We start from the raw sequence: 67,690 nt of genomic DNA, 5'->3' as shown, positions 1-67,690 counted from the left end.
TGTTTAGATCAAAGAATTTTTTGGGGTACCAGTGTTTCCAAGAATATTCCAGATTTTTTATTCTTTGGTCACAAGGATGTATAAGATTTTTTGAAGTTTCATCTGAAACTTTTTTTTTTTTTTTTCTATTACCCCTTCTTTTTTAAAATTTTGGGATCTCACTTTCACTTGGGGGCCTTAGGCAATGGCCTAATTGGCCTAGTAGAAGGGTCAGCCCTGGCTGGAAGTGATATTGGATAACAATGACCGGTGACAACCAATGGCAGTTAATAGCTTTGTCAAGCAATGGTTGGAATATGAAATAAATTGTGTAATCTATATATTTTTTTAGCGAGTTTTAACTTTTAAGCTACGTACAAATGACTCTATATTTATACACAACTAGTCGTTAACCCATGTGATGCACGAGAAAGTTATCGAATATGAAATTTTAAAAACTTTTCAAAGATATAAATTTACCAGAACACAAACTTTTAGTATGAAAACATAGATAACAATATTTAATGGATTGGGTAATAGCACGGGCCATCAGAAGAAAACAATATGATTTAAAAAGTTGGAAATTTTAGTACAGGCAAGAGCAAGTACAATTGTTTAGGAAGAATTAAAGGTCCTATAAGAAACATTTTTTCCAATATTTGGGCTCAATGGTAGAGTACAAAGATGGCGACTTGTTACACAAAATTCTTCTCATTATAATCAACATCCTAAAGTGAATATTCAATCCAAAAATGTGTAACCAATGTTTTATATTGAATTGTTGTACGGGGCAAAGATTAGAAACAAATATATTCTTATAACCACGCCCATATAGCTTCTAAGTTCTAACTATTATGCTAAGGAACCAAACAATATTAGTAACTGAAAATGTATCATAATCTAGCATACTGATTTAAACGTTACAATTTCAAACACAACCTTACTAAGAAAATTCCATCGGCATTCAAATATCACTTAGTTTAAGTAAAACTATAAAAGTAATAAAACTAACATTTGGAATAGAGGGCTAAAGCGTATCTTTTGAATCTAAAACATTTCTTCCTTTAAAATATGCCTGAATTGTGAATGGTTTTTCTACAAATTATTCACACTTTAAAATAATAATATCAAAATTTAGTATGAACAGTCAAGTATGAACAGCCAAACAATTAAGCAAATTTCAAAACCAAATATAAATATATTAACATATAATACGGAACACTATTGTAGGTACCCAATTTGTTACGATCCCAAGACAGTGTTGGGCTCGTACGAAAAGAGGCCCTCACAATATCATTTGTAGAGAGTGGGCTTCAAAGGTATGACCTTGGGCATAAATGAGCTGTTTAGTAGTAGTTCCTACGGGAAATACTGCGTGGGCGGGCTTGGTTTCCCTAGCTAAACCCCTTTTTCTTTTTTTCTTCGGAGTTCTCCCCCCCCAGAGCTTTATTCTCTTCTCCTTTTATACTGGTGTTCCATCCCCTTTTTTTGCGTCCACGTGTTGATTTTACTTTTGGGGTGCAGGCCTGTCCAGTCGACCCATACCTAGAGTGGTTGGGAGTTGCTGAAAAGCGCATGGGCATGGGCATGGGCATGGGCTTGTCAGACGTCGAATTCCGTATTACAGTGTTGGCTGCTTTTTTCTTGGCCCTGCCCCTACACTCAGTTTGCTCCTTTCTTGGGGCTTTTAGTGAAGTGCCGAGCAGGAGGTCGTCCTCGGCAATGGCTCTCCTCGGCTTGGGCCGCGGACCTTAAGATAAACTGGGCCTGGGCCGGGGCTACACTTTCTTTGGCCCCACAATAGCCCCTCAAAAGCCTGCTGCCCGACTTTTTAGTTGGGGAGGAGGGTTTTGATAATGTTGGGCCTACATCATAGCCTGCTCTGATTCTACACTCCATTAATATTTGCATTTTTCTACTTACACGGGGGACGTGTCAAATTAAGAGGCATTCCTTCACCCACTCACGCGGGGTCCTTTGACACCCCTACGCTCGAGGTGCTCCTTCACGAGGATCTTCAGATCCTACGGTCACGAATGACGTTGGAACTTGAGCCCACTATTCCTTGTCTGTAGCATTCTTTGGAACTCTGCGTAAATTAAATATCTCCTCCTTTCCCTTTAAATAAGTAGGACAGGAGTTTATTCCTCTTACATTCAAACCCTTCAATTTTCTTTTCAACCGCATCCCTTCAACCATAATCACAGTCTCCATATTTAGTGCTCTCCATCCTTAGTGTAATATGCCTAAGGCACGTATAAGGGTGAAGGAACTGCACCCGCCACAGAGGCACCAGGTCTCTCCGAGGCTCAAGGTGGTGTGGTCTGGACAAGGTGGACACAGACTCAAGATGATATTCCATCTTGGTAAGGCGAGGATGGTTTTTCTACCTCTTTTAGCCAAAATCCGAAGCAGGTACTGGTCGCGTCAGACTCTTGACACATCAGAAGTAAGGTTTTCCGCCATCAGCGCCGTCTGTTTTATCGCAGACGTGGTTATACGGAGGCCCCTCCACCTCCGGCTCTCTGCACCGTTTCTTTAAACGGTGTTAGCCTGAGGTCAGGTTCCCTGCACCTTTTCTTCAACGGTGCAGGCCCCAAGTTGGGCTCTTTGGTTGCCTGAGTTATGGGCATGTGAAAGTGTCGAGGAATAGTTTCCTTAGACAACATCTTGGAACAGCAGCCAACCCCTCCTCTGCGCTTCTTCCTCGGCTTTCTCTTTATTCTCTTGTATCTTTTCTTTTCACTTACATAGTTAGCTTTAGTATAAGCTTATTCCAGCTTTTCATTGTACATTGTACAGTTCCTTTGTCTTAATAAAAGATGAGTTTATTTCTTTCTAAATACTTTTCCTTTCGGCAGCAATTACTTTGTGAACAAGTACGCTTATGTATGTATTTTCCTTTAGTGATGTTTAAAGCAGGAAATTTTGAAACAGAACCTTACCAATCTGAACTTATCGACATTATTAAGTATTATCAAATATAATAACGATAACTCCCAGAAAGTAAAACTCAGAAAACTAACCAAGAGAGCGGCTTAATACCCCGTAACACAGGCACGGCGATCGTCCGAGAACGATAAATACAAAATATACCCTCCGAGGGGCTGCCGAGCAGCGAGGGGCTTTGACCATGTTTTAATAACACCTGGCCCCATAACAGTTGCACCAATTCCTCTGATATCGAGGATCCGAGGGTAGGCTGTGGATTTCGGTCGGCCCAGGAATTAACCCATCTATCAATGGATAGCTTTCATCTGGGGTAGACTCTTAGGGCCATATAACGTCCAGGCTGTGTCTACTCCCTGCAATTTTCCTCTTAAGTAGTTGGTTTCCCCAGAGGCTTGGGTCCGAGAACCATGCAAGACCTTGGTTCTGTCCAAAACTTATACGTTTGCTTGTAAGTAGTTGGTTTCCCCAGAGGCTTGGGTCCGAGGACCATGCAAGGCCTTGGTTCTGTCCAAAACTTGTACTTTTACTTCTAAGTAGTTGGTTTCCCCAGAGGCTTGGGTCCGAGGACCATGCAAGGCCTTGGTTCTGTCCAAAACTTGTACTTTTGCTTCTACGCAGTTAGTTTCCACAGAGGCTTGGGTCCGAGAACCATGCAAGGCCTTGGTTCTGTCCAACACTTGTACTTTTGCTTCTAAGTAGTTGGTTTCCACAGAGGCTTGGGTCCGAGAACTATGCAAGACCTTGGTTCTGTCCAAAACTTATACGTTTGCTTGTAAGTAGTTGGTTTCCCCAGAGGCTTGAGTCCGACGACCATACAAGGCTTTGGTTCTGTCCAAAACTTGTACTTTTGCTTCTAAGTAGTTGGTTTCCCCAGAGGCTTGGGTCCGAGAACCATGCAAGGCCTTGGTTCTATCCAAAACTTATACGTTTGCTTGTAAGTAGTTGGTTTCCCCAGAGGCTTGGGTCCGAGGACCATGCAAGGCCTTGGTTCTGTCCAAAACTTGTACTTTTGCTTCTAAGTAGTTGGTTTCCCTAGAGGCTTGGGTCCGAGGACCATGCAAGGCCTTGGTTCTGTCCAAAACTTGTACTTTTGCTTCTAAGTAGTTGGTTTCCCCAGAGGCTTGGGTCCGAGAACCATGCAAGGCCTTAGTTCTGTCCAAAACTTATACGTTTGCTTGTAAGTAGTTGGTTTCCCCAGAGGCTTGGGTCCGAGAACCATGCAAGGCCTTGGTTCTATCCAAAATTTATACGTTTGCTTGTAAGTAGTTGGTTTCCCCAGAGGCTTGGGTCCGAGGACCATGCAAGGCCTTGGTTCTGTCCAAAACTTGTACTTTTGCTTCTAAGTAGTTGGTTTCCCCAGAGGCTTGGGTCCGAGGACCATGCAAGGCCTTGGTTCTGTCCAAAACTTGTACTTTTGCTTCTAAGTAGTTGGTTTCCCCAGAGGCTTGGGTCCGAGAACCATGCAAGGCCTTGGTTCTATCCAAAACTTATACGTTTGCTTGTAAGTAGTTGGTTTCCCCAGAGGCTTGAGTCCGAGGACCATACAAGGCCTTGGTTCTGTCCAAAACTTGTACTTTTGCTTCTAAGTAGTTGGTTTCCCCAGAGGCTTGGGTCCGAGGACCATGCAAGGCCTTGGTTCTGTCCAAAACTTATACGTTTGCTTGCAAGTAGTTGGTTTCCCCAGAGGCTTGAGTCCGAGGACCATACAAGGCCTTCGTTCTGTCCAAAACTTATACTTTTGCTTCTAAGTACTTCGTTTCCCCAGAGGCTTGGGTTCGAGGACCATGCAAGGCCTTGGTTCTGTCCAAAACTTATACGTTTGCTTGTAAGTAGTTGGTTTCCCCAGAAGCTTGAATCCGAGGACCATACAAGGCCTTGGTTCTGTCCAAAACTTGTACTTTTGCTTCTAAGTAGTTGGTTTCCCCAGAGGCTTGGGTCCGAGGACCATGCAAGGCCTTGGTTCTGTCCAAAACTTATACGTTTGCTTGTAAGTAGTTGGTTTCCCCAGAGGCTTGAGTCCGAGGACCATACAAGGCCTTGGTTCTGTCCAAAACTTGTACTTTTGCTTCTAAGTAGTTGGTTTCCACAGAGGCCTGGGTCCGAGGACAATGCAAGACCTTGGTTCTGTCCAAAACTTATACGTTTGCTTGTAAGTAGTTGGTTTCCCCAGAGGCTTGAGTCCGAGGACCACACAAGGCCTTGGTTCTGTCCAAAACTTGTACTTTTGCTTCTAAGTAGTTGGTTTCCCCAGAGGGTTGGGTCCGAGAACCATGCAAGGCCTTGGTTCTGTATGCAAGGCCTTGGTGTCTTGTCCAAAACTTATACGTTTGCTTGTAAGTAGTTGGTTTCCCCAGAGGCTTGAGTCTGAGGACCATACGAGCCTTGGTTCTGTCCAAAACTTGTACTTTTGCTTCTAAGTAGTTGGTTTCCCCAGAGGCTTGGGTCCGAGGACCATGCAAGGCCTTGGTTCTGTCCAAAACTTGTACTTTTGCTTCTAAGTAGTTGGTTTCCCCAGAGGCTTGGGTCCGAGGACCATGCAAGGCCTTAGTTCTGTCCAAAACTTATACGTTTGCTTGTAAGTAGTTGGTTTCCCCAGAGGCTTGAGTCCGAGGACCATACAAGGCCTTGGTTCTGTCTAAAACTTGTACTTTTACTTCTAAGTAGCTGGTTTCCCCAGAGGCTTGGGTCCGAGGACCATGCAAGGCCTTGGTTCTGTCCAAAACCTATACGTTTGCTTGTAAGTAGTTGGTTTCCCCAGAGGCTTGAGTCCGAGGACCATACAAGGCCTTGGTTCTGTCCAAAACTTGTATTTTTGCTTCTAAGTAGTTGGTTTCCCCAGAGGCTTGGGTCCGAGGACAATGCAAGGCCTTGGTTCTTTCCAAAACTTATACGTTTGCTTGTAAGTAGTTGGTTTCCCCAGAGGCTTGAGTCCGAGGACCATACAAGGCCTTGGTTCTGTCCAAAACTTGTACTTTTGCTTCTAAGTAGTTGGTTTCCCCAGAGGCTTGGGTCCGAGAACCATGCAAGGCCTTGGTTCTGTCCAAAACTTATACGTTTGCTTGTAAGTAGTTGGTTTCCCCAGAGGCTTGAGTCTGAGGACCATACAAGGCCTTGGTTCTGTCCAAAACTTGTACGTTTGCTTCTAAGTAGTTGGTTTCCCCAGAGGCTTGGGTCCGAGAACCATGCAAGGCCTTGGTTCTGTCCAAAACTTATACGTTTGCTTGTAAGTAGTTGGTTTCCCCAGAGGCTTGAGTCCGAGGACCATACCAGGCCTTGGTTCTGTCCAAAACTTGTACTTTTGCTTCTAAGTAGTTGGTTTCCCCAGAGGCTTGGGTCCGAGGACCATGCAAGGCCTTGGTTCTGTCCAAAACTTATACGTTTGCTTGTAAGTAGTTGGTTTCCCCAGAGGCTTGAGTCCGAGGACCATACAAGGCCTTGGTTCTGTCCAAAACTTGTACTTTTACTTCTAAGTAGTTGGTTTCCCCAGAGGCTTGGGTCCGAGGACCATGCAAGGCCTTGGTTCTGTCCAAAACTTATACGTTTGCTTGTAAGTAGTTGGTTTCCCCAGTGGCTTGAGTCTGAGGATCATACAAGGCCTTGGTTCTGTCCAAAACTTGTACTTTTGCTTCTAAGTAGTTGGTTTCCCTAGAGGCTTGGGTCCGAGGACCATGCAAGGCCTTGGTTTTGTTCAAAACTTATACGTTTGCTTGTAAGTAGTTGGTTTCCCCAGAGGCTTGAGTCCGAGGACCATACAAGGCCTTGGTTCTGTCCAAAACTTGTACTTTTGCTTCTAAGTAGTTGGTTTCCCCAGAGGCTTGGGTCCGAGGACCATGCAAGGCCTTGGTTCTGTCCAAAACTTATACGTTTGCTTGTAAGTAGTTGGTTTCCCCAGAGGCTTGAGTCCGAGGACCATACAAGGCCTTGGTTCTGTCCAAAACTTGTACTTTTGCTTCTAAGTAGTTGGTTTCCCCAGAGGCTTGGGTCCGAGGACCATGCAAGGCCTTGGTTCTGTCCAAAACTTATACGTTTGCTTGTAAGTAGTTGGTTTCCCCAGTCGCTTGAGTCTGAGGACCATACAAGGTCTTGGCTCTGTCCAAAACTTGTACTTTTGCTTCTAAGTAGTTGGTTTCCCCAGAGGCTTGGGTCCGAGAACCATGCAAGGCCTTGGTTCTGTCCAAAACTTATACGTTTGCTTGTAAGTAGTTGGTTTCCCCAGAGGCTTGAGTCCGAGGACCATACAAGGCCTTGGTTCTGTCCAAAACTTGTACTTTTGCTTCTAAGTAGTTGGTTTCCCCAGAGGCTTGGGTCCGAGGACCATGCAAGGCCTTGGTTCTGTCCAAAACTTGTACTTTTGCTTGTAAGTAGTTGGTTTCCCCAGAGGCTTGGGTCCGAGGACAATGCAAGGCCTTAATTCTGTCCAAAACTTATACTTTTGCTTCTAAGTAGTTGGTTTCCCCAGAGGCTTGGGTCCGAGGACCATGCAAGGCCTTAGTTCTGTCCAAAACTTGTACTTTTTGCTTCTCATCTATGGGGCCTTGGCTTTAAGGGAATGAAATCCTCGGCCGAGCCCCTTGAACCATCTGCGTGGCTGACGCTATAAGTGTAGCCCCTAGTCAAGAATCATAGCCCCTATCGAAGTTTTACGCTAGAGCACTGTAAGTGGCTGGTAGAAACGACACGGGTACTGTTTCAAACCATCATCTATGCCAAGACACAAACCCTCCCCACAAACGGCGCCAATTATAGGTACCCAATTTGTTACGATCCCAAGACAGTGTTGGGCTCGTACGAAAAGAGACCCTCACAATATCATTTGTAGAGAGTGGGCTTCAAAGGTATGACCTTGGGCATAGATGAGCTGTTTAGTAGTAGTTCCTACGAGAAATACTGCGTGGGCGGGCTTGGTTTCCCTAGCTAAACCCCTTTTTCTTTTTTTCTTCGGAGTTCTCCGCCCCAGAGCTTTATTCTCTTCTCCTTTTATACTGGTGTTCCATCTCCCTTTTTTGCGTCCACGTGTTGATTTTACTTTTGGGGTGCAGGCCTGTCCAGTCGACCCATACCTATAGTGGTTGGGAGTTGCTGAAAAGCGCATGGGCATGGGCATGGGCTTGTCAGACGCCGAATTCCGTATTACTGTGTTGGCTGCTTTTTTCCTGGCCCTGCCCCTACACTCAGTTTGCTCCTTTCTTGGGGCGTTTAGTGAAGTGTCGAGCAGGAGGTCGTCCTCAGCAATGGCTCTCCTCGGCTTGGGCCGCGGACCTTAAGATAAACTGGGCCTGGGCCAGGGCTACACTTTCTTTGGCCCCACAACTATTATAGGTTTTATATTATATAATATTTACTTTTTTTGATAATCTTATATAATATTTACTTTGCACGACACATAGATGATTGATTCACCCATTACTCAACAACACAACACTACACGTAAAGAAATTACAACCACAAGAATTACTTTTTCTTTTATTGAAAATCGGCCGACCCACAAATAAAACTCAACTTTGTTTAAATTACTAAAGTATAGCAAACCAGCAATACAATTGTACAACACGCAATTTAACAAAAGCAGTAAACAAAGTTCATAGTTTAGTATTAGTATAACTCTTAAGTGTTCACAGGTTAAACCGACAGACACACACACACATAAAGAGAGAGAGAGAGAGAGAGAGAGAGAGAGAGAGAGAGAGACTGCTGGTACTGCGATGAAGCCTAGAGTCGATGGACAACCACAAATTTGCGGCAAGGCAACTGGTGGCATGATGGCTTAAGTATTGAGATGGGAGATAGGACTACATGAAGAAGAAGAAGAAAAAGGAGAAAGTGCGTTTGTGAGTTTGATTGGGAGCGTTATGATGGTATAACAATACTTACTTTTGGGTAGCGAATGTCTCGGGCACTCTGCACATATTATTGGGTGTGCAAATTGTAATGGTGTCTAAAGCCTGTGGTGGTCAATTCTTGAAGAAGAGGTTTAGGGTTTTATCGGGAGGCTAGAGAGAAGAAGGCTTTCACTAATATATGCAGGGCGGAAAATAAGAAATATATACTGCCACACGCTTAATCAGACGTAACCATCAATTTCTCCATTTGAGTTTGATTGGAAGTGTGTATATAAATATATATATATATATATATATATATATATATATTCTCTTTAGATAAGAAAGAAGCATTTGTTTTATATTTGGTAACTACTCTCCCAAAAGTCAGAACCGTGTGTCTCTAAATTAAAGAGAATTTTAAAAAAAAAATGACATGGAAAATTGTAAAACTAGCAGAGGTTTCGGTTATATATATATATTTATATAAATGATAGTTGATCTAGGAAGCTTTGATTATGCTTGAATCAAGGTTAATTTGATATTCCCTAATTCAGGCAATAATAGGAGTTGTATGGAATCTACAGATACATTTGACATGCGTTTAAGATACAAATAAGGAAATAATAATAATAATGAAGTACAGGTACAAAAATAAAGGCTATATGTTGACATAAGTTAGGTATGATTCACAATGCGGCCGCTATGACAGAGAAGATTAAGAAACCGCCATCAGTGGAAGTGTTGGAGCTGCTGGCAGCTAGACGTGAATAAAAATCCTACACCCCACTCTTATCTCAAATTTTTTTTTTCCTATTTTATACATTGATTACTTTATAGGGAAATAAAAAGAGATGTCGTTGGCTACTATTGGCGGAGTATAAAACAAGAGTGTACAACATGTATAAGATGCTATCATAAAACTACAAACAACAGTTGTGATCCAAAGATACATTGTACTCAGTTATAGTACACACCTCTAATTAATTTTCGAATCCAGCACAAAAAAACATTGCAATACTGTTCATATATTTCTGTGGTACCGATGATGTCTAACCTATTCAATGGTACTATAAAATAATGAGTGGAATCATCTACGGAAGATGGCGCAAGAGAAATGCTCACTAAGAATACACCACTTGTACAACAAGACTTAATGGATGGATACAAAAGGTCAAAGGAGATGTCATGTCTTCTGGAAGGTACCTTTAAAAATCTATTTTCCCCTAGGAACCAAGAAATATCCCGACTGATATTCATGTATTTTCAGAATGTAGAGAGTATAATCTCATACCAGAGAGGCACTATCTATCATCAACATCAGGAGGCAAGGTTGGACTTCTGGAGCACATACCAATCTTGTGAAGCTCCTTCAGCCTCTTAGTTGGATTGCATAAACCTGAATATTTTCAATAGTTTTCATATATTAGATTATGCTATAGAAAAAATATCTTATGATTTCAGTGCTAGGTTCATTAAATTGAAAACAATCAAGAGGAAAATCATCAAGACATGGGGAGGGAAGAAAAAAATGAAAGTATCTATGCAGAACTGTAAAAAAACCACAAAAGTTAAAGCATTGCATTTCACAAGCTACCAATGTGCAAAAGTGAATGTCTGAGGTTTGAACCCTACATGGTTAGATGTAATAAGTTGATCTCATGTTATAAGGCATATGGTTAAATCAAAACTAGTTAAACTTAAATAATTGCATCAGCCTCACTTCTCTTAAGACAAACCTTCACTTTCATGCATCAACATTTAAGCAGCACATATCAATCAGCAAGCTGTAGACTAGGAAAATGAAATTAGGCATCCGCTATTGGTGTAGTACACTATTTATTAGAAACGAACCAAAAGGATAAGTTTGAAAAATGATGTACCTGAACATTTTGGGATGTCCCATACTGCAATAGATGTAGGTGTGCATCGAGGGTCACATATTGCCCGGTTATCTTCATGATGGACATTCATAGAAAGCATCCATGACCCAATTGTGACATCCTCATTGCTAAACATCCTCAAACTGAAGACTAGAAATTGCATCTAGTAAGCAGAATGATAACCATAGGAAGTCGAAATAATTTAAATATATCTCTATAGATGACATCACTCTAGCACAAGTTACACAAATAAAGAAATATTGCTTACAGACAGGAGAAAAAAAAATGGACATAGTAATGTTTGATTCCACAGTATGGATGAATACCATTAAGATTCATAGGAATTTATGCTCTTGTTCGATATGGATGCTACTGATTTTATAGTTCAAATTGTTTTTTAATAAGTAATTAACTAAATATGGAAAGAATGCAAAAGAAACAAGTTCCTAATGGAGATAGTAAGCAATATTACTTGCAATACCAAAAAATCTACAAAATTAAGAAAAGAAGCAAAGAAGGGAAAAAGGTACTCATAAGAGAGGGATAACGCTAATGAGAAAGGATGGCGTAAAGAGATGCATAGGATGCTTGTTTAAGGTGACAGAATGAGTTAGTATAATAACAATAAAGTTGAATAATATTGTCCTGACATATCACCCTCACTTTTTAATTTAGATGTCACAACATAAATGTTAGTACTCCTGTAAATCACAACAAATTGTAAATCTAGGAGATCTAGAGCATCGGAAATCACAGGAGTTCAAGCAGTGTTCAACTTCACACATTCTAAAAAATCTTGCTAGTACTATTCTTGCTGTCAGTTTTATAAAGGAACTTTGTGGGATTTGGTAAAACCAGATTGTAACATTAAACAGTAAGCATCAAATCAAGATTTATTAACTTGGCTTGTCTTGATGACCCCCTTAACCAAAACATAGATATGTTACATGCATATCTGCACTGGCGGAGGGAGGGACCAACACCCTGACAACCCCCTTCTGCGGGGTGGCTTTTATAAATTTCCCTCCTCCCTCTTATAATATATATATATATATATATATATAACCATATATCCCAAATCATTTATAACAGTTAACCCACACCTAGGGCATGCATACTTTTATTAAATATCGTATCTTGACCATGAAATTACAGGAATAATATTTCCATACAGATAAATGTATAGACTTAGGAAAATATTTTGGCTTTCAAAGCTGTACCCTAGTTCAAATTGGAAATTTTGAATTGTGGATATGATCATCAATGAACTATCTTTTACTCCTCTAATTGTTTGAATCAAGCAAACAATCAATTTTGATGGACCAACACATTATAGAACGGATGCATGATAAACAAGGCCAGTAATTACCAGATACAATGGGACCTACAAGTAATTAAAAAATCTATCCAGCAGAGAAAAGCGGTTTACTTGATTTTTAAAAATTATGCCCAACTCCATATGTAAAGAACAAATCTATTTATCAAATATAACACATATACACAGACATGTGTATATGTAGATTATAAAGGATAACTTTTATCTGATGGATGAAGACATCCTCTGGGAAGATAATGCAAAACAGCAATCACTGGCAAAAAGAAAATAACAAGTAACGTAAAGAAATTAATAGAGGCAAAGTTCACAGACCTGTTATTTCTAGCAGCTGCCAGTGAAGCTACCACCTCTGCAGAAAGAACATACATAGGACCATAAGCATGCAAAAAGTATTCATTTCCAATCAGATGTCCTGATTTCTCATACCTGAAATTTGTGTGATTATAAACCCACTGATAAATTGTAAGCATACAGATACATATTTCAGAAAAGTAAATAAGCAATCACAAAAAAATAAATTGTCAACTAATAATTTGGAAAACCACATACCATTTCATTTTAGGGTCAGTGATCACTGGTCCTTTCTTCATGCATCCGATGTAAGTCAGTGGATGTGTTCGCTCCTTAGCTAGAAGAATTGCTAGCCGATCTGACATATTATGGGAACAGCATTACATTGCATTCTATAAGAATGTTTGTATAGCATCAACAGCATTACATTGCAATTAGACCATTATTAAAGGATCTATACGCATTTTAATGTACCTGGACGTAAATAAATGACATCATCAACTTTGACATAATAATCAGCTTCAAAAAGCTCAAAGGCTGCTTTGAAGAATGCCAGGCTACAAGGCAGGGGAAAAGGAAATATTACATAAGCTTCCAGGAATATCCACTTATCAACATGACAATTAGTACATATACACAATCCTTACGATTTGTAGGGAAGGTTTAAATTGTTTTCCTCAACATCAATAACCATGAAATCTTTGTACTTCTCCATCTCTTTATGAAGCTCTGCCATCTTTTTTGCATTTTTTGATCTTCCAATTACAAACCTAAAAGCTATTCCAGTAGCTTGTTCCAACCTATAAAAAATGAAAATGAAGTGACTATGCAATTGCAGAAATTATTAAAGTTGTGATAAGTTAAACAAGAAAAAAGAATGGAAGAGGGGTTTATAGTGAGTTAAAATAGAAAAGAAAAGCATCACATGTTTTACAACAGTAATGAAGCATTTCCATTGACAACTTCAACAGCATATATCTTGGACAGGAAAACTAGTTCTGGCAAACATGGAGAAAGTTTAACCTAACACAAATGTGTTCTTTTAGAAAGGCACAATGGAGCATCATATTTAAACACCAACTCCACACTGACAAGAAAGAAGGATTAAGAACATAAAACAATAAGGCTACTTGAGTGACTTTACACATTTCCAGGATTTCTTTGGGAACTCTTGTTGTGGAAAATGAATGAAGAAAAGTGTAAGTGTGGTATGTTTATAAAAAATGTGCCTACCAGTACCAATGATGCTACCAACCCAACAACTAGAGAAGGTTCATGCAATGTCTGTAAAAATACTCTAGCTTTCATGAAAATAACACCAGGTTCATATAGAAGGAGAGAGGGAGAGAGAGAGATTCCGTGTGCATTTGAACAAAGTGTAAGTGATACGCATAAGGAAGAAAAGCATTAGCCATGAATTTCAACTAAAATCCACAAAATCCTCGTCCAGACCATACACAAACAAATAAATAAGCACATATAGAGTATTTTTCATAATGATCAAGCGAAAAATAAGTAATGCTCTCAGTCTGGTAGCAGGAATTCAGCAGATAAAACCCTTAAGTTGTTTAATCTTAACTCGTTTTCTTCTTTGTAGGAGTTACAAGAAACCAATAACATCCACTCCACTAAACCAAGTACATTTATTTAATCGTAACTGAAGACAAAGAAACTAACAATTTTTAAGCTAGTAATTGCTTCTCAATATTTCATGTTAGTAACATTCCACTTTCTTCTTGAGTAAGAATACAAAACTTTTCTTGGTCCTTTTCATAACAGTTGATGTGGCAAGTTTTGTTAAGGTTTTATTTCTTGGATCAAACAGTACACTGTACACAAAGTGCCAAATTTTAAATGACGACATTGAATACAGCTTTAGATATGTACATACTTAATACACCTTTAAATTTGTAATATTTATTTTTGAACCATGAAATCATTGAGATGGATCCATTTTAAACGGAGAGAATCCTTTTACTACTTTTACTAACACCAATCAAACCATGCCACCTTAACTTTTGTAAAATCTTCTCTCTCCAAACTTATTTGAGTGACACTGAACAATCCCATTACGATTTTAACTTACTTACTTGAAAAGCAGTTCAATTAAATTCAGATCAAGAAAGAACAAACAATCACATGCAAGCAAAACCCACCATTGATTTCCATTTGCAATGCCAACGCACAATCTGATCACAACCCATTTTCCAAAAAACAACAATTTAGCTGAACAAAAAGCTGAGATACCTCAAAAGCCCATCTGCGTCAGAAGGAAACCAAGTCTCCCTCAAAGCCAAGCGACGATCGGAGGATGCAAACCCGGTGTGAATACCAACGAACCCAAGTTGCTTAGGCCGCTCCACCAAGCCCCCACCATTGTCACCTTTCGAGTAGAAAGCCCGGAAAGTGTCTTCGGATCTGCCACATCGGAAAACGGGCACGGGTCTGGGTCGCCGGAGAGCAGAAACGGCAAGGATAGTGCCGACGAGGCCAAAGATAAAGCAGAGAAGTGAAAAGACGAGAATGGGGAAGGGGAGGTTGGTGGGGACAAGGGTAGAATTGGGTTTTTGAGGTTTGAGAGGTTTGGAGGTGTATGAGGTTGGGAGAGAAGGAGAAGAGGAACGGTGAGTGTGAGTGTTGGAGAAGAGTGGCATTTTCGTGAATTTTGGTTTGTTGGGATTCAGAGAGTTTCAGAGAGACAGAAAGACAAACTCACAATCACAAACCACAATTCCTTTTGAGTTTTGAGAGATATTGATGAGTGTTTAGAGTTTAAAACAGTTTCTTGTTCTGGAAGTGAGTACTAAACTAAGTTAAAGAAGGGGTTGTTGCTTCAGTTTTAGTGTCTTTTTCAGTTGATTTGGATTTTTTTCCTTGAAACTATTTTTAGACTCTTGTCTTTTCTTTTTTTGGGTTTTAAGTATTAAATTGGTAGATCACATGTCTATCTCACAATTATGTTGCATTTGGATCTAGAGTTTAAAGTCAATTTATTTTACTATTTAGTTTATTTTAATTACTATCTACAAATCTCACTATATTTTTTTATATTATTCATATTCATAAATTTCACCATACCATTTTAACTAAATTTTACCTCGATTTACTGTATTTTCCATAAAAAAATTATCAATTTCAGCCCATTAAACCGTGCCTAAACCAACCCTTAGTGCGTGGGAAGGGGCGAAGGGCTTGTTATTGTACAATTAAAGTTTATTATGATTGGTACATATGAAATGTTGTGTCAACCATACTTTACCATCTCGAATCTCAGAATGAGAAAGAAGATTTACATTCATCAATCAATGGGTAGCAAAAGTTATTATGTCCTCTCAAAAAAAAAAAACAAAGTTATTGTGTCCACTACTTATCAATCAACTTTACGTTAAAATTGTTGTCATGAATAATAGCTTCTTTTAGTAGGGCTAAATTTTAATATCAAATCAAGAACAAAATTTATGATGAATCAAATCAAACTTCAAATCGCTTACAATTTTCACATCAATGATATCAAATTAGAATTTATTAACGGTGTTTTTGTCTTTAGACATATATTAGCAATCTATTTTAGAAAATTTTTTATAGAAAAACAAAAAAATAACTCTTTGTTTTTGTATTTTTTTCAATTTTCCATAAAAACTTTTTTAAAATTAATGATTAATGTGTGCTGTAAGGGCATACATTAACTAGACCATATCAAATTAAACTCAAATTTCATGTTTTAAAAAGGAAATTAATAATAAATATTAATAATAAAACAAAAGTTAATGTTTTGTTCACATACCAACTTAAATCACCAAATTGACCATAATTTAACCAAACAAATTAAAACAAACATAATGGATTATAATAGGGCCAAAGTTTTAGTTGAGGTGAAAGATGGGTGATTCATACCAATACTTTGGTAAGGGAGAGGAGGGACATGCCAGAATTTGTGAAATTTTGGATTCAACCTAACGGCATACTATACTTTATGTCCTTAAGGTATGTTTGATTTGAGGTTGAATAAGTATGAAAATTTTTTGTTGAAACCCATATATTTTCTTTCCAGACTTACCAAAAACTCATCTTTCTGAATTACAGAGAAAATAGGCATGAAAACGCCTATCCAGCACAATGACAAAATTGCCCACAAATTTTTTGATGCTTCTCACCTACCTCCAGTCATTTCACCGCACGTCTAATGCCTCTCCTTGCTTTGTTTGTATCTTCTCTACAGTAATGTCTCTGATCCCTATCTCTTTTTCTTTTTTCTTTTTTCTTTTTTTTTCCCCATTATTGTCATCACTCTCTTTCTACAGCACAAATGAGGTTTTTTGTTGTCCAGTATTTTCGTTGTAGCTTTCATAAGATCTCTATCTTATGTCTTCTTAATCTAAAAGAGATCTCTACGTTTTTTGTTGCCTAGCTTTTTTTATTTTTAGCTTCCACCCAGCCATATGGTGTGTGTATATATATATTATAGATTATATTATCTATAATAATAATAATTATAAATTATATAAATTTACATGTATGGTGTGTTAATTTTTATATTATTTAATTAGTATAAATAAATTATTTCTTATATATTATGTAATAAGAGTTTAAGAGTAAATTTATACAACTACATTTTTTATCCTCCTATTTTTCTTCTCAACCAAACAAAAGGATTTTTCATCCTTCACTTTTCTACACCTCTATCCAAATACATACAAAAAAAAACTAAATTTTTTTCTATCATTTTACATTTTCATTCTCTCACCAATTTTCTATCCACTCACTTTTTCACTTCTCCAATCAAACAAATCTAAGACTCTTGATTTACATGATGCTCAAATATATTTTATGTCCTTGAAAGACACTTTTGATTTACATTATGCTCCATTGTAGGGTGCTAGTTTCTTTAATGCAATACCGTATAATCCAAAGATAAAAGAAATCATTTTTTATTTAAGTTGTAACATCCCAGATAGATCATATATTAGATTAGATTGAATGACTTTCAGAGTCTCACATCCAATATATATTAAGTTGATCAAGGTTATATAAACAATTACAGATAACCTGAATGTAATTTGATTTGACATTCCAGAATACATCACAGATTTGGTAATCCTTTTCTCGAATCCTATTACTACAAGCTTTAGGAAAAACCCACACAGACCAAGACCATTCAAGATGGCATAAGTCTTTTTTTTTGGTTGGAAACGAGCTTCATTAAAAACTAAACAAAACCATCAGTTACAGAGCATGCTCTGTTTACATATAACCCAGCAGAGTCCTCATCTACAATGTTTCTAATGTCCACATGCCAATCAAAGGAAATAAAATCATGCTTCTGGTCAGTGCTCATTCTTGCTAGCATATCCGCACACCGGTTGGCTTGGCGATAGCAATGCCTAACTTGAATTTTGACGAAATCGACGCATCAGCTATATGCAGTCATCCAAAATGGGTGAGATAACATTATTGTGATAGTTTGGGTTGAGAGAGCAATCCACAACAGCTTTAGCATCAAGTTCCACTACAAGAAAATGAGCATTTAAGTCACTGCATAAAATAAGCCCCTCCCTAAGCCCCCATAATTCAGCTACAAAACTGGTGGATATTCCTATCCGCTTTGAAAATCCAGCAAGCCATTTGCCATTTTCATCCCTTACCACTCCACCACAACCCACCAGACCTGGATTTCCCTTTGCAGCCCCATTCGTGTTGAGTTTAACCCATCCTTCCGGCGGTCTCTCCCATCTAACCCTCTTTATGATAGTGCGTGTCAGGCCTCTAGGGGATGAAGCGCAGAACACAAACTCCACCGCTTGATTCACTATCTCCATGGCCAGCTTCGGGTTTGGATTCTTCCTATCAAAGACACAACCATTCCTTCCCTTCCATATGTTCCAAACAGCAAAGGAGAAAATCGTTTTCCATGGAATGTGTACACCAGCATGATTGTCCCTTGACTTCGCATTATTGTTCAACCACTCCTGCAAATTTGGCAACCAAAAATCATGGTTTGAAAACTGCACTCCCAGCTGCCTCCATACATTCTTAGCCCAAGCATAATCCCTTAAAGCATGTAAAATTGTTTCAGCTTCTTGATGACAAATGGGGCAACAACCATCATTAATAACTCCCCTTCGCATAAGGCAAGTCTTCACCCCGATGCTCTCATGAGCACACTGCCATAAGAAGGTTTTGATTCGTGGCAATGTCATCAACTTCCAAATCCAGCTAGCATCGAACCCCACATTCATATCAACCCCCATGGCAAGTTTATACGCACTCTTTAAGTCAAAGTCCCCTCTAGGATTGTGCATCCATGCTATCTTATCACTACCCCTTCCTATTAATGGAATCGGGGTTGCTTGGAGCATTAATTTAATTTCCGGTGGAAAAACAAATGGCATATGGCTCCAATCCCACCCTGTGTCAATAATTACATCCTTCACTTCCCAACTAGGAGCTTCTCTAGGAAGGGGGCCTTGAATGAGTTGCCGGAGCGGACCCAACTTTGTCCAATTACCATACCAAAAATTCAGTTTACTATCCCTTCCCACCATCCACATACTTCCTTTGCTGAAGACCTCCCTACCTTTTTTAATGGCTGCCCAAACACGAGAGCAAGAAAGCCTATCAACATTAGGAGCATTTACCCTTCTGCTATTGCCATACTTGGCTCTTAAAACTTTAGCCCAAGGGGCTTCTTTTTCAGTGTTTAATCGCCAATTCAGTTTTGCAAGAAGAGCAATATTCCTTTCCTTTGCCGTTTGAAGCCCAAGACCACCTTCATCCTTAGTTCTCGTCACCTTTTGCCATCCAATCCAATGGATCTTATTGACTGTCTCCGAGGAACCCCAAAGGAAATTCCGATTAACCCAATATAAACCATCAAGAATTTTCCCCAGTAAATGAGCACATTGCATCACATAGGATGGAATAGTTGCTAAGGAAGCTTGAATGAGCACAGCTCGGCCAGCCAAAGACAAGCTTTCCAACCCGCAAGCTTTTGCTTAACCCTTTCCAAAATGAAATTATAGTCTTGGGAGGAAGTGCCTAAGTGTTTAATAGGGATCCCTAGATATTTACCAAGATTCGGAGTGGATGCAAATCCAAGGATGTCACATAGCGATTCTCTAGTATCCCTATCAACATTTGGTGAGAAGTAGACCCTTGATTTCGCTTCACTGACTGTTTGGCCCGATAAGCAGCAAAACTCATCAAGCGCATCCCTAATGGCTAAACAGTTGGTATAATCCGCTTTGGCAAAGAGAACAAGGTCATCTACAAAGAATAGATGGGAGAATGCTGGTCCACTTTGAGAGGCCCTAACTGGTTGCCAAACCTTCCTCATACATTTCTCCTCAATGAGCTGCCCAAGGTAGTCCATACACATAATAAACAAGTATGAAGATAGCATCTCCTTGCCTTATTCCCCTTGAGGGGTATATCGGCTCTAAGGAATCTCCGTTAACCATAATAGACGTTGAGACCGTCGAAACACAACTCATTATAATTTCAATAAGATCCCCTAGGAGATTATTTCTAATAAGCATGTCCTTGATAAAACTCCATTCAAGCTTGTTGTAAGCTTTCTCCAAATCAATCTTCAAAGCCATATACCCCACTCTTCCTTTTTTCTTGCTAATGGAGTGAATGACTTCTTGGGCTATAATTACATTGTCCATCCCCTTCCTCCCTGGAACAAAGGCTGCCCGGTGTGGAGATATGAGCTTATCCAAATACGGTCTCAATCTATTACCTATGATCTTTGTGATAATCTTATAGACTGTGCTCATACAAAATGCTGAATATAACCATGTGCAACCGGAAAATGAGTTGGAATAATTTAGCACTCAAAATAACCATTAAAGTTAAAAACAATATTTATCACGTGGGGGGAATATATTGGTCAGCAATACAGAACGGAGAAAAGAGTATTCTTTTTTTTCTTTTCTTTTTTTAATCAAAAGCTATGAATACAAACCTTTTTTCTTCCTACCCTCTCCTTGCTAAGAGAAACCAAAAAGAAAGAATTTTGATGCATTGCCACAATTACACACAAAAAGCGAGAAATCTAAACAAATATATTAATAATCAGGCCCAAATTGCTAATGAAGACATCAATCCAGCCCCAAGGAAGAGTGTAAAATAAGATACTAGTTGCAGTCTAAAGTTGCAGCTCATCCTCTTACTCAAGAAATCAGCAGCAATTAAGTCCACCAAAGCCATGTAAACCAAAATGCCAGCTGACATTGAATCCAAGATGCCTTCAGTAACCAGAGCGCCAACACTGTACGGATTGTAGAATGAAGCAATGCCAATCCCAACAGCAATCCCTGCTGGGGTTGTCAAGGCAAAAAAGCATGCCATCACTGTTGCTGATAGATTTTTAAACTGGGCTTGGGAGATGCAACCTCCAAGTGCAAATCCTTCAAAGAATTGATGGAAGGATAATGCTGCAATTAAGGGTCTTATAGTACATGGACTTTGTGAAACCCCTAGTGATAGTCCAATGATAACTGAATGTGATACAATCCCAAGTTCCAAAACCTGCATAGGATAGGTTTGGAAATATTATATACACAATTTAATTGGTCAAGTAATTAGTAGCTACTAGAAACTCAATCTGCACAATGATTGTTAAAAGTTCTCAGAGCCATCTTATATACAGAATGTAAGACTAATCCTTCCAATGAAAAAGCATATGCAGATTACAATTTACAACACATGGTACATTGAGAGGCATTGGCAAAGTTCTCCTTTGAAACTAACAAAGCCTGAAAGCTAAACCAACAACTACAGTGCAGGTGTGGGCAGTAATTAAATTACTTACGACCGTGTAAAAGTACTATACGCTATTGCTGAATTGGCTTATAATATGAAGGGTCGAGAAAGGAGGAAAAGTTTGTTGACATTCATTTGTTTTGGTCCAATTAGAAGCATTTCAAACTTACACGTCAAATTTGTTTGATCACCAACCTGACCAAATCGGACAATGAAATGAACTGACAAACTACATTCCAAAACAAAGTTATCAAAAAAAAAAAGACAACAATGATGTTTTAGCAAAGAGAAAAAGAAAGAATGAGCTATACACAATGTCAACAAGAGGATAGGAATTGAATTCATCAAGCTCACTTAACTTTATTATGACTTGGCAAAATAATGAGACCCTAATCACCCTACACAACCAATAGGATTAGGACCATAACACCACCACCATTCTCCAAATTCACTCTCTCAAAATAAGGTACTTATTGAAAGCATAAGTCAAATAATAGCAAAAAAAAATTAAAAAATATATACAATAAACATATTATATTTATTATGTGAAAGTGATATTACAATATTCGTGTAACCTTAAAAAAATATCATGAAAGTTTATCATAACATGTTATGCAATATGAAAAGTTTCATGAAAGTTTGTGTGTTTATTATCAAAAGTGAACCAAATGTTTTTTGCTGAAAAAAAAGTGAACCAAATGTTTGTGGACCTGTGGTCCTACCAATAACGTGGAAAAACTAGGTCCAACATTTACTTTTGAAAGTGGTAGGGTACTATTTATAGGCCCACCTCAACCAGCCACACTTTTACTAGCACTTTTAACCCACCCTCAACAATCAAAGCACTAATTAAAATCACTAATGAACATCCAAACAAAAACACAGAGTAAAACAAAAAACCAAACCCAAATATACCTGTGAAACGACGACGTGTCTAACACCCCCATCCTCCTCATCATCATCAATCCCATGAGAATGCCCATGCCCATTCCCATGTCCATGTCCATGTCCATGATCACTCACGTATCCATCACATGCATCCTGTCCATGTGGATGAGAATGTCTATGGTGCGCCGCATGTGCATGCATCCCCACAATATGGATTCCACCACCTTCTTCTTCTCCAAACACTTTCCCACCATTCCCATCCAAAGCCGTCACAATCCCACTCTCCAAACCCGGGTCCTCCGACCCGACCCTGATCTTTTCCTCAATTACTCTCTGTTTCCTTTCATAATACTGGGTCCCAACAAAGTCAACGAATAGGGTCACCAGCGAAGCCACCATGGCAAAAAACCCAGAAAATGGAAACTTGGACCACGGGTACTCGGGCAAACACGGGTCGGATAGCGCCTCCGACCCGCCCGACAACATGTGGACAAACCCGGTTGCGAGAATTACACCGGCAGCGAAAGCTTTCGCCGCAACAAACACATTTCCGTCGGTACGAAGGAATCGGCGGTTCCTTCCCACGAGTGGAATCGCGATTCCAACCACTCCAGCAATCAAAATCGAAGCTATGGCCACGAGTTTGAGAATCAAAGCCGTTGACTCGTCTCGGCAATTCTCTAACTCGCCATCTTTACAGCTCGCGCTCGACATAGATTCCGAAACTGTGCTAAAGATCGAGTCTTTATTGGTGTTCGATGCCAAAAAAAGCAAAAAAAACAAGAATGCCCAGATGTTAGAAACAGAGTTAAAGAATCAAATATGGGTTAAAAATTGAGTTTTTGAATTGGGTTTTTTGTATGATCGAATACCCAATAGCCAAAAGGGAAAGAATTTCGTGAAATTGAGTTCAATTTGGTGATGGGAATTGAATTTACCTGGCAAAGTCTGGAGTTTTGTTCTGAACCATTCGAGACAGAGCAGAGACCAGAGATCCTGGATAGAACAAAAACAAAAACGTCATCATTAATAATAAATAAAAAGAAACAAAATTGACTAAGAGAGAGACAGAGAGATAGAGTCTCGAAGAATGAACCTCAATGAATGACATGGGAAGAGAGATGACTAGAATCTCGGATTTATGCTTTTTTTTCAAAAAGAGACTTTGGAGTGATCGGTGGGGATCGAAAACTAGTAGTGTGTTTATTTATTCTAATGCCTTTGTGGCGTATGGAGTGCGCTTGGTTCCAATTTGATTCTGCGTACAGTTTCGTGTCGAAATTCGATGAGCTAATGTGGGAGAGAGAGAGACAGAGAGTGTCGACATATTTTGAGGTTTTTGACGAGAGGTTAGGGGCAACGGAGGAAGAAGAAGCCTTTTGTTGGGACTTTTTGCATGAGAATGAGCGCGATAGTGTCGACATTTGTGTGTGCCTAACACTCTCTCTCTCCTAATAAGTTCTCAACAATCTTCTTGCTTGATTTGTTTACTTTTATATATTAGCTTCTTCTTTTTATTTTCATCTTGAAAATTACTTATTATTTCTAGTAATTTTTCTTAATATAGGACCAAAAAATTTAAAAATAAATTTATTTTAAAATACTGAAAGTTAAATTATTTGAAATAAAATTACAATAAAAAAAATTATGTGAAATTCACAAATAATACTAAAATAAGAAATACCCTGTGTAGCAATATCATCTTAATTGATCAATATAAGACCCATCCTCGGAATTAACCGAGGAAGTATTTTCTTGGAATCCCTGGTTCATTTCCTTCTACTTCTCACTTAAGCTATATTAGCTTTAGACTTGGAACAATTTCAATGTTGCACTTGGTTTAGAATCCCGCTCTATTAAAAATTCATTGTTTGGGTTTGGTCTTGAAGATCCAAACAACACTATTCTAAGTGGGTTTGGGCCTTTACATTTCTAGCTCTTACAATAATAATAATATTAATATAGTTATATAGTTACGGAAACTTGTAAATTTTTAGGTAAAAGGCAATACACTGAATGATTATTTTTTTTCTTTAGAGGTTAACAAAGTGAGTATTTGATTTCAATATAAGTGTCTTTTGTAGAGCAGTGTATAAGTAAACCCAAAAAAAAAATGTGTGTGCAAGCCTACAAGGATGTCCTCATTCCTTCTCTAAAATAAATAAATAAACAAATAAAAATATCCTACTTTCATAACTTTTTTTTAAACGACTTTTATGAGACTGTAATTCAAATATCATCATTTATTTTCTCATTATCTACCTGTAAGGACTAAAAAATCTGGTGGCCCAGGCCCACTTAGAACAATGGGTTTATACAGTTCAACTATGGCCTAAATCAATAGATTTGTAAGAGAGGGAATCAAACAACAAGAGAGAGCCTAGCCCAATGATGGAAATAAGGAAAAAAGGTGTTGTATTATAGAATATGTGAGCAAATGTCTAGGTACAAGACTACCCAAGGAAGCCAATGATACACAGAAATATACACTACTCACTCTCTTCTCTCAGTGTTCTTCTTGTTACTCTTTCTTTTGATATTTGTGTCTGATCACTACAACAAAATGTATTTTTAGTGACGAAAATTAGTGAGGAAATATTTTTCGTCACTAAAAATATAGCTTTAGTGACGAAATATGAATTTCGTCACTAATAATGAAAAATATTATAACATTTAGTGATGAAAAATAAATTTCGTCACTATTGTGATCTGAAAAATGGGCGCCAATAGAGGGAAATTTTGGCGCGAATTTAATTAATCTATAGTGACGAAATATTTCGTCACTAAAAGTTGAAATTTTTAGTGACGAAATATTTCGTCACTGTAGGTATTACTATGGATAGTATTAGTGATGAAAATCCTTTCGTCACTATAAGGAAGAATTAGTGACGAAAAATATTCGTCACTAAAAATAATAATAGTTGTGCACTTATATGTTTTTAGTGGCGAAATCATAATTCGTCACAAAAAGTATAATTTAGTGACGAAATATGAATTTCGTCTCTAAAAATCTTAACAAAGCCCAGTCTTTAGTGACGAAACTAGAATTCGTCACTAAAGACTTCAAAGCCCAATTTCAATACCCAGCACATGCACCAAAAGTTTTTAGAGTTTTTTTTTTTTTTCAACAGAGCCACAAACTCTCTTCAAAGCATATTTCGGTAAGAAAAAAACTCTAAAGTTTTTAGAGTTTAAACAAATAAAATAACTAAATCACACAGCATTACTTAAAAAAAAAAAAAAAAAAAAAAAAAAAAAAAAAATCTCTTATAAAGTTCACAGCATTGTGACACTTTTTAGTGCTACAAACTAAAAACCATAAGAACACACCTGCCATATTTTGGTCAAAAAAAAAAAAAAAAAAACAAAGAGCCAAACACCGACGCGATTAAGACCCACCGTCGCGATTAAGCTTAGCCGTCGCCAATGAAGCTTAGCCGTCGCCGATGAAGCTCCGTTAAGAGCCAACCGTCGCCGATTAAGCTCAACGGCGACCCTTCGCATTCCTTCGAACCGGCGACAATTCGACTTCCCGACGACGCTTCGCATTCCTTTGAACCGGCGACCCTTCGCCTTCCTTCGAATCGGCGACCATTCGACTTCCCGGCGACGCTTCGCATTCCTTTGAACCGGTGACCCTTCGCCTTCCTTCGAATCGGCGACCATTCGACTTCCCGGCGACGCTTCGCATTCCTTCGAATCGGCGACCATTCGACTTACCGGCGACGCTTCGCATTCCTTTGAATCGGCGACCGTTCGCCGTCCCGGCGACCCTTCGCATTCCTTTGAACCGGCGACCCTTCGCCTTCCTTCGAATCGGAGACCGTTCGCCTTCCCGGAGACCGTTCGCCTTCACAGCACTCTCTCCTTTCCCGACGATTCGAATGTAAGTTTCATTTTCCATTTTCGTTTCCGATTTCATTTTCCATATTTCAGTCATTTTCAATCCAAACTCAGACTCATCCATTTCTGTCCCTCTGTGTTTTCTTTTTTTTTTTTAATCGAACCAAATAACACTACGATTTTTCACATTCAATCTTTCTTTTTAATGCATAAAGTTCGTTTTTTTTTTTTTTTTTTGAAGTTGTTCAATGGGCACTAGTTTAATATCATTTTTGAACATTTTACCTCCCAAAGAAACAATTTTGAACATTTTAATTCAAATAGGGTAGTTCTGTAGAGGTTTTTTACTTCTGAAATTCCTGAACTTTTCTGGGTTTTGAAATCTGTTGGGTTTTCTTAGAACTTGGTCTTGTTTGGTACTGAGGTAATTACAGTTATACTTCTTGATAGCTTTGGTATTTTCTTTAGTTTTTTTATTTGATGGGTTTTTGAAATTGGAATTGAGTTTTGTTTCAGTAGCAAAGTTTGAATTTTAGGATAAAAAGATATTCATAAAATTTGGTTTTTGACTTTAGGAGTAAGTTTGATTGTCTTTGTTTTGATTAAATATGGCAAGCTTCTGGGGATTTCTTTGTGAAATTTCGGTGTTGGAAGGGTTTTCTATTCAGCTGCCAAATGGTCCACTTTTGAAGTTTCTGTATTTGAATTATAGGGTTTCAGTGGCATTTTCTTAGATATTAGCATTTTGGGGTGTGAGTTGTTTTATTAGATCTGAGGGATGGAGGCAATGAAAGATTAGGAAAGTTACATTGGGAATTGGGTTTTGCTTCAAGTCACAAGACCAAAGTTTTATCACATATAATTCAACTCTTATGGTGAACTTTGTGCTTCTTTTCATTCATTAGTCTTAGTGTTCTTTGTGTTTGGAGAGTTTCAATTTTAGCTTAGAAGTCCAGAGGAGTGTTCAAATTATAGTAGGAGAGGGAAAAAATTTGCAATTTTGGCTATGTTTCAAGATGTGGCATTCGGCAGCAATATGGGATTATAGGGCAGCAACTGAAATCACAAAGGACTGGAATGAGATTAATCAGTTCTTGCTTCGGAACCCACAAGGCGCTTCAGCACGGGTGAGAACTCTCCGTTCATCCTCGTGTTGGTTCAATTGAAGCAAAAAATTCAATGTACTCTTAATAAACCAATACTTAATAGGAAAATGCATGCTGTGTAGCATATATAGTTTCTGTTTGATTGTGGGTAATTAATGGCTTAGAGATTTGATGATTTCTCTTTTGGTGATATAGGTTAGCTTACATGGAGGACAGGTAACTTTTTGGAGGAATGAGCATGGAGAAGAACTCCTATTCACTAGTAGTAAGGTGTGGATGTCTAATTCAATCGTTTTATGGTTTTCCTATGTTAATTTTTTGCTCTGTCTTGTCTGACCCTTGGATCTAAAAAGGAAGTCATGTTAGGCATTAGTCAAAGTAGTCTGGCGAAGAGAAGATTAGAAGAGGATTCCTAGAATCCTAGCCTTTCAATTGAATTGATAGTTCCACCACCCTTCGTCCCTTCCATTTAAAATTGTATAATGTGCTAATTTGGTACTGAGTTGTAACATTTTTGAGTTGTTGAAGATTACTTTGATTGCACACAATAAATGAGGCTACTTATTTGGGTAATTTATGCAACCAATTGAGCAGTATGTAGACGAGGAAGTTTCATGCATCATAGCCTTTATTTGATGGAACTTCTAGTTGAAAAAGATGTTTCTCATAGAAAGGGGATCGATCCCCTTTCTATGAGAAACATCTTTTTCTTATATACTCCCTCCACTTTACTTCCTAACCCCTCATTTTTACCTAACAAATTTCTCCTAGCGACACTTGTCCCTTTAAACATCTGAGAAAGGTGGTAGAAGGAGTTGCTTAGCTGTGAATTACACTATTCAGACCACTTTCTCATCAATGCAGCTGATAAAACCGCTGCCCACCATTTAATGCAGAGGCAACAGGCTACTTCTTGCTAGAAACTTCCCCTACTCCTCATAATTCTCTTTCTTCAGCCAATCCTTCCCACCTGAAGCTCCTAGGAACCTTTTGCCTCTTCTCCTGTTATCCTTGGGTAGCCTCCCTCTTCGAACATGTAATGCACCAATATCCACTCTACATTTCTACAACCTTTTCCTCGGTCTTCAGGCCCTCATAATAGCCCCTTAAAACTTTGCCATTAATTCTGAGATAAAAGCAAGGTTTTAGTTACAAGACTTGATCTCACACGTACCACATGCATTCCCACGTGGTAACATCCTTTCACCTGTCTCCAACACACTCCTAGCGCTTCGGAATCCACGATCTCGTATTTATGGTGTTAGGCGGTTGCTTGTCCCTCCACGTTCTACGATGCGATGAGGATCCTACGGTCCTTGTTTCTCCTCACTTATGAGCAGGAAAATTATCGCTTATTTTTCACCCCTATATAAGGAGGACTTAAGGCTGGCTTTACCTCATTTATGCAAATTGGCGATTTGTGTTGAAGCAGCTTCCCGAGGAGAAATCTTTTCATTGCTCATAGGTGTGTTCATATTCCCATTTTTCTTTTGCACGGATTTACATTTATCTTACCATAAAACTCCATGGGTAGATTTGCTAAGCTAGTAGATACTCTCGAAAGCATGGCCACATTTAGGGTGCAGTATAGGATCCCTAACAATGTTGAACTCCAACACTGTGAAACAGGTGAATGGCTGGTCATGAACAGGCCTACTGGCTCCGTAGTCATTTCAATAATCGCCTTCATAGAAGATGAGATGGAAATTCCCATAGGAAGGGTCACTCGAGACTACCTAATGAACTACAGGCTCACCCCCACCCAATGCTCCCCAAATGTCTTTAGGGTCCTCGGATGTATAGACATGCTAAACAGAAAAATGGGGACCAACCTAACATGGTATGACGTAAACTGGGTACACAACTGTCAAAAGGGAGAAAAACTAAATACTACATTAAATGTAGAGTTCCTTTTGTTAGGTTAATCTCCTACCTACCTGACTCAAGCAAAGGTATGGACAAGGACTTCCTTATTGTCTCGGGAGACTGGCATGACGGATTGCACTGTCCTACTCGGGAAAGGGAACCAAGTAGGGTTCCCAAGGACCATAGACACATATAGGATCTTGCCTAACTCTTACAAGTTTTATTTTATTTTATTTTATTTTTTTTATAATTCCTATTGTTTTCATTGGCAGATGAATACCAAACTACCCCGTCCAAGCATCTGGTGAACTTTGCAGACCTAAACCGGATCCTCAAGTCAAAGATTGTTCTGCACAAAGGATGGTCAACTCTAAACTGTTCACGTCGTTCTCGGATACAAGCCTCTCACCAAATGCTTTCAAAGCCCAAAGAACGTCATTAGAGGCAGAGACCCTTGGCTGGCTTTAATAGACGTAGCTGTCCCAAGCTTCCTACTAGTTGAACATCTTTGGGATTCCGAGGAGGGTGTAAGCCGTTAACAACCCTAATCTGATCGGGGTTGACCTCAATCCCTCGGTGCATTATCATGTAGCCTAGAAACTCTCCCGAACTAACCCCAAAAGAACAGTTGGATGCATTCAAGCGTAGCTTATGTTCTCTCAACACTGAGAATACTTCTCCCAAACCCGCCAAATGTTCTACTACCTACCTTCTCTTTATCACCATGTTATCAATGTAGGCCTCCATATTCCTCCCAATTTGTGACACAAATATCCGCATCACCATTCTTTGATACGCGGATCCTATATTCTTAAGGCCAAATGACATCACTCGATAGTGGTAGTTCCCATTAGGAGCACAAAAAGCTGTCTTCTCCTTATCAAACAGTGATAAAGGTATTTGATGGTACCCTTGGAAGGCAACCAAAAAAATCATCCGAGGATGCCCCACTGTTGCATCCACCAACTGATCAATCCTAGGGAGGGGAAAAGGGTCCTTCGAGCAAACCTTATTCAGATTAGTGAAGTCCACACACATACGCCACTTGAAAATATCGCCCCTCATCCTGCCTTATTACCACCTTCTTCAGCTCCTCGGATGACTCTCCACATGCCTTGGACTACTGCCCCTTACAGAGCCCTTTAGTTACTATGGAACTTGATCCTTTGCTGCCATAACAGGATCTGTAGGATGCTTTGTAATTACGGACACCAAACATTGTTTAGCCATTGCCTAGCTACCAACCAGCTCCCCCACTCTCCCTCGAGTGGGATACTTGACTTTCAGAGGCAAGGTTGAAGACATTGCACCCATAGCATGAAGTTAGGGTCTAACTAAGATAGTTGTGTAAGGGGAGTAGGCTTCAACCACAAAAAAGTTCACATGCACCTCCTCGACCCCAGCTTGCACGGGTAACCTTATTATTCCACGGGGGATTACCATCCTCCCGTTAAAACCCATCAAGGGTGAATCATACATTTCCAGGTCTTCGAGTTTCAAAATTTAACCCCTTATACAAGTCATGGTACATGACTTCTACTCTGCTTCCCTGTTTAACTAGTACCCTCTTTACGTCATATCCACCGATCCTTATGGTAACCACCAAAGTATCATCATGTGACTGGAATGTTCTCTCTTTATCCTCCTCAGAGAAACCCAAGGTAGGGGTGGCCATCACTTTGGCTCTCTTAGGGGCCTGGTCTCTGGTCTCTATGTCAGGGCCCCCAACCATAGACATGACCCTAGAACTCACCCCAACATCACTCCCTAGCTTGGCAAAAATCACATTAATAGTGCCCAACGCTAGGCGAGGAACACCATCCTTATGAAACCCAACTCCCGAGTGTCCGATTTGCCCTGTAAGCCAATGTAAGAACTGATTGAGCTTCCCTGCCTTCACCAATTGATTCAAGTGATCACACAAGGTCCTGCAGTCCTCTGTTGTATGTCCTCTATCCTGATGGTAATGGCAATAAAGGCTTTGGTTCCTTCTAGATGAATCCTTCACCCATCTTATTGGGTCATTTGAAATATGACTCATTTTTTATCTTCTCCAATATTTGATACACTGGCTCTTTAAACAGAAAATTGGCCAATTAGGCCCCCGTGGATGACATCTGATTAGAGAAATCTCTTCTAGGCCGATTATTATGATGTATTTCTCCCCAAGGATCCTTCTTTTTTAGGAACATCTTAACTTTACCTTTTCCCTGTACTTGATCCTCCTTTACCCACTTATATTTATCTATACGATCCATAAGCTGACGCATATTCAAAGCAGACTTCAATGACTTCCTCAACTCATGCTCTGTAGGGAGGCCAACCTTAAAGGTTCTCATTGACATATCGTCAAAGTCCCCATCTATCTCATTATAAGTTTCCCAATACCTATCCGAGTAAGTCTTGAGGGTCTCTCCTTCCCTCATCGCCATAGACAATAGAGAATCTACTAGCTTGGGGACCCTACTGCACATTATAAATTTAGCATCGAATGCCCTCGTCAGCCCCTCAAAAGACCCTATTGATCCCTTCTCCAAGGCATCAAACCAACGCATAGTTATTGGCCCAAGGCTGGAGGGGAAAACTTTGCACATGAGAGCCTCATTACCAGAATGAACTGCTATCTTCCGGTTAAAGTGACTGACATACTCCATGGGATCAGTCCTCCCATTGTAAATTGTGAAAGTTGGCTAGGGAAACCGATGAGGGAGCCTGGCCTTGTTAATTCTCCTAATAAAAGGTAACTTAGAAATTTGCTATAGGGCTTTACTCATTGCATCATTCCCCATGCCACGGTGGGAAGACCCCTTCTCATGCCTGTTTCTATTCTTTTTCAACTTATCCTGGCTTAAAGACGCAAAGTAGGACTCACTAGACGAAGTTCTGGACCTATGGCGATATGAGCAATCCCTGCTTCCCCCTAACCTATCACTTGGTGATGATGGTGGACTTCTCCTATCACGCTTCCTACATCTCAACTTTCTGTGCAGGTGATTTATCTCCTGTTGCAACTTCTGTGTCTCCTGATCATGTGAGACATGAATCCTTGTCCTTGAATGACTTTGCTCAGTACAGTCTGCGTGGTAAGACTCTACCATAACGCTTGGAGTGCATTGCCTATCTCTCCTTCGCTCCAAGTTAACAAATTGGTTCTCCCTTTGTGAGCCAACCAATTCTTCCCTATCCCAACCTACGTTAGCCATGACTCCTTAGGACAACTCCACAGCACCTTGAGGTTTCCCATAGATGGCGCCAATTTGTAAGGACCAAAAAATTTGGCGGCCTAGGCCCATTTAGAACAGTGGGTTTATACAGTTCAACTATGACCCAAATGAATAGATTTGTAAGAGAGGGAATCAAACAATAAGAGAGGGCCTAGCCCGAGGATGGAAATAAGGAAAAAAGACATTATATTATAGAATTTGTGAGCAAATGTCTAAGTACAAGACTGCCTGAGTAAGCCAATGATACACAGAAATATACATTGCTCACTCTCTTCTCTCAATATTCTTCTTGTTACTTTTTCTTTTGATATTTGTGTCCAATCCCCTTTCTATGAGAACCATCTTTTTCTTATATACTCTCTCCACTTCACATCCTAACCCCTATCTTTACCTAACAAATTTCTCCTAGCGACACCTGTCCCTTTAAACATCTAAGGAAGGTGGTAGAAAGAGTTGCTTAGTTATGAATTACATTGTTCAGGTCATTTCCTCATCAATGCAGCTGATAAAGCTGTTGCCCATCATTTAATGCGGAGGTAACAAACTACTTCTTGCTAGAAACTTCCCCTACTCCTCATGATTCTCTTTCTTCAACCAATCCTTCCCACCTGAAGCTCCTAGGAACCTTTTGCCTCTTCTCCTCTTATCCTCGGGTAACCTCCCTTTTCGGACATGTAATGCCCCAATACCCACTCTATAGTTCTACAACCCTTTCCTCGGTCCTCGGGCCCCCACACTACCTATCTAACAACCATGGTCCAAAAAATGCTTCACTCTATGTCTATGAATGTGTCCTTAAAAAAAAGTGTCTTTTATTTTGTACTGTTCAAGTAACACCTTTGTAATGGAATTTGATCATTGCTAATTTGATTGATCACTCTAGAAGAAATTGGGATATGCATGAAATCTGCACATTATGTGATCATTATGCAATAGTAATCAAGATTTTGGAAAATTTTTAGATACTCTCGGAGTACAAAGAAATTGTGCTCCTTCCTCTCACATTCATAATGGACCCCATCATAAATGTGAGAGAAAGAAGCACTATTCTCTGTACTCTAGAAATACCTAAAAATTATTCATTTGAAAGATAATAGAATCATCTTAGCTTGAATAGAATGATTATTGTATTTTAGTGAAATCAGGCAATCAACCCACGTCTGAAGTTTGGAATCAATTGTGGCATAACAAGTTCCGTAAAAGGCAAAAAGATGTTCCTTTTCATTTGAGGATTGATGCATTTTGTGTTTCCCCTCTGATGTCACATTCCAGTTACACCAAACTTAGAAGACCATGCATGTGTGTGGATTGAGATCAACACCTAATGCAATTGCAATTAATGGATGAGGTTAAGGGTTGTAAAAAGAAACTTTCAATTTCAATCATTAAATTAAAAATATTAAAAAGAAGTAAAAAAGTTAAAGTTAGAAAGTTAACAAAGTCCCAACAGCTGCAACACCTTGTGGCCAACAGCAGGCTCCCACCGCGAGCAGAGATTTTTCGAGGTGTGCATATGCTGGCCCAAAAACCCTATAGGAAACCAAAAAAAAAAAAAAAAAAGAAAGTAAAGAAAGTTTTAACAAAAAAAAAAATTTGTGAGAGAGAAGTAGGTAATTGCATCTAATCTCTATCTTTGTGTGATCAAACTCAAGAGAGTATTGCACTTGATCTTAATTCTTGTGTGATCAAACTCAAGATGATGAACTTCACCTTTAGAAATTTTTTTTGTCGGGTCTAATAGAAACTCTAGACTTTCATTCAACTATTTAAACTTACTAATCAATAAATGATTTCAATTTATGCAAATGTGTGTAACACCGCACTTTTATCCGTACTAGATCTCAAAATACAATACACACACACACTCATACATACATAAACGATGTGATTGAACCTACTATGTCTATTCCAAGATTGTTCTTATAAACTAGGTGGGTTGGCCAATTGGTTGGACACTTGGTCTTAAAGTGCTTGTCCTAGGTTCGACTGGGTGTGCTCCCCAATTCGAGTCCGAGTACTTGCACTTTGAAAAAACTCTTTTGGCTAGCGATTTACCCCACTAAGGTCCACCTGTCGTGAACAGTGATTAGTTTTTAGTTGAAAGTTTTGAAGATATACAGTGGAAAGAAGAAAAAAAAAAAAAAAAACATTGTTCTTATAATTAAACCAAAATTTCAATAAGTGGCTTTTTGGATATAAAGGAGATTTAATTTCAATTTTTTTTTTATTTTTTTTTTTTTTATCATTTAAGGTAAACTTGAACCTACCATTTGATCTTTTACAACTTTTGAGTTAGACCTAGAAGAGGTCCATCCAAAAAAAAGGAAAGGATTACAAAAAAGACAATTTCTAATTTTGGCTTCTTTTTTTTTTCTTTTTTCTTTTTTTGTGTGGATATATTGCAAGTTGCAACCCAAAAGGAGTAAAAAGGCAGGTGAAGTTAGCTTTTACACTTCCCCATGTCAAGCCCAAGTGTGTGGTTCAATACAAAATAAATGGCTCAGCTTTAAGTCTGAATTGACTACTGAGCTTCACACCACGATCTTTAGAATTTTTGAATAAAGAGCCCAAAGTTTCTAGGGCAAGCCCAGTTATTATGCCCAATCAAGTGAGTAAATGCTGGCATGGCATGAGACTCAGAATGTGTTAAGTATCACTATCTTTTTTTGATGAACCGTTAAGTATCACTATCAAGATAGTCACGGAAGTAAACATTTTGGATATGAAAGCCCATTTGAATCAATTAATGATTTTAGGAAAATTGGTCAATGTTTATTGTCCTGTACTGCTGTTCAACCTATAGTCTCCAAAATTATAATTTGGGTTAAGTTCTACTTTTGTCAAAAGATTTTTTATTTTATTAGTCTTCCGATAATTGAAAATGTATCAATTTTTTTTTTAGAAACGAAAATGTATCAAATTTTTACGTAATTTTGCCATCATAACAAAACACCATGTGTCTTTCCCAATTTTGTCACGTAAGCGAGATTTATAATAACAAAAATACAAAAAGATTAATTCAATATGTCATTAATTTTCTATATGGTCAAAATAAACTTTTTAAATTGAGAAATGATATGTCTACAACATTTTTACAACAATTTTACAACAAATCCTAAGTGGCAAATTGTTACTAGTTGTTATTGTTGGGACAAAAAAGTAATCTTAGCATTAATTTGAAATTTAAACCAATAACAACTAACCACCTATGATTTGTTGTAAAAATGTTGTAGAAATGTTGTAGATGTAGCATCTCTCAAATTTTAAAGATTAACATAAAACTTGACTCAAATTTAGTAACTAAACATATACTCTTACCTAACATTTTTATTTATTAATACTTGATAAAAATATCTGGCGTCAAAAGCCTTGTAACTAAATTGACACCAACCCATGTACAAAATGCTTGGGGGTATAGAGAGAAAGAGTTTGAGCTACGATTTCACTTACGTAAGTATTCTTCAATATATATATTTTTATACGTTAGATATTCATTTCCCCGGGTTGTTGAGTAAATTCATCGCTATCTTTAAAAATAATCTTTATCCCAGAATGACATCAGAAGGTTAGTTAATCTGATTAGATTCCTCGTCTCAAATGGCAACAAAAATGGGCAGTTCAATGATTAACCATGTCTTACTATAATTTGAAACCTACTAGCAATTGAAATTTGAAAATCCACTTATAAAAACCTAATGGGGTTTATTAGGAGTTGGAGAAAGAGGAAATCATTCAAGTTCCTTTTTTTAATGAACATATAATATTAATAAGTATAAATTATTCGTTTATAGGTCCCGTTAACGGATGTCCTTATAATATTTATGGGGAGTAAAAGACCGGGAAGTCCATGTCAACATCTACATTGGGCCAAGGGCCCATTCTAAGGAAGAACCCCTCCTCGGCCATGGGAAGAATCCCTCCTCGGCCAGGTATAGCTGAGGACCAAGGAAATGGCTTATCATTGAGAGAGGCACTCCGGGTCACTCTATAGAACAGGAAAAGTACTAAAACAGAAAATGACAATGGAGAAAAGGGAAATGTCTAAGAGAAATGTCTAAGGGAAAAGCTGCCATTATTGCATCTAGTACCTTGCACCTGACATAACCATGCTTCTCTGCCTTTACAATCACTCTGCTGCCATTATTGCATTCAGTGTCTTATACCTAATGTAGCCATGCTCTTCTGCCTTTACAACCACTCTCAACAACTTGAGGGGAGGGCTAATGGGACAAGTATCTGCACTATGGACCCAATTCAGGAAGAAGAAAACTACTATAAAAAAGGGTGAAGGGAGGCAGAAAAGGGGGGCTGAAACCCCTATCACTCCAGAGGCTCCAGAAAAAGCTCCTCGATCCGTGCCGAAAACCAATCCTCCATGATAAACCCAGTTCATCCTGGCTTCACTGTGATAAACACCATGTTAGCTGTTGCTCATGCACTAAAACCTAGCTCTTCGTCCCACTCTCTACAAATTTATTGTACCGGGCTCACTGGTCCAAGATCCTATACATTTTGGGCTTAGGTTGCAAAACGTGACCCTACAATATTTGTTAATGAATCATTTTATAAAAATTTTAATAACACTTTTATAAAAAATAAATACAATTGTAAAAAAAAAAAAAGTCAATTGTTTTTTTTTTTAAATAAAACATTTCTAAAAATATTTTCTAAACTAATGTTCTTAAGGAATTTGTTAACTTCTCCCTTCGTTTATATCAAACTAGTTTATAACCAATTATTGTGATATAAAAAATGCTTATGACCAATTCTTTTTGGAATCTTAGAGTCTGTTTGGATACTACTTATTTTGCTGAAAACTGAAAACTTATTATTGAAAACACTATAGCAAAATAATTTTTAAGTTATGAATAGTGCTTTGGGACCCAAGATTTACCTAGAAATTTGCGTTTTCACAAGTTTAGCTGGACTGTGAACAGTGTTATAAGACCCAACCAAAAAGCAAAACGCAACTTCATTTCTATGCAAACACACGCTTAAACTCAAACTAAAAATAATAATTATTATGAGGGTAATGACATTGCAAGTTCCATACCAACCTAGTGTGGTCCCTCAAATAGATCATACTCTACCCCAAATAGATCAATGCTCTTAAAACATCGTGTGAAATTTTTTGGTAGTTTGATTAGTTATGTATGCGTTTGGTGTGTTTGGTGAGTTTTTAAAAATAAATCTGCGCTTCTAATCAATTTTAACAAATTAATAAAAACGTCAGTGACATGTTACATGTATAATGCCAAAGAAACATCCAAATGCCCTAAACAATGCAAAGTGGAAGTGCTTGAAAAGGCCAAGAAGAAATTCCTAGCATGTTGTCTATGTAATATTTTAGAGAAAATTTGTCGATATAATTCTTGTATCATAAATTTTACAATTTTGATGTGACCAACTAAAAATAGAAAGGTCTATGTAAAAGTTATAGATAACCATTCATAGTTTGTCACATCAAGATTGTGGCAATAATCTTAACACAAAAGTTGCAATTTAAAAATAAATCAATATTTTATGAAAAGTTTTCTCTATTAAATAATTGTTGTATACTCTATTTCTTTTAAAATAGTAATACTAACCAAAAAATGAGGAACTGATAACCCTTCATAAATATATGACTTGACATGATTGACAAAATTAATATACGTCAATTTATGTATACTTATAGTTAAAGAGAAATTATTGCATTTGTACTCTTTCCCCCTATCACAAGAAGTAGATCCCATCCATGAGTTCTAAATGGGGATCATAATTTTCTACTTGAACTTATTTAGATTTTAATTAAGGTTCGGACCAATTTTGACTGGTTTGATACTTGTTTTAATTTAGTTTTTGGTTCATAAGTTTTGCAACCAAAACCCTTTGATTTGTTTGTCAAGCTAGTGATATGGTTTTCTTCAATGCGTATTCTTATCATATTATACATTATTGCAATACTAAATTTTTGGTAAACTAAACTTTTGAAGTAGTACTATTATTTGCTCATCTTAAATAAATGACATGTTTAATTAATGGAACTTATTATTAAAAAAAAAAAAAAAAAAAAAAAAAAAAAAAAAAAAAAACGAAGAAAGGAAACAGTTGTAGAGTACAATTAGTTGGTTTAACTTTGGTGTTCCATGTCACCCTTGTCTATGGAAGAGCCTTTTGCAAGTATTTATATAAGTTTGGAGCCACAAAACCTAAAAAAACCTAAAACTTTGGCGCCACAATTTTATATTATAAAATGTTTTACCATGATTGAAGTGGCAAGTTATCAAAAATTGATGATAAAGTGATGGGTTCAACAAGGGAAATTAATGAAAACTTGTCTAAGTCTAATTTTGTGAAAATTTTTGTAAATGCAGCATTAATGTTGTGCAAATGATTAACCTAGATTTTTCTCTTCTTTTGCTTGTTCAAAGGAACTAGTCTAGAATAGATGAAAAGTCTGGTTTTTAAGTCCAGGCTGCAATTCCTAGCCTGTCACCACTCACCATCACCTCCCTCTATTAAAATCCAACTACAACCTCACATTTTCTCTCAACCACACCCCACCCCTTCTCTTTTGTCAGTTTATCACAGGCCCATCATACATTGACACGTGTCCCTACAGATCCTGAAAATAATTGAGAATATCCTCACAAAGAAAAATACCCCAAACTAATTAACCAAAATATCCCTCCAAATAGACCCCTCTCCTACCCTCTCATTCTCTTTAGTCTTTTTCTTACCTCTCACACACTCTCAAAGTCCCCAAGTCCTAAACTTTGCAATTCATTCTCCTTCACTCTTAACCAAAAGAAAAGCCATGTTTGAAGAATCCACTTCCTTTATACCTTCAATATGGGCTTCCATGAACAGCTGGTTCACACCCACTGTTCTCTTTGTCCTCCTCAACCTCATGATTGGCACCATTGCCATTACTTCAAGACAAGGAAACCAACAACACCAACAACGCCAACAACAACAAGAAGCTCAAGACCAAGGATACCCACAACTTGCTAGATCTCCATCTGTGTTACAAAGGCTCAAGTCCATCAATTTATCCAACTACTATAGATCCCCACAACCAACCACCACCACAGACTTTGACCAAACCCCAGAATCAAACACCCATTACACTCTCAAACACACCCATCAACAAGAACAACAAGAACAACCCCAACTTACCAGATCTCCTTCTCTGCTTCACAGGCTTAGGTCCGTCAACTTCTACAACTACTTGTCCTCAGACTCCAACTTTTCACAATCCCAGACCACCACTTTGCACAAAACCCAAGATTCAGACACCCATTACACTTTCCAACAACATCAGCAACAAGAAGAAGAATTAGAAGAATCGGATGAGCTATCCCAAGATGAGGATCAAGAAGAAGAAGAAGAAGAAGAAGAGCAACGGAGCCTGGATGAGATATACATGCAGCTAAAGGGGTCTAATGTTTACCCGAGCAAGTCTGATGCAACGCCAACCTCTTGGGAGGTACCAACAAAGCAGACGAGGAAGATAAAGAAGTCTACGAGTGTAAAGTTAGCGTCTTTTCACTATGAAGAGGAGGAAGATATTAACAATATTGAGAGTCGCAGGCCTGCTACAGTGAGAGAAGGGAAAGTTAGTGTAACGGAGGATGAAGAAGTGGATGCCAAGGCTGATGATTTCATCAACAAGTTTAAGCAGCAGTTGAAGTTGCAGAGGCTGGATTCGTTAATTAAATGGAGTGGGAAGTAAAGTAAAAAAGTAAAGGTAAATTTGGTTACTTTCTGGGGGTTTGTTTCTGTATTCTTGACTAAGGGTATGTTTTGTTTAGTCAAGAAAGGAAAAAAAGAAGGGATTGGATAAAAAAGTTAAGGGGTTTATTGGGTATGTGATGTAGATCTATTCTATTGCTTTTATGCTTGTTGGAACTATTTGCTTCATGTGCAATTATTAGTTCTTTAACTAAACTACTCATAATTTCATACTAGTTTAATTTGGTTGTTAATTTGAGGGACATCAAGGATTGATGTACGATCAATAGTATAATACACTGGCCACTTTCATATATTGTACAGTGTACTATGTATCAACCATCAAGTCATCAACTACTCAAATGATTGACATTGTTAAAGTTCAATTGAGAGAATTGTGAATTGCCCTCAAATGCTTAACTAAGTTTGTCTATTTCCATTTCTTTTCCATGATGATGTTAGGAGAAAAAGGTGACATTTAGCCTTTGTCTGCAGATAAAGCAATCATTTTATAAATATAGAAGGGTCCTGACAGTCACTAATTAACAAATGTTTGCCTATGGTTTTGAGCCATTTTTGTCCATCTGTACTGCAATTCTAGGGAAGATTTTGCTGTGCATTGGGGCCATTTTGGTCCATATGTCTTCAGGAAAAAGAAAATGCTAAACTAATTACCAATTTTATTATAATAAAAGCATCAATATGTATTTGTTTGTGTCAATTTGGCTTCTCCATCATGCTTATCCCTATAATATGGTGGCAGGTCATGTTGCACGTGGGGGATTTTATTTGGCTACTTCGCTATAACACCATTTTGAGGTGTGGAATATTTTATTACTAGAAGAGTGGGAGCTACTAAAATAAGCTTATAAAAACTGCAATCGGCCATAGAAGTCACTTTTCTGTGGTCCTTAATAGGATAAATGGTTTTATTTGAAGGACCACTTTGTCACTCTTCTTTTAAGCATTTGTGGGTCCAAATTATAAAAGTTTTAATGGTGTGCTTAAAGCACAAATGCTTATTGTTAGCGGCTGGATTATATTTTTATAGCAAGAAGTGACATTCAAGCTACCAATGCCACAATGTTGTTGTCTTCTTGAAACTTCTTGGATAGGAGGTGACCTATTATCAATCATCTTTGTGCGTTCGGAACTTTTGGATTTTGTTTTTCATTGAAAGTTTAGTTGTATAAAGTCAGCAAAAACATAATTGTACTTGATAATTGTATTAAAAAAAATGCCGGGTCCATTTGGTATGTGTGTTTAAATAATAGTTTTTAGTTTTTTTAGAAATATGTGTGGGTGAAAAAGTATGTAAAAATATGTGTAATGTTGTTTAAAAACTTAAAACATGTGTTTAAGTTCATGTTCCAAACACCTGGAAGTTTTAAAAAGCTATATAACAACAATTAAGCTTTTATTTTAGTCTGTAAAATTTAGGGTGATGAAAAAAACACTATATATAAACAATGAACTAAAAATTTAAAAGAATCAGAAGCTTGTTTAGGAGGAGCTTATTTTAATTGGCTTGTTGAGCTCATAGTGACAATGAGCTAATCCAAATTACAGCTTTGCTTAAAGAAAACAAAGAGGGTAAAGTTTGAAACTTCATAAATGGAATAAGCTGAAAATAAGAAATGGGAGTCAAAAGTGTCAAACATGAAAGTAAAATAATAATCTTTTTTGTTTTTGTTTTGTCCTTGTGATGAAAATGCGGGGACCCTCTATATCTGGTTTAATCTGTGCTTCTGAAAAAAATCATAAATGCATTGTAAAAGTGGTGAAGAATAATAGAATGCTTCTGAGTCTGGCCAAGAATAAAGTTGCTATATTTGTAGTATATTTCTTCTCTTCCTCTTCTTCTTCTTTCGGCTTTATTAAAACTGTTGCAAGAAAAAAGAATTTCAGATAGATGGGGCTTGATATTCCATTGAGTTCAATAATAAATTGATTAATTGAAAACTAAAGAGGGTGAGATCTGATTGTAGAAGAAGCAACGTTTGATGTTGATTCAGGTCCAGCTTATATGATCTCAAAAATTATGCCTAACGGGTTTTGCTAAAATCTCTTTCACAAAGTCATGTTACCATGTGCTAAAGCTGTCATCCTTGTGGCAAATAAACATTTGAGTAAGTTTTTCCCTCTAAACCAAAAAAACAAAAACAAAAACAAAATCCTTTCAAATTCCATAATTTTGGGAAATTTAATATAATAAAAAAAACACCTAACTGAACATATTTCACAATTCACACATTTTTTTTTCCTAAAGAGTAGATCACAACTGTATTGAACCAAAAAAAAGACATCTTATTGATGTATAATATGAGTGGTATCCTTGGTTTTTTTTTTTTTTTTTTTTTGAAAAATCTGAAAATTAAGAAGATTTTATTGAAACTGTACAATGTCAATGCATACGTGACATAGTATTAGGCACAATTATCACCTCAGCATATTTGTGAATTTTTCTATATCTCTACTATTAGTCGCCATCGAGGACTATGTCGGGGCCAATCAACATAATTTATTTTCAGAGCCAAAAATAATAATAAAAAAAAAGAAAAAAAAAAAAGATCTCAGTGTCAGTGTGTCACCATTACAGGTCTTCGAATTGTACACAGGCAAGCTCTAGAAGACTTCTAAGTGCTAATGTCTATCTCTTTGGAATATGACCAGTCGGTCAAGGCAGTGCCGCTTTCCTTTCCTTTTCGAAGGTTTGAATTTTTTTCCAACTATTTCTATGGGGTTGTTAATGTGTCAAGGATCAATTTTTGTTTGGTTATCTAACCATTGGTACTGGGTGTATTTTTTTCCACTTTACCTTAAATTTGTCAATTTCAGTTTGGCAAGTTTGGATTGCATTATTTGATATTTTAGTGATGAATCATTTACACAATTGCTATAGCATGTGGCAAAGCTACGATTTTGGTTTTTAAAATCTGAAATTGGTAATGAACTATCTTATATTTTTTTCAATTTAATTACTGAAAATTTTGAATATGGTTTAATGTTACCTTTACCTTTACTTTCATTGGAATGATTTCTATAAATTTTGTTTTACAAAGTAAGCAATGCAATCTATGGTTAATTTGTACCCTTAATGAGAGAGCAAAAGTTTGGAAGGATACAAGATCTAAATTGACATAAGCGATAATTCAACAATGAAATTGAACTGTAACTTATAATTTATAACAAAATAGTAATTGTTTATCCTTAAGCATTTTATATAAAAATTGGGTTTGGCATGGTCAATATACAGCCATAAATTAAAAATAATACACTAAATATTTTATTCGGGTGAATAGTAAAAGTGTAAAATTTAAGGTGAAAAGGTGAATAATGTTCTCTCAAAAAAAAAAAAAAGGTGAATAATGTGTTGGAGGATGGGAGTGTTTGACAACTGATAGTCATAGGCTCATAGGCTTAAGTGCTTACAGCCTGGTCTCCACCGTACTAAACTGAGATGGCCCAACTTAATGTGGCCCATTAATTTTTTTCCTCTATATCCAACATTTTATAGATTTGATTTGATTGTGACCACAAGTATCACGAGCCGCTTGATTCAACGGTCCAAAGAAAATGAGAGATTATTGTGTATTTTCCTAATATTATAAATGAGGAGAGTAGGTATTTATAATATTTTGAAAGTATTTAATAATTATTCAAAAAAATATTAAGAAGAATTTATTATCTTTTTCTTCATAATTTATTGAGGATATTGGTGAATAACGATTAGTGTAACATAACTCGGTATAGGCTCATTATTAATGATAGTTTTAATATATATCAAACGATTCATTAAACCCATCAAAAAAAAAAAAAAACGATTCATTAAAAAAAAAGAAAAAAGAATTATGCCACTTAAATAATTGGGAAAAAAGAACTGAATTTTTTTGTCATAAAATTGATTAAATCTTATAAGGCACTCTCCCACTATAAAAATAATAATATTTCTATGGTTTAAAATTAAAATTACTTTAAATTGATCCTTTTCATTTTCAAAATTTTAATTACAGTATAAACTATTATAGCAATATTAACGCGTTCCTTCCATCAACAAGTTGTAACGATGTTAACGCGTTCCTTCTATCAACATGTGGTAACAATGTCAATGACAAAAATATGATGGACGATGATGGTACCATGGAAGCGACGTATATGAAGGAAATGTAAAGCTCGCAAAGCATAATTTTTAAGGTACATTTATGCCTTTACAAAAATAAAATAATAAAAATCAATTCATCCAAGCAGGCATCATTGTCAATCATGTAAAGTTGTTAGTTTTGAAAATTGATTAGGGGTCTTTGGTACTCTTGTTTGAATAACAGTTTTAGTGTTTAAACAATAATAATACTTTTAATGTATATTTCTATAATACTTAAACATGTATTTTTACAATATTGAAAATTAAACAATAATATTTAAAAACTGCTACCAATAGTATATTTGAAATTGTTTTCATATTAAAATGGTAGAAAATACAATATATTTTTATTTGCTTCACGAGTCAAAATTACACTTTTAACCCTTATAGATTAGTTGGAAGTTCGGGGGAGAGGAGAGTAGAGGACAAGAAAGTGGGGAAAGAGAGAAGATGGGAGGGAAATATGCATTTTATTACAGCAGCTATACTAAGCATGATTTTAAAAATCCGTATGGTCAAAAAACCATTTTTAGTTTTGGTTCTTGATATTTTTATTTTTATTTTTATTTTTAAAGTTTTTATAGGACCAAATTGGTATTCAATTTTCGGTTGAACTGGTGAGTGGTTCTGGTGCCACTACTTTGTGTACAAAGTAGTGGTACCAGAATTTTCCTGAACCGATTGGTTCGATTCATTTTTTTATTTATTTATTTATAATTTTTAGAATGATTCGATTTCAGTTTTTAAAACCATAATATTAAGTATTAATCATGAACTTGGACAGAAGACCTATTTACCATATTTTAGCCAACTAAGTTCAAAATATATATGATTGCTATAGATCTAATTGTATCCCAAGAATAAATGAAGATAATAGATGGTGATTGACAAGTTGTTGTGCCAGAAAAAGCAAAATAATTATTAAAAAAAATTAAAAAATTAAAAATTTAATGAAATATAGTATAAAATAGATAATCTTATGCGATGTTTTGAAAAGAAAGTATATATAAAAAAAAAAAAAAAGGTAAAATTTCATACTAAAATAGACATTTTTTTTTTTTAAAAATAAGTTGATTCGTGAATGCAGTTAAAGGGTTAAAAAAAAAAAGGAGAATATTTTAAAAGTGATATGAGAATTTGGTGAAATTTAACCCAAAAAAAAAAAGGCAAGGAAAGCAATATGAAAAGAAAAACGACATTCGAATATCAGAAAGCGCAGAACCAGCAGTGCGCAAAGGGACGGGAAAAAGATAACTTTGTGAAAAACAAATAAGAAAGTTCAGATTTTTACTGTCCCTCTGTCTCTCTCTCTAATAACATACACAAAATTACACACAGAAAGGTAATGGGGTGGGTGGTGAAACAGCAGCTTATGAGAGGGAAGAGAACTCGGATATGGGGAGGAGCATTGCTTTGTTGGCTTTGCCTCATGTTTGCCACTCCCAAAATCCCTCTCTCTCCGAAGCACCATCTTTATGCTGACATGCGCAATTTTCTCGGTAACCAAACACTACATCACCCATCTCTCTATATGTTTCTTTTATAGGTGTAATTGCTTGGTTTTTTGGCTAATTTGTGTGGTTTTGTTATCTGGGTGTTTGACAGGAGTGCCTAATACGTTGAATGTGATTACAAATTTCCCATTTTTGGTTGTGGGTGTTCTGGGTTTTGTTCTCTGTCTCCAAAGGAACTTTTTTAACATAATGTATTGGTCATCTTTTTGATCCTTTTTGTGTGATTGTTTTTTGTTGGTGTTTTTCTTTTTGGCGATTATATTTATGGGTTTTGTTTGGAAATGCATTTGGTGTAGTTTGCGAGGAGAGCTATGGGGATGGGCGCTATTCTATGCAGGAACTGCAGGGGTGGCTTTTGGGTCTGCTTATTATCATTTGAAGCCAGATGACAATAGAGTAATGTGGGACACGTTTCCGGTTAGCATTACTATACTGTTACAGCACTCTCAATTTTAGTTGTTTACATTACTTTTTTTTTTTAATTTATTTTTTCCTATGTTTGATTTCTAAAAATCTTAGATAAAAGAAAATATGATGATGTTGATTGTTTATTACTTTCTAGTAACAAAAGGCCTCCACTATAGTGCACCCAATTGAGTTTCAAATCAGTTAGCTCCCCTAATAAACTCTGTTGCCCTTGAATAAGGGACTTGGGTTCAATTCAAATCCTGCCTACAAAAAGAGTAATCATCGTGGAGCCTCTTGTATCCATGGTAAAAATAAAATAAAATTAGAGAAGCATAAAAATCTGTGCCTAATGATTGTCCTAGATTAGGTGAGTTTTAGTTTAGGTAAGATTTTTCCTGTTTTATTATTTCAGAAATAAACAGCAGATTGTCACAAAATTGTCGACATAAAATCCCTCTTCAGTTTTTGAGCAATCATATGGAGTAATCGATGGCTTAAAAAGGAAAAAAAATATGTAGGACCTGACCTCAAGAATTCCTAATTTTGATGTTCTTTTATTATTTTTGTTTTGGTCATGACTCATGTTATAGTACATCATTATGTGCAGATGATGATTGCGTACTCCTCACTTTTCTCTAGTTTTATAGTGGAAAGAATGGGGGAGAAGATTGGATTAAGTTCTCTATTTGCCCTCCTTTTATTTGCTTTTCTTAGCACAGCTTACGGAATGTAAGTTATTTGCTCTCCTTTTAGTATGCATTCTTTTTGTCTAATTTCTTCAAGTGTGTATGCTTTGAAATATACCTAAGTTCTCAGCTGAATATTGTTAGTTGGCTGCAGAACATATAATGATCTTCGGCTGTGCATGGCATTCCAGTTGATTCCATCGATGGCCATTCCAGGAATGATGTATGTGTTCCGATCTAAATATACTCACTCAAGATATTGGCTTTTTGCAGCAGGTATAACTGTCCTTGCAATATTTATTTTCTGTATTGCATCTTATATGTTAAGCATGGCAAGCCACTTATTTTCACGGTATTGCCCTGGGAAATTCCTGCTGCCATCTGGTTATTGAGCAACTTAAATGAAGGGAAAATTATTTCTAAAGAAATATAGTAATATAAGATACCTATTGAGGAACAGTGTGAACAAATACATCTGTGGAAATTCATTGGTATTGATAGAAATGTCTGACAAGCTACTGGAGCATAATATTTGTTGTATAAATACATATACATGTATATTAATGTGCATAAAACACAAGTTAAAACTTATTTCTTTAAAACCAATTATCATTAAACCTGAATTTACTATTAGAATATAATTAGGTGCACGAATCAGTTACAATAGAACTTTTTTCAGTGACATTTTAACTTTCAGAAGAATTGAATTACTTGAATGTGTCCAATGATGCCTTTAGGAAAGTTTAAAATGAGAATGAGGCAGAAGCTTTTCGTAGGAGATGTGGACTGTTTTGGTAATCTCTCTCCCCCCTCCACAAAAACCTCTCTCCCAGCTTTAGTTGGCCATTTTGCCTCCTGCAAGATATTTGTATAAAACTATATATAATGTCACGTGTGGAGGATGGTTGAAACGATTGAATTTTTGTCTTATAAAACCAGTTCTCTAAGTTAAATTAGTTCATGGAAGTTCTAGCATAGTTCTAATTACTAGGAATTAACCCAACAGGAGGAGCCTCAAGACTTCTGTCTTACATTCTGATAAGCATAAAGTGATTCTTTATTGAGCATTTTTTTGGTTTTAGAGGACATTTTACTTTAATGTAAATCTGTAAGGAAAAGAAAAGGGGAGCTTTTATGTGAGATTCCATGCCATAAAAAAAAGGTGAATTTTTATTCTTGGAGTAATTGGAGGGCGCATGCAGAAATGATTTGATTTTGCCGGAAGTATCAGTTTCTTGGTTGCAAAAATTTAGATTTAGCTCTTGTTTAGTGCTCTAGGGCACTTGCTCAATTCATAGGAAATGATTTCTTTTCTAGTAATTAGAAGGATGTACTGAAGTTTGCTTTCAGACCCCTGGAAAATGATGTTCACTAATTTCCTATTCTTTTCCTTTCTTCTTCTTTGCATGCATTTCTGGGTGAATAATAGCTTCCATTTGATTTGAATCTGTCTTTTTTTTTTTGGTTACTTCAATTTCTTCTTTTTGTTCTTCCTTTTTCTATTTGATAAATTTTTCTGGTTAGTTTCTCATCAACAAAATAATAATAATAATAATAATAATAATAATTGTGGTCTGTCATAATATCTTTCTGAGGAATTAATCAGAGTTATGAAATTATGAATTCTGATATGTCTATAATCTTGTCAATATATTTGTCATGCCTTACCCATGAGGTTGTTGGTTTATTTAAAATCTGGCAACACTTTGTTACAGGAATACACGTTCTAGCCAAATTTGAAGGTGTTGCTGACAGGAAAATATACCGTGTAAATCGTTACATTATCAGTGGGCACTCATTGGAGCATTTATGTTTAGCAATCGTCCCTGTTCTGCTGAGTATAATGCTCATGAATAGAAACATGAAATTTCAAAGGTACTTCAGTTTAGCTATTAAGTTAAACAAATTGTTTTGTGGGCATTTTAGTGTCTCATGGAACTGAAATTATTCGATTTTAGTGTTTTTTAATTGTTAGCCCATTTAATTAAACAAAAAATTTGTGACATCAAGGGTGTGATCACCTTTTTTGTTCTTTTTGGAAAAAGAGCGGGCCCGATTGGCCAGTGGGGCTTTAATGATCCTTACCCTAGTTTGTTATTCCAACTCCCATTTTGAAAATAAAATTTTTGAATTTACTTGTATATTTACTTTTTTACTTCACTTGATAACTATTGACTAATTACTGTGTAGAGAAAAGGTCAAATTGCTTCTTTTTTATATTGTTCTTATATGCGGCACTGTTGTGATTATATATACTTGCCGATACCTTAAACAAAAGTGATCTTCCTTGATCTAACATGTTATTGGGATTTACGACAGATTAGGCGATCATAAAGAACGTCCATGAAGAGAGTTGGAATGAGTAAATGACCAATGAAGGCTTATGAAGTGCATTATCTAAAGTGGAAACCTGGGAATTTTCAGTGGAGGATTAGATTATTGGAGGTAATGAGTGCTTTTATCATCCTTTTTTGCCAAGAACAACAGTGATTATATGTAATCAACAAATCTTTCTTCCTCATTGCTGTCCAGCACTAAGTTTTTTTTTGCTTGTTTAAAATCAAAACTGCGTCGGAAAGGAAATTGTATGCTTTTGTGCGGTCTCAATTTTGCAGTCATCTTGCTTTGAACAGAGGTTACCATTGCAGGACAATAGGTAATGCCAACTGCCAATCCGCTGAGTACCAGATCATGGAATGAGATTGTAGCTGTTATTTTTGAAAAAAAATTAGAAAGCATATAGAGGGTTTTCTTCATTTATTCCTTGTCTAATTTGTGGTGAATTGCACTCACCTCGTGGTTGGTGACAACTTAGTGATTGCTGCCATGTAGGAACTGTAGAAAACCACTGCCCTTATTACAAAAGGTATAATTGTTTCTTCTTCTATTTTAATGAATTTCTAATGACAATGACTATGACTTGCAGATTGTAATGTGGTGTATTATGATTGGTTTCAGGTTTAAGGAGACATGAAAGTTGTCAGAGAAGATCATACTTCCAATATTTTGTAACTTTTGAGTTTGATTGCCATGATATGTTGTACTAAATTCTACTATGATCTGCTAAGTAATGTTGAATACAATTTTCGAGCATCAAAGGCAATGATGAGATTTGATCACTCTCGGTGTCATTACATGACAACCAAGGCATGCTTCAACGTGCATTTTCAATAGTTCTTCTGTACATTGTCATGGATCTGGATTAGTGGCCAAATGTGTTGGTATTTGCATGTGGATTGTGGACTAGATGCATGCCCTTGTGTGGACGTCATATCTATGTTTTAACACGTTTAAAGTTTGGATAGAAACTGGTTGGAAGAATTTAAGTTTGGATAGAAACTGGTTTGAGGAAAATTCCTCCAACTTATTACGTACGTGTCGATTCAAGCAACCATTCGTGTGTATTTTTAGTCACATGATCTATTTAATAAATCATATAACTTGTTTAAATAATTTAATAAGCTATGTGATTTAATACACTTGGATGGATTTTCATTGGTTGGAGGAGATTCTTCTAACCCAATTTGTAAAAAAGTTTTTTTTTTTTTTTTGAGAGTTTCAACTTATGGCGTCCGCTCCTGATGATAGTTTTTTATCATAAGACCAAGACACCAATCAGTTTTTGGTGTAGGCGGGGATTGAACCCCAGATCTCTTATACAACCATCAGAGACTTTACCAGTCGAACTAATTGGAACCCACGTAAAAAGCACGCGGCTCCAAGAAAATGCATTTCTATATAGAATTAATTTATTTACCTCTATAAATAATAGCCCAGGGAGGAAAAGAGTAAATGTGGCCGGCTTTAACTAATTTGTTGCAAATTTGACACAAAAAGTTTGGGATTAAAGCTTGTTGTTGTATATTAGTATATATAATTGTGCATCTTTACTATTCAGTTCTATAGATTTTCAGTCTTTATATGTGTAGCTCACCAGCTTGTAGTATAAATGATAAAGAATGCACTGGCTGTAACTTTCCATTGAATTCTGTCATTAATGTTTGCAAGTTGCTTAAGCAGTTCTAAGCTTTTGAATTTCATTATTCGTTGTAACTTGTAACTTGTAACATCCTATTTTATTCAATTGTTAATGATTGCAATTGCTTGATCAGTTCTAAGGTTTCGTATTTCACCATTGCTTTTTGTATTTTCACTATTTGTACCGGGATTTCAACAATTGCACATTCATGCTAGATAGATTTAGATTGTTATAAAGTATAAACATAAGTCTAAATCTTTTTAAATTTTGGACGATTCGTTGGTCCTACGGGTGCCTATCCTTTCTTTGATGTATCTAATGTTTGTACAGTTCGTATTGTTCTTTATTAATTTTTTTAGAATCTAACTCCTATTGGTATTTTTTTTTTTTTTTTTGTTTAGTGACTCCAAAGCAAAGCCTAGATGCTGACTCTTATGTCTTCTATCTTTATTTTTCTGTTTTTTTAAATTTCCATGTTACAAGGTTATGTTTTGTCCTGCATCATTTTCTAGTTGCAAGGTCTCCAGGATGAATGTAAGCGAAATGGTTGCTTTATCAAAATGATGATGAAAAACATAACTACAAATTTCTTTATAAAATTTATTTACGGTATGTAGTTATGAATACTTATGATCAATGAAATGGAAGACCATCTTGAATGTACTATTTTTAAAGGGCATCTTGGAAAGCCTTTTCATTTTGGGCTTATCAATTTATAACTCATGTTGAACCACTTCAGTGTAGTATTTCAGTTCAACTTGATCAATTTCGGTTCATTTTGGTCCACTTGGTCTAATTCAATCCATTTGGTCCAATTCATTCTATTCAGTCCACTTTGGTAGCATTAAAAGCAATGACATCCATGTCATTATAGGGAACCACTATCTTCATAACAATAAAAATTATTGTTGGAGTGAATTTTACATAGTTCATTTGATAAAGAAAAAAAAAATTTCAAATAAGCATCCTAAGATCAAACCCCTTCTAAATAAAAAAGAAACCTATTGATGTTTGTTTTATTTATTTATTTTTCCTTTAAATCTTTTTTTGAGAAACAAACACACATAAAAAAGAAGGAAAAAGATTCTAACATAATGGCATCCATTCACCTTTCTCATTCTTTAAAGAAATTATATGAGAATTGGGTCAAGTCAGGACTCACGAGTCACGACCCACCATAATAATATAAATTTCAACATTACAGTATTGCACCATTTAGGGTCTGTTTGGATACAGCTGAAAACTGAAAACTGAAAACTGAAAACTGAAAAACACTGTAGCGAAATAATTTTTAAATGTGTGAATAGTATTGTGGGACCCATTTTTAATGAAAAAGTTGCTGAAAAATGAAATTTGTGGGTCCGTGAACAGTACACGATGTGCTGTGATTGGTCCAAAAAAATTTGAAAAGTCAAAGTTTGCGGCTACTGTTCATTGAACAGTGCATGAACAGTAGCCGCAACACTCAAAACGCTCCAAAACACGTGAAAAAAAAAAAAAAAAAAAAAAAAATTTTGGGAAAACGCAAACGCAGGATTGGGCAGAAAACGCCCAATCCAAACGCAACCTTAGGCCTAACATGATATTCCCTGTTCTGTTCTTGGTCCGCACCTTTTCTTTTATCTTGCTCACTTTTTGTTGTTGCTTTTGCTTTTTGCTGCTGTTTCTGCGTTGGTGCTCAATTTAATGAGGAGTGCATGCATAGATAAAAAAAAAAAAAAATAATAATAATAATATAAAACAACAGTGTTACCCACTAGTACTATAATCACCACATTTTCAAGATCTATTCAGTGTCGGCAGTTCAATGTGAAACACATCATGCATTTTGAGTTTGGTCTTTCAGTTTACTCTATCCAGCCGCGGCTTCGACGCATTTAGCGCGTTTTGGGCGAAAATTGATTATCTTGTTTTAGATGTAAAAGTATTATTAATTAATATAAATTACGTTGATTTTTTTTCTTTTTTCAGAAATTTTATAAACAGAAAAAATTTGACAAATTTTTTTTATACTTGTTGATGTGACAGATTAATAGTGGTAAGTAAAAAAATGGTGTTAGTGGTAGACTTAGAAGAGAACTAATAAAAGTTTGCTAACTAAACTCTTATTATTATTATTATTATTATTATAAGTGCAACATTCACAATATTTTTTATAATAAATTTTAGGTTTTAAGTTGTTTTTTGTTTTCTATTTGAAAATATTACTATAATTATTTTTTTGTCATCAATAACAGATTGTAACAATCTGCTACTTAGTATTAGTTGTAAAAGTGCTATAAAAAATATTGTGGACGTTTCATTTTTCTCTATTTTTTTATTTGTTTTTCATCTGGTAAAAAAATATTATTTTATTTATTGATTATAAATAACCCTTTTAGTTAAAATTTGGGGGCCTTTTTTTTTACTTGGGGCTTTAGGCGTCCGCGTCTCTTGCTCTACCATTCTACCGGCCTCGACTCCATCTAAACTTTTTATTTTGTGGAATTTTATTGTCACTTTAAATTTTTTTTTTTTTAATTTTATTTATAGTTTGGTGGAATGATCATTTATGTTCGTTTTATAATCATTTTAATCCTTAAATTTTAACATTATTTTTATCTAAAAAAAAAGAAGTCTTATATATAAGTTTAAACAAACAAATCTTAAACTTTATTGGGATGAAAAATGCATTGGCCTTTCCCTAATTTTACCGGTCTCTCTCGTGAGCGTTTATCTTACCTTAAATAAAGAAGTCAAATGATGCAATAAATTTTTACCTATTTCATCCCACCTTACTCCACCTTGGCGAGACTCTCTCTCTCTCTCTTTCTATATGATTTTTTTATATGCAGTTTAATATTTTTATACACATCCTATTGTTATCCCAAAATACTTGTATAGTCATATTACTCTCTCATAATGCTAAGTGTCCTCACTTTTCTTTTTTGCCATTTATTTTCATTAGTGCTAATATGTACAACGGTTTTACAACAAAACCTAAATGACAATGACATTAATCTATCATACGGTTACACCAATGACATCACTTTTCTTTTTATTATCTATCATTAACCATTTGTCATCTAAACATTATTATGAAAATGTTGTGTGAGCAGATTTGTTATTATTATTATTTAGGAAAAATCAGGGTAGTTAATCTATGTGATGAGTTTTAATTTGATGAGCTGTAACTTGTAAGACATTGTGAGATTATTGTTGCAGGTTAAAAAGATGGTTGTGGTACGAGTTTGGTTGGAGTATTATATAAGCCTCTTCGAAGTTCTAACTAAATTGTAATCACAATGCTTAGCTAGCCATACTTTCAAGTTTCAACCTCGAAAGCAGCATTATTAATAGGGTAATTATTAACTAATAATTATTTGACTTTGGAGTCAAGTTAATGCAATTACTGAGTGAGATTAGTTAGCAAATTAGTCACACGAGTACAACCAAAAGCAAAGCCAAAATTTAGAACAATTATCAAGGGCCCAAGGGTCGTCGGTGGGAGTTCTATTTGCCTTTATGGGTAGTGATTTGGTAGTTTGAGATCTACCGTATAAAAAGTTGCCAACCTGTGTCTTTATTTTTTATTGGTTGGCCATAATAAACTAAACCTTGGTTGGTCGTAAATGCGTACTCTCATCTTTTACATAATTATGGGTCATAATAATTAAATTTATGGTAGGACCTACAATTCATGTGAGAGAAGAGAGTACGCATTTATGATACTCCTAGAATATTCAATAATTTTCCGTTTGACTCATGTCTTTATACCAATTTATATTTCCTTTGTGATGCCAAATAAATTCTTCATTTCCAATTCCCTGTCACCTCTCTAATTGATTACGTGATGAATCATGAATAGGAATGTTTATTTATTCATTTATTTTTTGCATAAGGTTAGGAATGTTCAATTGGATAATTAAGGAGAAAATATATTTTTATATTGTATTTATTTTGTTTATCACAAATCTAGGAGATGGAATAATAATTTTTTTTAAAAAAATTTGAACTTCACTATTTGTTCCATATAAATCAAAAGAAATTATTATAATTTTTTGTTATAGAAATTCAAGTTTTTGGATTCCCAGTTCCAACAATATGATATAGACCACTGCGTACCTTTGGGCTTTGACGTGATAGTTACTTTACTAGTATGAAATTTTTGTGGAGTGGGTGGTAAGAGTCAAATGCAAATCTTCTATACCACTTTATATTTTACCAATCACTTTCCATATGTATGATTACTTTCTATTTTAAATTTCAGTTATTTTATAAAGAAAGTAAAATCAAATTATTGACAAATAGTGTTTGGTTGAACATAAAATAGTACATAAAAAGTGATATAGAATATTTGTATTCGCAAGAATCGGAGTTCAAGTCTCAAAAATAAAGTTTCACACACACACATATATATATACACTTAAATTAACTTAACTTAGAATATAATATGCACATGAATTTTCAGAATTAGTTTTTATTATTTTTATCAAATATTCATATTCATATACTAAAAAGTAAATATCACATCCAAAATTTTCTCTAATCAATAGCAAACATGGTCATCCGTTCCCACCATTTGATCCGAAGACCAAGTAAGATAGGACCCCACATTCACATGTCAAGCACCACAGACAAAAAAAAGGCTAAAGACTAAAACTCTACGTGTAGGATCTAAATAAGAGTAAGATGTCCGATTCCCAGATCACACACAAAGTAAAAGGAAAAAACAACCTTCCTTCACTGCTTCACATACAAGTCAGACACACGCAGTGTGTAAGAGAAGAGAAGAAGAACTACTGCAACGTGTGACTGTGATAAGCCCACAGACACAGAAAGATTATATTCCCACTTCTCTCAGTTTGCTCATTTGTTGTTTGACAAAATGACTGACAGAGTTTACCCTTCTTCCAAGCCCATCGCCAACAACAACAACGACACCACCACCACCCCAATTCCCACAACCACCACACCGGCCACCGCCGCCACCACCAAACCCCAACAGCAGCAGCCCCGCTACCCGTACCGCCCACAACCCCAGTACGGGAATCACCACCGCCGCCCCAGCCGCCGCCGCAGAATCAACTGCTGTTGTTGCTGCTTTTGGTCAATTCTTGTTTTGCTCGCATTAGCTCTACTCTTAGCCATAGCTGGCTCTGCTCTCTACGTCCTCTACCACCCACAAAAGCCACACTTCTCCATCAACTCTCTCCGCATTGCCAAGTTCAACCTCACCGCCGCCACGTCGGATTCTTCCCCCTCAGCCTCCCACCTGAACTCGTTATTCAACCTCACGCTTACTTCCAAAAACCCCAACTCCCACATCGTGTTTTTCTACGACCCGTTCACTCTCACAGCCTTTTCCACCAGCTCCGTACAACTCGCTAATGGGTCTATCCCAGCTTTTGTGAGCAACAAGAACAACGAGACGAGCTTCAGAGCTGTTCTGACTGAGTCCAAGGACTTAGATACGGATTCGGCGACCTCTCTGAGATCGGATCTGAAGAGAAAAAATGGGGTGCCCATGAAGGTTCAGATGGACACCGATGTGAAGGTGAAGATGGGAGGGCTAAACAGCAAGAAGGTGGGGATTAGGGTTACGTGTCAGACTATCAAAGGGGTTGCACCGAAATCCAAGACTCCGTCGGTGGCTTCCGTAGTTGACGCCAAATGTAAGGTAGATCTTCGGATCAAGATCTGGAAATTTACCTTTTAGTTTAGTTATTACATTGTTATTTACTAATTAACCATTTGTCGGTTTGCTTTTTTTTTTTTTTTTTTCTTTTCAAATTTTTTTTAATAATATTTTAATATTTTTGGGTAATGGGGTTTGTAGACTTTTGAGGGATTTAAATGAAGAGGAATGAATTTGAGAAATTTGGGGTTCACAGGAAATTACAAAAGGACAAAGAGAGTCTAAGACTTGAGATTTCAGATTAGAATTTTTGTTTTGTTAGTACAGCTTTTTAGTTTTTAGTTTTTACGGTTTGTTGCTGTAAACGATTCTGATTTACAGTGGTTATATGAATGCATTGTGGTAATACTTTGATAAATTTTTAGGATTCTTTTATTACTATTATTATTTGTGGGGTTGGATTGTGCATTTGTGCTATCTATGACAGTCGGGCTTAAGATGCAATACATTGTTTTGCCTAATCTGGAATGATCAAAATGTATGTGCTTGATTTAGATATGAGCTATGACCGGTGATACCACTTTTATTACGTAGGTATTACGATACAACTCTTTATTTTTCAATAAAAAGGAGCTCTGTTGTAATACCAGTACACAAGGTCTTGAAAATTTTAGATCACTCTATATTATTGTTAATGTTACATTATATAATGATAATTGGTACTCAACTTTTGATATTTATTTTAAAGTTCTTTTTATAATTAAAATGTTTCACTTTAGCACATGTATATCCAAAATTGTTTTATAAAGGTTTTTATTGTCTTATATAATAGATGAAAAATGTTAATGTGGTGTACAAAATTCATTTCAGGTTATAAGGTCTGTCACCAAAATTACCTTGGTTTCATGAATCATATTTGTTAAATCAATCTTCTAAAAAAAAAAAAAAGTTAAATCAATATTCTTTGTCATCAAAACTTCTTTGGTTTTATGAATCATATTTGTTAAATCAATCTTCTTAAAAAAAAAAATGTTAAATCAATATTCTTTGTCATCAAAACTACCTTGGTTTTATGAATCATATTTGTTAAATCAATATTCTTTATCCATCTGATGACGCTAAGAAATGTTTTTATAATATTATAAAGAAAAAGAAAAGTTTTGATATAAAACTAAAAACTTCTGAAAAATACAAGTTTGGGGAGTGAGGGCGGCGGTTGACCAAAATGCATATAGAGCAACCGACACAACTAGAGAGAAAAAAACGTGATTTATATTTTCTTAATTTCCCTTTCAAGGAATAAATAAAAGGTAATTAATGAGCGTGACTACGTTTGGAAGTATTCATGTTTTTAATGTGAACCACTAGAAAAAAAAAAAAAAAGAAAAAAAAAGGGAAAAGTTATTGGTAAAGGATAGCATGAAATTGGAGAAATTATTGGATTCCTCCCCCACCTCTCACTCTGGGTGTGGGCCCTTACGTGGGACTCATGGTAGGGCCCATATCCTTGTGAGATTGGGAAGGGCTCTTCTCGTAGCCGCTGCAGGGGCGGAGTTAGGGAGGATGAGGGCCCCTCCTGACCCCACCCCAAGCCACACATTAGTTGTTATCTTTACTGTGTTGATTTGTTGCCACATATCAGTTATTATCTCTACTATTCTTTGTATGGTACACCTAGATGTATTCTTTTCTTTTTTAATAATATTTCTAACGTTATTAAGTCAAAATTGCTTCTCTCCTTTATGATATACCAATCATAAGCAAAGTAAAGGTAGCAAAATAAATAAGAGATTTTAAAAAGTTGGATCACCATTTTTTGTTCCCTAATACAGATTTAGCATGAAAACTTCTCTGTTAATTTACCTTTTTTCATTCATGTTTATGTGTTTTACTTGTTTAAGATATTTACTTAAACTTATAATCATCTTAGAATTTAGAATACCTTAAGGATAACAGTGACTATTATATTTCAACTCTTACATTAGGCATCGAAAAAAATTGAAAAAAGATGAGAACAAAATATAATTTACATGTACCTTTATATTTAATCTTGCTCCCCCTAAACTAAAATTCTGGCTCCGTCACTGGAAGTAGGTGAATCATTTCTCATGAAATTGGCAAAGTTGTGTTTGACATTTGTGGTTGTCATTGCCAAACCAGTTTAACAACAAAAGTGAATATAAATGACATAAATTTTTCTAGGCTTTATATGAACCGAATTGTTTGAGCTGGGCTTGGAAAAAAAATTGTTTATATTTATTCATTTAGCAAACTAGTCAAATTCAACTTCAAACATAACAATATATTAATGAACAAGCTCATGAACATGAGGCTTGATTTGACTATATTGAAAATTTTACTTGTATATTGTTTAAGTTAGTAAATTGGTTCATATGTATATTTTTTAAGTTCTTAAAATACTAACCAATATGTATGTTCATTTTCGTATGTATATTGTCTAAGTTTGTAAATTGTTTGAGCTCAGCTTGTATTTAAAATAAAATTAAATGAACAAGTTTGAACTTTCAATATTTGTCTTGGTTTGACTCATTTGCAGCCCTAAATTCAGCCAAGATTACAACCAAATCTTCAAATTTCTTTTTAGCGAAGAAATGGAAAAAGAAGTATATATGTTTCCGTAAAAAAAAAAATCGAGAAATGTCATTTCCCTTAAAAAAAAAAAAAAAAAAATCGAGAAATGTCATTTCACCTATGATTCGTTAACAAAAACTTTCAATTTATGACTTGTTAATTGTTCTACTTGTTGGACGATATGTACCCCCCAAAAGACACGAGGAAAATCATAGAATCATCGAAGTCAGAAGATGAAAACAAAAATGGAGATGACAAGGTCACATGTTTTTTGCTTATTGCTTGAGTGCTCATTCAAAAATGGTGTCAATGGGCTGGCATTGTGGGTCCAGTGGTTCCCAGTTGCTTTCGTACTGTAGAGCTTTGTTTTGTTTTAGTTTCCATTTAGACTCGCTACTCTTGATTCATATAATAGACTTCGGCATGTCCACAAAAAAAGTAGGCTTTTGAACTCCTTGTTTTGTCTTTACTAGCAATAGGGGAAGAAACATGGTCTTTATCGTGTTAGTAATGTTCCCAATTAAGCACAGATTATCATCCTACAATTCAAGGTTAACATCAAAAGAGATTGGGCTCTAAAGGCAGTTAAGAAGATCATGTCAATCTTCAGTAATAGTCTGGCCTAAAGATAGGAGCCCAACTTATCTTGAAGATTATATATCTCTTACTTCATTTCATTTTATTTAGTTGCTTGTAAGTCTCGTAGTTGGCTTCAACTTTACATTTGAAATTGGATTTTGATTATGATTTTAGATCTAATTTCTTTCCTATAGTAGATCAATATCTTTATTATGTTGATTTGTTTGAGTAGAAATACTAGTTTAGTTAGATGTCTACAATAGTTGAGGATCTTGTGCTAGTATAATAGGATTATGCAAAATGGAATATGATCCTCTTCATTTCATGGTTAAAATTTTACTTTTTAAATCTAACAATATATAAAATGTTACGTCATTTAAAAATACAGTTAAAATAGATGATCATGACTATATATATAGTTACGGTGTACCATATATCGATCATTTGTTATATTTAATCTAACGATATACCATATATCATTTGTTATACGATATACCACCCTATTATTTTTATTTTTTTTTGGTCTCAACCATTTCATGTAAATCTTTTTTTTTTTTGAAAGGCATTTCATGTAAATCATAACTTAGCAAACCATAAATTGAAAGTCGTTTTGCTAACGTTTCACAAGTCACAATAAGAATCCACCACGTGCTACTTTAGATTTCCATATATAATAGAATGGAATGAATCTTTTGGTTATTTGATTTAATACCGTTACATGTTGAAGAGTTCTGGTACTAGATTAATATTGTGATTTGTGACCCATTAGATATATGCTAACATTTTTTCAAAAAAAGATATATGTTAACAAACATTTTACAATTGTTATCATCACTTAATTGATAGCCCCAAATTCTTACTGTTTTAGTTTTTCATTCTACTGGGTTTGGTAACCTGTGAACAGAAATACCATACAATTGTTATCAGCACTTCATTTTCTTTCAAAACCACTATAAAATCATATTAGTTTCTAGCTTGCTATTATTAATTGTGAAATTACTTTAAAAAAATTAATTGTGAAATTGATGTGTTAAACATAAATATTTACAAGAAACGCTACCTGATGAATCATTGACATTAAAACCAACAACCTCTTTCTTTTTATAAGAAATCATGACAAATACTTGATTTACTTGAACACACCTGCCAATACAGGTTTTCCATATTACATTACTTTGTTCTTGAAGAATCTCGTTTCAAAACTACCTTCTTACTAAAATTGAAAGAGATTAATTTTTATAAGGATGTGGAGTAAAACCCAAGTTTTACTTATTCAATCCTAATATGTAGGGGTATTCACCAAACTGCACAAACCGTAAAAACTGCACCAAAACCGTCTACAAAATGGCATAACCGCACCGCACTGCAAGTAATAGTGCACCGCACTACACCACACCGCATGGTGCAGTGCGGTTTGCGGTTTTATAATAAGAAAACCGCACTGCACCCTCTCTATATATTAATATATTTATTTATTTTTAATATTAAATATATTATTAATATTTTAACAACCCTAGTTTTCAAAAAAAAAAAATTTTAATAACCCTAGCAAGTGTTGACTAGAAAAGCTAATCCAAAATAAAGAAAAACTAGCTCAATAATTTAAAACTTGGCCCAAAAAAAGGGAAAAATTAGTTTTGGGCTAAGTAAGAAAAGCCCAAAATTTGAAAAATATACCGACTTCAAACTGCATTTTATACATAGTATTGCACATGTGATCGCAAAAATGAGGTGCGATGCGGTTATGATTTTGGCTAAACTCTAAACTGTACCACACTGCACATGTGTCCGCAAAAACAAGGCGTGGTACAGTTATGGTTTTAGCTAAATTGCACCGCAAAGTGCGGTGCTAAAAATGGCCCAAAACCACACTGCACCGCACCACGAACACCCCTACTAATATGTCACATCATCATATTACATATTAAACAATTGACACAACCACACTCAATCAATTAATACGAAGCCCACTTAAAATAGTGGAATTAGATTTTTCAGATCCAGTGTAATTAATTTGTTAGAGTATGGGCTTGCAATGTCAACTTTGATATGTTATTATGATGCAATTATGAGGTCAGTGGGATTAGGGCTTTGAGAGTAGTAACAGAAGTACGAAGTAGGGAATTAACACTTCCTTAGGTCCGGCTGAGGAGGCAATGTTTATACAAGAATGTTCAAGTTCTTAATACAAGGTCATGTTCTTAAGTTTTTGCTTTTTTCCTCCAATGTTCCATCCTTTTTCTTGGAGGGATTTCTTTCCTTTATATAGTCCATCCCATTGCATTTGAGCCCTCCACCTGTATGGCTCAAGGCATTAATTTGGATGCTTGTCCCATCAAGGCCGTGCTAGAGGTGGTAGAGTGTGCTGTGAGTTGTGAGATTACTGTTCAGGAATCATTCTTTCATTAATGCGGCTAGCTGAGGTGGTACAGTGCATTGAATGCGGAGGTGATGACCACTTTACCCAGATATTTCCTCTCTTTTTTACTTGCACGTCTCTATTGTTTTCCTCGATGACTTGTCCTTTGGTGTAAGTGACTAGTTGAGGAATTCCTGAGGAGCACTCGCTCTTCAGGCTCCTCGGATGTTGGGTCTCTACATCTTCCCTCCTCAAACTCTTATCCACATGTCCAGCCCGGATTGGTGAGCGAATGGCCCTTTTTCCATCCTCGAATTGGGCCCATGGGCTCTATGCTGCATTTGGATCCTACCCTCACACATATTAAACTATTAAAAAAATTATAGCTTCATAGTAATCATTTGTGCATCTATAATTTTAGAGTTTAGTTTTAAAATATATATCAAATTATGGAGTTTATTGTATAATTATTTTAAAATTTATTACTTATATACCAATTTAAGCTCTTAAATCTAAACCCTTTTAAAAGTAATATTTTTTTAAATCATCAATTAAAATTTCTTGCTTCTTTATTTTTTTTCCTTGTTTTCTTATAACAATTTAACACTAAAAAAATTAACAAAAATATATAAATTTTTTATAATTATTTTCAATGAAGTTAGACATATACAAATTATATGTAAAATAAAATAATTGCAGAAAAAAAAAAAAAACTGTGAAATAGAAGTATAGATGTACCTAAGCAAATAAGAATGTACACAAATATAATGTAGTTTTTTTTTTTTTTTTGATGACTTATATGCTTATTTTACAGAAAGTTGGTCAAAATATATTCTTTTTATTAATCGTTTTAGAAATTTTATTGATAATAAATTAACTATACTTATTTTTTTTAGAAACAACCACATACACAAGAAAAAAGGAATGAGGTTCTAACATAAAGTCACACCACAATTAAGATAACATTAAAAGAGGCATATCCATGAGTATGATGAATATCATTACTAGCAAGCAAAGCTATAAACTATAAAGCCATAGCCACGTTATTGCTATCAGAAGGCACTTAATTTATATGCATATGCATATGGACACTAACATCTCCAGCAGACTCGATAGAATCAATTGTATCTTGCAACTTCAAACATTTTGCAACTTCAAACTTTCAATAATAACACAAGACTACATAATCAGTATCCAATAAGAAATAAAGGAACTTTCAAATGTTTATATTCAATGATACAATCCATCAAGCCTGACAGTGCAAGCTCAGAATCAAATGTTGAAGGAGAAGAAGCAACTATTCCAACGGCTAGTTCTCAGTCCAAAACGGTGTCGTGTAGTGAAATGGCTAAACACAAAACACGCTTAAAGTCTAACGGTGTCGTTTCTCATTAAACCCAAACGATGTCGTTTAGACTATATCAGTTATTGAAGGCTGAAGGATCACGCACGTGTATGGTTCTGTTATGGCTCGTGTGAGGCGGTTATGATTCTGTTATACCAGAATCAGTTGAGCTTCGTCTCCCTCCTTCACTGATGTACCTGTATATATATTGTGTCCATTCACCAGTATAATTATTGGATTGTATTGTTCTCTTGATAGCAATAATATTGAAGCTTTTCAGTTTATCTTTTCAGTCTCTGTTTTCATTTCTGGTTTGAGCAACACAGTAACAGTGAGATAGAGAGTGGTTTTGTCATGGTATCAGAGCATTGATCCATATCAATGGCTTCTACTCAGTCCAGTTCATCTTCTTCATCGTTTTCTTCGAGTACTGTGCCTGCTATGGCTTCTTCAAGTCTGCCAGTGAACTCTTCATTGTTGTTGCTGTCAAATATGTCATCTATGATGACTGTGAAGCTGGATCATGGGAATTATGTGGTGTGGAAACATCAAATCGAGGTAATTCTTGATACCTACAACATGATTGAGGTTCTTAATGACTCAGTCACTGCTCCAGATAGATTTCTTAAGGATTCATCTGGTAATTTTACTACTGAAATTGATCCAGCATTCATAGCTTGGAAGAATCGTGAACAGGCAATGTTCACATTCTTGAATTCAACTCTTTCTCCTGCAATTCTTGCTCTCACAGTTGGGCAAAAATCTGCTAGAGGAGTTTGGAGAGTGTTAGAGAAAAGATTTGCATCAATTTCAAGGTCTCATGTTATGAGTCTCCGTAATGAATTGAATGCAATTAAGAAAGGGAATGAATCAATTGATGGTTATTTTCAGAGAATTAAGCAAGCCTGTGACAGATTAGCTGCTGTGTCTGTATTTGTGGATGATGAGGAGCTTCTTCACATTGTTCTTGATGGTCTTCCATCTAGCTATGACTCTTTTAGTTCTGCTATTAGAACTAGGAGTGATGTGTTGTCCATAGAAGAATTGAATGCATTACTTAATGCTGAAGAGAGAATTATTAAGAAAAGATCTAATGGTGTTGATCAAATTTCTATGGCTATGGCTGCAAACTTCCATTCACAAGGCTTTCCTAAGGGAAGAGGAGGAAGAAACTACAACCAGAGAGGGAGAGGTGCTCGTGGACATGGACCTCACTCTGGTGGAATGAATTCTCAATTTGGTGGGGGAAATTACTCCAACTTTGGTGGATCTGGCTCTCAGTTCCAAGGTTTTGGTGGTTCTGGCTCTCAGTTCCAAGGTCTTAATCCTGGTAATCAAGGTTTTCCATCTCAATTTCAGTCTTTTAATCAACCTAAGTCTTCTCCAAATCAAGGTCAATCCAGTAGGCCTACTTGCCAGATATGTGGCAAGAATGGTCATTCAGCTCTTGATTGTTACCATCGAATGGACTTTGCATATCAAGGAAGGCATGCCCCTGCTAAACTTGCTTCAATGGTGGCCAATGCTGCTCAAGTCCAGGCTTCAAACTCTTGGCTCACTGACACAGGCTGCTCAGATCATGTAACTCCCAATTTGTCACAGCTGTCCCTTCATCAACAACCTATTCAAGGCAATGAGACTGTCACTGTTGGGAATGGTCAGGAACTGCCAGTCACTCACATTGGTAATGGTAAGCTTCAAACTCTAACTCATAACTTTAGGCTTGATAATATTCTAAGAGTGCCTGACCTTGCTTCTAACCTTCTGTCAGTTCATAAACTATGTCTCCAAAATAATGTTTTTTGTTATTTTGATGCCAACAAGTTCTTAATTCAGGATTTGCCCACGGGGAAGATCCTCTATGCAGGGTTGAGTAAGGATGGGGTCTATCCAATTCCATCCCTCTCTGATCTATCCTCATCCCTGCACCATTTCAAGTCCTCTGCCTTTGTGTCTGTCAAACCACATCAGATTCTGCTCTGGCATCACAGGCTTGGCCATCCTCACTCTAGAGTTTTATATTCTGTTCTTAAGCCTGTATTTTCATCTCTTTCTTTGTCCATGATTGATGAGGTTTGTTCCTCTTGTGAACACTGTATAAGTGCTAAGATGCACAGACTTCATTTGAATAAAACTTCAATTGTTTCAACTTCAGTTCTTGAAATTGTGCATAGTGATGTTTGGGGTCCCTCTCCTCTTACTTCCTTACTTGGTTTTAATTACTATGTACTTTTTGTTGATGATTACACTCGGTTCACTTGGTTGTTTTTGCTCAAATCTAAACATGAAGTTTTGTCTGTCTTTAAGCATTTCAAGAACATGGTTGAAACTCAACATCATTCCAAACTTAAAATTCTAAGAACTGATAATGGTTCTGAATATACTAATGCTGAGTTTCAAGCCTATTGTTCTGCTCAAGGTATTCTCCATCAATCTTCTTGTCCTCATACCCCTGAGCAAAATGGAGTATCAGAAAGGAAGCATAGACATGTTGTTGAAACAGGTCTTGCTCTCCTTTATCAGTCCCATCTTCCCCTCAATTTCTGGTCATATGCCTTCACTGCTGCCACTTACCTTATCAATAGGCTGCCTTCATCAGTGTTAAAGTTTCAGTCTCCTTGGGAAAGATTGTACTCTAAAACACCTTCTGTTCATGCTCTTAAATCCTTTGGGTGTGCTTGCTATCCTTTTCTTAGACCCTATAATAAGAACAAACTGCAACCTAAGTCTACATTGTGTATTTTTCTTGGATATCCACCTTTGTCTAAAGGGTACATTTGCCTTGATCCTACATCCAACAGAATCTATATTGCTTGCCATGTTTTGTTTAATGAAACTCTCTTTCCCTTTGCCACTAATCCCAATCTCACTAATCCTCATGTTCCTTTTTCATCTTCATTGTCTGATTGGTTGTCTCATCCTGTCCCTACTTCTCTAGCATCTTCTATATCTGATGCTACTCCTCAAACTTCTTCCTTTTCTTCAGATTCTGATTTGTTATCTTCTCTCCTTCCCTCATTTCTTTCTTCTTCTTCTCCTATCCCTGTTGTTCCTACTCCTGTTGATACTCCTTCCTCAGTATCTGCCCCTTCTCCTTCTGTGCTACCTAATTCTGTCCAACCTTCTGTCTCACCTTCCAATCCTGCTCCTCTTGATCTTGTTCCTTCCTCCACAAACACTCATCCTATGGTTACAAGGTCTAAGCATGGAATATATAGGCCTAAGGTTATGCAGGTACAATGTGACTATACTGATGCAGAACCTCCTTCCTTTAAAATTGCTTCTAAACATCCTCAATGGGTAGCTGCCATGGATGCTGAATTCCAGTCTTTACAGAAGCAACAGACTTGGTCCTTGGTTTCTCTCCCTCCTCATAAGAATGTTGTGACTTGCAAATGGGTTTATAAGCTTAAAAGGCATAGTGATGGGTCTGTTGCCAGGTATAAGGCCAGATTGGTGGCTCGGGGCTATCTCCAGCAGTATGGTTTGGATTATGATGAAACATTCAGTCCAGTTGTCAAGCCTGCCACTGTTAGACTCCTTCTTGCCTTAGCTGTACAACATGGTTGGAAATTGAAGCAATTGGATGTTTCCAATGCCTTTCTGCATGGTCTTCTCAAGGAGGAGGTTTTTATGGCTCAACCTCAAGGCTATGTTGATCCTTCTTTTCCTACTCATGTGTGTCTTCTTCACAAAGCCCTCTATGGTCTCAAACAAGCTCCTCGAGCTTGGTTTGAGAGATTTACATCTCAACTACTTCATGTGGGGTTCTGTGCTTCAGCTGCTGATGGCAATTTGTTCATCCTGAGGCATCACTCTTTCATTGTGTATTTGTTGCTCTATGTGGATGATATTATCATCACTGGTAATTGCTCTTCCTTTGTCTCTACCATCATCACACTTTTAGGCAGGGAGTTTGATCTTAAAGACCTTGGCCTGCTTCACTACTTTCTTGGCCTCCAGATTGACTACACCTCTTCTGGTTTATTTGTGCATCAGTCCAAATATGCCTCTGATCTTTTCAAGAAGTTTGGCATGACTGATTGCAAGCCTTGTAAGACCCCCTGCTCTCCTAATCATCATCTTCTCCCAAATGACAGCACCCTTTTATCTGATCCTAAATCCTATAGGAGCCTTGTTGGAGCATTACAGTACCTCACTTTCACCAGGCCAGACTTATCTTTTGCTGTTCAACAGGCCTGTCAGCATATGAGCACACCTACCCAAAATCATCTTCAAGCTGCTAAACGCATCCTGAGGTATCTTCAAGGTTCCCTTCATTTTGGGATTGCTTTTACTCCAGGTCCCATTTCCTTATCTGCTTATAGTGATGCAGACTGGGCTGGGGATCCTGTGGATAGAAGATCTATTACTGGTATGGTAGTGTTTTTTGGTAATTCCCCCATTACCTGGTCTGCTAAGAAACAATGCACTGTGTCTCGTTCTTCCACAGAGGCTGAGTATCGTGCATTAGCTTCTACCACTGCTGAGTTGTATTGGCTTCGAATGCTCCTTAGAGATTTTGGCATCTTTCTTCCTCAACCTCCGATTCTATGGTGTGATAATGTTAGTGCTTTGGCCATTGCCTCCAATCCTGTGTTTCATGCTCGCACAAAGCACATCGAGGTTGACTACCATTTTGTTCGTGAAAAGGTCCTCCGACATGACTTGCTTCTTAAATTCATTTCCACTCATGATCAACTTGCTGATCTGTTTACCAAGGGTCTTTCCTCTCCCCGGTTTCGTTGGCTTACATCCAAACTTATGTGGAAGTTCCCCATTCGTTTGAGGGGGGATGACA

General features: G+C 36.4%; 5 protein-coding genes and 1 pseudogene across 12 annotated transcripts; 3 read left to right on the top strand and 3 right to left on the bottom strand.

The window, feature by feature from the left end:
- Nucleotides 1–9,620: 9,620 nt before the first annotated feature.
- LOC115970654 (probable beta-1,3-galactosyltransferase 12) lies at nt 9,621–15,103 on the bottom strand. Of its 4 annotated transcripts, none has more exons than XR_004087128.1 (8): nt 14,508–15,103; nt 12,908–13,060; nt 12,735–12,817; nt 12,519–12,618; nt 12,282–12,395; nt 10,634–10,776; nt 10,474–10,537; nt 10,079–10,149 (listed from the first exon to the last, which is right to left on the bottom strand). XR_004087128.1 is itself a non-coding variant. In XM_031090258.1 (8 exons), exons 1-7 carry the CDS (start codon nt 14,912–14,914, stop codon nt 10,530–10,532), a joined length of 1,008 nt encoding a protein of 335 aa, XP_030946118.1. In that variant the 5' UTR covers nt 14,915–15,103; the 3' UTR covers nt 10,079–10,149; nt 10,490–10,529. The 4 variants fall into 4 exon arrangements, 2 of the variants coding, with proteins under 2 accessions (XP_030946110.1, XP_030946118.1); XM_031090258.1 differs by having other exon boundaries at nt 10,490–10,537; XR_004087130.1 differs by lacking the exon at nt 10,474–10,537 and having other exon boundaries at nt 9,621–10,149; nt 10,634–10,783.
- A 5,004-nt stretch (nt 15,104–20,107) lies between these two features.
- Nucleotides 20,108–23,335, bottom strand: LOC115970645 (zinc transporter 4, chloroplastic-like). The gene is made up of 4 exons (XM_031090244.1): nt 23,011–23,335; nt 22,853–22,910; nt 21,942–22,657; nt 20,108–20,792 (listed from the first exon to the last, which is right to left on the bottom strand). Exons 1-4 carry the CDS (start codon nt 23,023–23,025, stop codon nt 20,337–20,339), a joined length of 1,245 nt encoding a protein of 414 aa, XP_030946104.1. The 5' UTR covers nt 23,026–23,335; the 3' UTR covers nt 20,108–20,336.
- Nucleotides 23,336–30,200: 6,865 nt separating this feature from the next.
- On the bottom strand, nt 30,201–31,503 carry LOC115977764 (annotated as a pseudogene).
- A 7,111-nt stretch (nt 31,504–38,614) lies between these two features.
- On the top strand, nt 38,615–40,907 carry LOC115970592 (pathogen-associated molecular patterns-induced protein A70). Of its 2 annotated transcripts, none has more exons than XM_031090207.1 (2): nt 38,615–39,682; nt 40,431–40,907. In XM_031090207.1, exon 1 carries the CDS (start codon nt 38,753–38,755, stop codon nt 39,668–39,670), a length of 918 nt encoding a protein of 305 aa, XP_030946067.1. In that variant the 5' UTR covers nt 38,615–38,752; the 3' UTR covers nt 39,671–39,682; nt 40,431–40,907. The 2 variants fall into 2 exon arrangements, with proteins under 2 accessions (XP_030946067.1, XP_030946062.1); XM_031090202.1 differs by having other exon boundaries at nt 38,616–39,685; nt 40,433–40,907.
- Nucleotides 40,908–45,009: 4,102 nt separating this feature from the next.
- Nucleotides 45,010–49,654, top strand: LOC115974142. 4 transcript variants are annotated; one of them, XM_031094358.1, is made up of 9 exons: nt 45,010–45,309; nt 45,416–45,515; nt 45,621–45,741; nt 46,340–46,461; nt 46,573–46,694; nt 48,134–48,293; nt 48,738–48,863; nt 49,251–49,284; nt 49,377–49,654. In XM_031094358.1, the coding sequence occupies exons 1-7, from the start codon at nt 45,156–45,158 to the stop codon at nt 48,763–48,765; spliced, it is 807 nt and encodes a 268-aa protein (XP_030950218.1). In that variant the 5' UTR covers nt 45,010–45,155; the 3' UTR covers nt 48,766–48,863; nt 49,251–49,284; nt 49,377–49,654. The 4 variants fall into 4 exon arrangements, with proteins under 4 accessions (XP_030950218.1, XP_030950217.1, XP_030950219.1 ...); XM_031094357.1 differs by having other exon boundaries at nt 49,067–49,284; XM_031094359.1 differs by lacking the exon at nt 49,251–49,284.
- Nucleotides 49,655–55,032: 5,378 nt separating this feature from the next.
- On the top strand, nt 55,033–56,572 carry LOC115977728 (NDR1/HIN1-like protein 6). Its single transcript, XM_031099746.1, has one exon. The coding sequence runs from the start codon at nt 55,265–55,267 to the stop codon at nt 56,093–56,095; it is 831 nt and encodes a 276-aa protein (XP_030955606.1). The 5' UTR covers nt 55,033–55,264; the 3' UTR covers nt 56,096–56,572.
- Nucleotides 56,573–67,690: the final 11,118 nt, after the last annotated feature.

The sequence above is a fragment of the Quercus lobata genome, chromosome 2 (genome assembly GCF_001633185.2).
Source record: "Quercus lobata isolate SW786 chromosome 2, ValleyOak3.0 Primary Assembly, whole genome shotgun sequence".
In the NCBI taxonomy this organism is placed as follows: Eukaryota; Viridiplantae; Streptophyta; class Magnoliopsida; order Fagales; family Fagaceae; genus Quercus; species Quercus lobata.
Note: the sequence above shows the minus strand (reverse complement) of the source record. Positions and strands in the feature narration are given on the sequence as shown.

Bases quoted from the DNA above. Each gene is read 5' to 3' on its own strand.
- LOC115970592 (XM_031090207.1), top strand. From the start codon at position 38,753: ATGTTTGAAGAATCCACTTCCTTTATACCTTCAATATGGGCTTCCATG.
- LOC115970645 (XM_031090244.1), bottom strand. The intron at 22,658-22,852 runs GTAAATTCAATT...ACACCAATAAAG, and splicing joins AAAACTCCAGACTTTGCCAG to ACTCGATCTTTAGCACAGTT. The intron at 20,793-21,941 runs GTATATTTGGGT...TATCCTATGCAG, and splicing joins GACACGTCGTCGTTTCACAG to GTTTTGGAACTTGGGATTGT.
- LOC115977728 (XM_031099746.1), top strand. From the start codon at position 55,265: ATGACTGACAGAGTTTACCCTTCTTCCAAGCCCATCGCCAACAACAAC.
- LOC115970654 (XM_031090250.1), bottom strand. From the start codon at position 14,914: ATGCCACTCTTCTCCAACACTCACACTCACCGTTCCTCTTCTCCTTCT. The intron at 12,818-12,907 runs GTAAGGATTGTG...CCTGCCTTGTAG, and splicing joins TTAAACCTTCCCTACAAATC to CCTGGCATTCTTCAAAGCAG. The intron at 12,619-12,734 runs GTACATTAAAAT...ATAATATGTCAG, and splicing joins TGTCATTTATTTACGTCCAG to ATCGGCTAGCAATTCTTCTA.
- LOC115974142 (XM_031094359.1), top strand. From the start codon at position 45,156: ATGGGGTGGGTGGTGAAACAGCAGCTTATGAGAGGGAAGAGAACTCGG. The intron at 45,310-45,415 runs GTAACCAAACAC...GGTGTTTGACAG, and splicing joins TGACATGCGCAATTTTCTCG to GAGTGCCTAATACGTTGAAT. The intron at 46,462-46,572 runs GTAAGTTATTTG...AGTTGGCTGCAG, and splicing joins CTTAGCACAGCTTACGGAAT to AACATATAATGATCTTCGGC.